This window comes from Canis lupus, chromosome 13, assembly GCF_011100685.1.
Source record: "Canis lupus familiaris isolate Mischka breed German Shepherd chromosome 13, alternate assembly UU_Cfam_GSD_1.0, whole genome shotgun sequence".
NCBI lineage: Eukaryota > Metazoa > Chordata > Mammalia > Carnivora > Canidae > Canis > Canis lupus.
The window spans coordinates 4,857,934-4,930,022 of record NC_049234.1 but is presented as its reverse complement, the minus strand read 5'-3'; the positions used below and the strand labels follow the sequence as shown (position 1 = coordinate 4,930,022).

At 40.3% G+C, this 72,089-nt stretch overlaps 1 protein-coding gene and 1 long non-coding RNA gene across 4 annotated transcripts; one reads left to right on the top strand and one right to left on the bottom strand.

Annotated features, from left to right (window-relative positions):
- Positions 1–23,517: 23,517 nt before the first annotated feature.
- Positions 23,518–61,884, bottom strand: FZD6 (frizzled class receptor 6). Its single transcript, NM_001003065.1, is given in 6 exon segments — positions 23,518–23,686; positions 25,144–25,572; positions 26,746–26,894; positions 28,204–29,221; positions 32,788–32,984; positions 61,708–61,884. Coding segments are annotated over 6 exon segments (2,139 nt in total).
- A 442-nt stretch (positions 61,885–62,326) lies between these two features.
- On the top strand, positions 62,327–68,778 carry LOC111098507. 3 transcript variants are annotated; one of them, XR_005368479.1, is made up of 2 exons: positions 62,327–62,364; positions 68,524–68,778. It is a non-coding gene; the product is annotated as an uncharacterized LOC111098507 (long non-coding RNA). The 3 variants fall into 3 exon arrangements; XR_005368480.1 differs by lacking the exon at positions 62,327–62,364 and adding an exon at positions 63,278–63,399; XR_005368478.1 differs by lacking the exon at positions 62,327–62,364 and adding an exon at positions 63,288–63,415.
- Positions 68,779–72,089: the final 3,311 nt, after the last annotated feature.

Genomic DNA, 72,089 nt, shown 5'->3' with positions numbered 1-72,089 from the left:
AGTGGACAGACCTAAGGTGAGCGGTCAAAGCTGGACTCAGGTTGGGTTTATCCATAGGAAGCTGGAAATCATGAAAGAGATGGAGCCACTGCCAGAGAAGGAAGATGAACAAAACTCTGCCATTACCTTCTTCCTCCTCTCCAATCTCTGATTGATTGAACCTGGCTGGAGGGCCCCAGAAACAGGAGCCTGCAGAGGCCAGCCTCCTGAGATACAGAGCTGAGCTGGGGAAGTTTGAAGAGTGATCTTAGGGCAAACAATGTGGACCGGTCCTGGAGGAGGTATTGAATTCCTCCCTCCACTGGTTCATGCTTACGTGTATACACAGAGGCAGCTCTAAAACCCAACACTGCGGGGTTTCATCTGCAATCCGAAATACCTAGATTACTAGACTGTTTGGATTGGTATTAAACCGTTAATCCATCCACATCTGGCACTAATAAACAGTAAGTACATAGCACTTTTACCAGCGCATGAGAGATTGGGATTTTTATAGTTGATGGAAAATTGAAGAACCTAAATTGTTCATGAAAGATAAGTGTAAGTCCCTTGCCTGTGATTATGGTAAGTACATTCCTCATGTATCCTTTTTCATTTGTGCACATTTATACAACTGGAAGCTGGCTTGCTTTGCAGTGCTTGAGGGCAAGCCCTGGTGGTCTGTGTGAAACCTGGAAGAGTTACATTTCATTTATTCTGAATCATCGCATGCGACATGCTTTCAACTTGGGTAGTCTTTCATTTCCTGTTGAATTTTCTTCCTTTTCTTAAGTTACCCGAAGCTGTTCACTTTCTGCCTCTCTTCATTATGCCCTGTGTACAGAGGTTTTGAAATCAGCATCCTCTGAACAGACTCTGCATTGTAAGAATTCCTTAGAAAATGGTTCACCATGGAGATCTGTGTTTGAGAATGGTCAAGATTAAAGACATCTCTGGGCAGTTCAGATGACTCTTTGCAGCCTGTGTGTCTCTTTCAAGGCACAAAGAGTCGCCTGTTTTATGATAAAAGAAAGCCAAAGTAAGCAGGATATTCGGAATTACATCTTAAAACATTTAGGTTTACAAAATGCATCCAGGTCTCCCATTTCGCTGCATGGATCTCCAACTCCATCAGCTAAACCACGGTTTCTGGTTATTGCTCTGTTGATATAAAATCAGACCTTTGGAATGGAAATGGAAACAAGCGCACAATATTTATCCTCTCCCTCACCTATCAGAGCTTTTAGCAAATGACAAACAAGCTGAATACAGTTTTACTTCTTCCCAAACTGTCCAATAGGGAGTGCTAAACAGTGACAACATGGGAATTGACCGGTGTCAGGAGGAGAAGATCAAGAGGTTTGGATATAAAACAAGAAATGGGTAACTGCCCAAAGAAAAAATAAGGGTGAATGGAATAATTCAGTATTTATTATGGCATGGAAGTTACCATTGTACCGTTTGCTAACCACCATATGTAGAAAATTAAAACTAATTTTAAGTTAAAATTGGTTTAGGCAAATTCCCATCTCATGTTCCTTACCATGATTTGAAAATAGCCCTTTAACAATATTATCAGATACTTTGGCATTGTTATCAGACTTATCAGTCTTACAAATTTATCAACATTAACAGAAATGTCCTGTCACCCCTTTTCCTTCTAACTCTGGCTAATTAAATGATTCCTATCTTTATGGACTGTTGACCTCCTCATTTATTTATGGATTCTGTAGAAAGTATGCTTTGCTATTTATAGATGACCCAAAGCTGAAAGAGATAGTCAAGCTTCTTGCACCAATGCCAGATGGGAAAGATCTGCTTGGCTTCAGTTTCTGAGGAAAAGATCAGGGTGGATAGGCCTCGGGGGTGGGGGGACAATAAGGAAAATTGCATTAGCCACTTGCTAAATGGAAACCAAAGAATTATTATACAGAAGAAAGTCACCTGAAATTGAATGAGTGACCATAAAAATTCTCCCTTATCCATTAGACAGATATAAACATCCACTGACCACCAACCATATGCAAATTTTCTTTCCGGATCTTAAATTCACCAGTTAAATGTGGCACAATGTAGTTGGATGCGACTCCCACACCAGGGGTGATAAGAGATAACCTAGAACTTGATTCCCTCATGGTTTTGTTGTGAAATCTCATCAGCTAACTGGAGTCCTTGCCATGGGCCCTCATTTTTTGTTACTGAGGTTATATTAACAAATAACATTAAATCAGTGTGAGATGTGCAACAAAATGATCCCATGCTTGTATATATTGCAAAATCATCACCACAATGAAGCTAGTTAGCATCCATCATCACACATAGTTACAAATTCTTCTCCTATAATCACAACTTTTTAGGTCTACTCTCTTAGAAGGTTTCGAATATGCAATACATTATTATTAACTATAGTCATCATGCTGTACATTACATCCCCAGTACTTACTAATTTTTAAGGTGCATGCCCAAAAGGCATGAGAGGAAATTTGCATTCATGCCCTTGGGCATGAGAGGAAATTTGCATTCATGCCCCCTTTTATTTAGGTAGAAATCTTCTAAAAGCCAGGCCACATCCTCAGCATCTGCTTACAATGCCCCCAGGACTTCTGCTTCTTGGTAACTCATAACTGTCTGATGACATGTCAAGGTACCATTGCAATAGTACATTCTGGAGCTATCTCTAGTCACACACCTTCCTGCCCATATTCATGCACGTGGACAAAGGCAAAGTCCTGCATTTCTTCTTTGACGATAATTATATTGCTTCGTATTTACCACGAAAAAAACCAAGATAATCTTAGTGATATCGTAGCCACGTTAAGAAATAAAAGCACTGACAGACATAAACTGTCCTGCAAGGTTTAAGAACCCTGCTGGAGTGTGGTGCTCTGTACCAGGCAGCATGTTTGTTTGTTTTAAACATTTATTCATTAGAGAGAGAGAGAGAAAGAGAACATACAGGATCCCTGGGTGGCGCAGCGATTTGGCGCCTGCCTTTGGCCCGGGGCGCGATCCTGGAGACCCGGGATCGAATCCCGCGTCAGGCTCCCGGTGCATGGAGCCTGCTTCTCCCTCTGCCTGTGTCTCTGCCTCTCTCTCTCTCTCTCTGTGTGTGTGTGTGTGACTATCATAAATAAATAAAAAAATTTTTAAAATTTAAAAAAAAAAGAAAGAAAGAGAACATACAGGTGATGGGGGGAGAGGCAGAGAGAGAGAGAGAGAATCTCAAGCAGACTCTCTGCTGAGCACAGAGCCTGACTCAGGGGCTCCATCTCAGGATCCTGAGATCGTGACCTGAGCCAAAATCAAGAGTCATATGCTTAAATGACTGAGCCACACAGGCCCCCAGGTTTTAAGAGAAATGTGGACAAATACAGCACAGGGATGTTTCCTGGCAGAGTGAGCCTGCTTGGGAGGGAGCTCAGAAGTCATCTCAGAGAAGGAACAGTTGGGAAGTTGGAGCAGGGTGGCGAGGAGGAAACAAGGGCTGTCACAAAGGGGAGAGAGGAGCCTTGGTCTACTGTGCTCCGGAGGACGATATAAACTTCTGGGAGGTTATCTGTGGCATCCCAGGAAGGGCAGGGTGGAGGCGATCACTGAGGAGAATGTTTGCTCTGTAATAACAGACCAGTCGCCCCAGCAGCAAGCGGGTAGGGGCAGGGGTGCTGCTGGAATGGGCGGTGGAACCTCCCCAAGCCTTCTACTTGAGGGGAGTTTGCACGGCCGTTGGCTGATTCTAGAAGACAATGATTACTACATCCAGAAATAGGATATGAATTGGCAATGTCTAACTCCCTGAGCTGATTTTAATAGGCAGTGTCTTGGTGACGGAAATTGGATACTTACTCCCCGTCTTGAGGCACAGCCAGTAAGAGTGACACTGCTGGAGGTGGGGGGGCGGGGGAGACAGACCCCAAGCTTTATAAAGCAAGGCTCAGGCACAGCATTTTCCTCTCAACTTTATCTCTGGACTTTTAATTTCAAAGAGAGTCCACCCAGACCCTGCCTTGCCCTGCAACTGTGGCAACTCCCTCCTTCACTTTGGGTCAACTCTGCTGCTTGAGTTAGCTCCATAATTCCTGGAAGTCATTCATTCACTTATGTAACATTTATGGAGCACCTACTATGAATTAGGATCCTGTGCTAGACACTGGGAATAAAAATAAGAAAAAAAGAGCTCTGAGTCTGATGAGAAAGACAGATTTCTAAAAACAGATTTCTAAACATACGAATGCAGAACAAGATGGTGAACACCATAGTAGGCCCGAGTACAGGTTGCTTGAGATAGAGCGAGGGAAGAGGAAAAGGCACTGCCATCTAAGGCTTCCTGGGGGAGGTGATTGATATCTGGCTATTTGAGAGTAAGGCATGGAGGGTAATGAAAGAAAGAGCTTTTGGTCAGGGTGGCAGGATGAGGACTGGCACAGAGGTAAGGAATAGCCCCCAATTCAGGAAACTACAGACTTGGGGTTGCCAGAGCTTATGGTTTAAGGCAGGGAATGTCCAGGGATGAGCCAGGGAGGCCAGCAGGGCTTAGAGCATGGTGAGCTCTGTAGTCCTTTGCAAAGGTGATTGGGCTTTGTTCTGTAGCTGGTAAGAAGCCTCAGATGGTTTGTAATCAGGACTGGCCTGGTCAGGTTGTTAGGCAGACTCTGGGCAGCATGTAGGGGCTGGACCTGAAGGAGCCGGGTGGTATCAGGAAGATCAGTCAGGCCAGTAGCTGTCACCTACGGTACTGTGTCCTGATCAAGCTGAGAACCAGCTCTGTGAGGGTCCATGAAATCATCCAGATCTGAAGCCCGTTTTGTCTATACTGCATGCCCATAGCCATAGGAGCATCCTGAGCAGATCCGCTGTGACTATGCATGAGTGTATTTTTCTCAGAAGAAAAAAGCTGATGCCCACTGGTGTAGGTGAGAGATAGCTGGGTTGGTGAGGAGGCGATAATGACAATGAGAGAAATCTAGAAGATGCAATCAGAGAATTTAGTGATTGATCAGTTCTGGGGAGTGGTTTGAGAGAGTGAGAAGACCACAGTGATCTCCTTCCTTGCCAGGATCTCTAGCTTGGGTGACAATTCACAGATTGGGATGCCGCCAAGTGCAATGTAAGTGCAGCCAAAGAAACCATTTTCAGGTCACTCAGAAGAAAGACCATGTGCACCCACAGAGAGAAGGCCATTTTCGAGCCAAGGAGAGAGAGCTCAGAAGAAACCAAACCTGCTGACACCTCCATCTCAGACTTTTATCCTTCAGGACTGTGAGAAAATAAATGTGTGTTGTTTAAGCCCCCCAGCCCGGATACCTTGTTATGGTAGCCCTCACAGACTAACACAGGTCCATAATCTAGAAGTGAAGCCACCACCTCTCAACCCTTGCATTCTGAAGGTTCAAGCACATGCTTCTACGAACTTAGGAGGGATGGTGGCGGGTAGATGTATTAGGGCAGTGGCTCTCAAGCTTCAGTGATCATGAACATCACCTAGAGCTTGTCAAACCCTAGTTGCTGAACCTACCTCCACACCTTCTGAGTCTGGGGAGGGGCCTGAGTATCTGAATTTCTAACAAGCTCAGCAGTGGCTGCTGGTCCAGGTGGCATGCATTAAAAATTGAAATGGAGGGGCACCTGAGTGGCTCAGTGGTTAAGAGTCTGCCTTTGGTTCAGGGCGTGATCCTGGGGTCCTGGGATCAAGTCTCATATCAAGCTCCCCACAAGGAGCCTGCTTCTCCCCCTGCCTATGTCTCTGCCTGTCTCTCTGTGTCTCTCATGAATAAATAAATAAATATTTAAAAAAATTGAAAGGGAAATCCAAAAAAATGTTTTTACAAATTCATTTTAAAAGAGCTATAATAAGCCTCCTTATATGTTAGAATAAATAACATTTTAATGAAAAATAGCTATATTTTCTGAAACAAAAAATTAACAAGGAGAAGGGCATTATTTTTCATTTTTTGTAAATCTTTTTTGCACCTAGATGCTCATATTTACTTCTGTATTCAATTTCTGGCCATATCACACATCACGTGGTCTTTGGAAAAATCCTCTGTGCCCACATGACAGACAGAATGAGAGTGAAAAATAACATCTTATTATTATGAAAATAGTTTCAATGTCACGTTTTCACTGAAAGTGTCTCAAGCACCCCCAAGAGTCCCAGGACCACACTTTGAGAACACATGATTTATGGGATGGGCAGAAGGAAAGAGCCCCAAAGAAGCAGCTAGAGAAATAGGAGGAAATCCAAGTGAGGCCCTGCAATGAGCAGAACCATGGTCTGTGCTATAATCAGAGTCCAGCCAGCTGGGTTGGATTCAATCCTCCTCTGACTACATGCACACGGATGAACGCACATGTGCCTGTGCAATGGGGAAATTAAAATCATGGCAGAGAGCAAACACCCTTAGTATAAGATTAGAAGTTTCATCCTGTTCGAGCATGCATTGGGCTTCCAGATTCTGGGCTGTGGGTTCTACTCTTCAGCCCAGGACTTTGGCACTATATCCTCTTATGACTCTTTGGGGGTCTCTTGGGCTTTGGAGTTTGTTAATTTTCTTGGAATCCTGGTACTGTTCTTCTCCTTTCTATCTCCTTGCCTTTAACCTTTGCCCATAGCAAGCGTTTCCTTCTCCCTGGCCTCTCCGTGAAGCTAGGCCGTCAGAACTGCTTAGCTGGAAAACTAGCCCTTAGTTCTTCTGGTTTGCTAATCCCCTTACATTTACACTCTATTTTTTAAATGCAGGACTTTATTGGAATATGCCTTTGAGGGACACCTGGATGGCTCAGTGGTTTAGCGCCACCTTCGGCCCAGGGCGTGATCCTGGAGACCAGGGATCAAGTCCCACATTGGGCTCCCTGCGTGGAGCCTGCTTCTCTCTCTGCCTGTGTCTCTGCCTCTCTGTCTGTGGGTCTCTCATGAATAAGTAAATAAAATATTTGGAAAAAAGAAAGAAAGGGATATACCTTTGAAACTTGCCTATCAACTTATTTTATTTATTTATTTATTTATTTATTTATTTATTTATTTATTGAGACTCACCTATAATTTTAAAGCCATCCCTTTCCTGTTCAAGTACAGGTAGACTTTGCATTTCAGGACACATGCTGGGCAATAAATAACCACTAAATGAATAAAAAGATAAGTATATATTAGCATTCTTCCAGAGGCAGAGACATGAAATGACCCTATGGTGTGTCCCTTTTCAAGAGTGAGAAAATTCTTTCCAGAGTCCTTCTGGCATGTTTCCCTCCTGCCTCATTGGCCAGGATTGTTGCAGATGCCTGTTGCCTAAAACAAATCACTTGGCAAGAGACATTTGCCTCACGAGGCTAGGACTAGGCTATGCCTTCCCTGAAAGACGTGGCTGCTTGGAGGACGGTGAACAACATTTGGGTTCTATTAGCAAAGAAGGGCGAGTGGCAGGCGTAGTGACTAACTCTTGGGTAGACAGCTGAGAGCATCTGCCAGAATAGTCTTCCTCATACTGATAATCTTACTAACATTTCCCCACCCTTGCCCCCCACAAGAAAGCCCTTAGTTTGTTTATGCACCCTACCGTCAGTTATTTCAGCTCTGGGTACTTTCTGGAAATGGAAATGGGAGACCTCCAGGAAACAGGCTTAGGACAAAGCACTGGGGAAAGTAAGCCTCTAAGTTCAAAGGACATGTCAAAAATTTCCATTTATAGATTTTAACCACTCTCTTATTGCACCAGTAGTTTTTCTAGTACACAAGGCTAATCAGAGAACCTGTGGGAAACAAAGGCAGAAGAGAAATTATTATATTCCCTTACTACCTACAGCCCATTGACAAGTCCTTGAAATAGTCAATGACATTCCTCTAGGGACTTAGCTGCCTCGATGTTAGTATTTTGCTAAGGGCAAAAGGCAACCTTAGTCCGACCCCCAGGAATCCTGGAAGTCTACTCTAACATATAAAAATTCCTTTAGAAATTTCCTTTATCTCTACCCGCCCCCCAAGATACATGTTGGCAATCATCCTTTGAGCACACATACGACCCACTGATACACCTCTAAAGAGTCTCAAGACTTTTTGTACTAAACAGTAAAAAATGACCTTTCCCCAACAATGGCTAGCCCCCTTAGGGTCCTGGAAACCTTGTTTCCAAAATACCTGAGAGGTTTAGGCTCTCCCTAACCCCTTCCCAACTTGAAAGTACATAATGGGCCACTCCTCATGCCCCCAGTGCTGCTTTTTCTGACCATGGGTCCTGTCCCCGTGTTTTAATAAACCTCCTTTTTGCACCAAAGACGTCTCAAGAATTCTTTCTTGGCCCTCAACTTTGAACCCTAATGTCTTTCCTACGTCAGAACCCAGCTCTATTTTTTAGGGAAGTAGCCCCATCACAGTGTGGTTACAGCAGAATGTCCCTGAGAGGATCCATTTTCATGAGTGTTTTATACAGACCAAGGAGTTTACACAGATTACTGGCTCACTCAGAGTCTTGCCTGTAATGTTTGCTTCCTACCTCCCCAGGCATCTAATCTCATGGAATGTGCCTTTTTTTTTTCCCCCTTCCTGGTGTGATCATCCATAGGGCCCCATTTACTGAGGAGCCTTGTGTAAGTCTGGGAGCTCTCAAGAAGCCAGGTTTTCTGGTCAGTCATTTTGCCATAGGCCTTGTGTTATCTCTTGATAATGTCTCATATGAAATGTAGGCTCTCTCATAATGCTTCTCTTCTTTCCTAGAGTCGTTAGAGTCTTCAGGTTCCTGAAGGATCGGTCCATTGGCAGAAACTGAATTATAAGGCATCTGTTCCCAACTTGCTATTAATGATTGCTCCCATATCTCTGTTATGATGATTGTTACTGCACTTCAGCACACTGATTGGTTGTTTCCACACCGGCTTTATTTCTACTGGTGTGGTCTTTATTTCCACGCTAAAGAAAAAAGTCAGAATGCTTGTGATAAATTTCTTCATTTGATTTATTTCACCAATTGATTTATTTAAAAGAAGTATAAGATGATTATTCCATTCCCTCTTCTATTCTGCCTGCTGTACTTTAGTGCGCCAGTAAAAGTAAAATATATATGGAGTTTATAAGCTTATGGATTAATGGTTCTCAGTAAAATACCTGCCCAATTGATTGCCACCTTTCATAAAATAACTTTTAAATACATGTATTTACAAAATTTGGATTTTAATTAGATAAAAGAGTTTCTCCAGAGGTATTTGGAGAGGAGACTACCCATTTAGCAATTCATTTGTTTTCATTGCCATATTTTTGGTTTCTCCAAAGAGTGCCAAGATGGCAGGGACTGTATTTGACATTTCTTTGTATCTTCCATAATACTTAAAACAATGTGTGGGCACATAACATAATGATGTTAAATAATGCACATTGCATTGAACTGAAATTCCAGGCTTGCCTTCCTATGAGCTTCAGAGAACAGATGGATAGAATCCGGTTGGGAAAGGTACCAATCTCTTTTAAATCTGCCACAAAAATGAAGTTAAAATTTGGCTCAACAATTAGAAAACAACTAGATTAAAAAATGGGCCAAAGGGACGCCTGGGTGGTTCAGTGGTTAAGTGTCTGCCTTCGGGTGAGGGCGTGATACTGGAGTCTGGGGATCGAGTCCCACATCAAGTTCCCTGCATGGAGCCTGCTTCTCCCTCTGCCTATGTCTCTGCCTCTCTCTGTGTCTCACGAATAAATAAATAAAATCTTTAAAAAAAAAAATAAGCCAAAGACCTGAAGATATACAGATAGCAAATAAGCATATGAAAAGGTGCTCCAGATCATATGTATTAGAGAATTACAAATTAAAACAACACTGAAATGCCACAGCACACTGATTAGAATGGCCAAAATCCAGAATACTGACACCACCAAATGCTGATGAGGATGTAGAGCAACAGGGACTCTCATTCATTGTTGGTGGGAGGGCCAATGGTACAGATACTTTGGAAGATAGTTGGCCATTTCTTAAAAAAACTAAACATACTTTTATCATATGATCCAGGTAGTATATACTCTTTGGTATTTACATGAGTTGAAAATTTATGTCCACAAAAAACCTGTTTATAGCATCTTTATTCAAAATTGACAAAACTTGGAAGTAACCAAGTAACACCCTTTAGTAGGTGGATGGATAGATAAGTTGTGGTTCGTCAAGATAATGGGATATTATTCAGTGTTAAAAAGAAATGAGCTCAAGCCATGGAAAGACACAGATGAAAATTAAAGGCATATTACTAAGTGAAAGAAGCCAATCATAAAGGCCACATATTATAGTATGATTCTAGCTATATGACATTCTGGAAAAGGCAAAACTATGGAGACAGTAAGAAGATCACTGGTTGCCACGGGCAGTGGATGGGGGGGGCGGTGAATGGGCAAAACACAGTTTTCAGGGCCGCAAAACTATTCTGTATGAAACTAATGGTGGATACATGTCATTATACATTTGTCAATCCATAGAATGTACAACACCAAGAATAAACCATAATATGAAATATAGACTTTGGGTGACAATGATATGTCAATGTAGTTCATCAACTGTAACACTTGTACCACTCTAGTGAGTGACAGCAATACTGGGAGGGGGCGCTGTGCATGTGTAGGATATGAGGTATATGGAAAAGCTCTGTACCTTCCATTCAGTTTTGCTATGAACTTAAAACTGCTCTAAAAATAAAGTCTTTAAAAAGATGAGTATGAAAAAAAAAAAAAAGATGAGTATGTTTGGGTGGAATAGTCCAGTGTTGATGAAGGTCCCCATAAAGTCATGGCTCTGTTTCATTGTTTGAACAAAGTCTCCCTAGAATTGCTATTATCCCCATTGTGAAAAGCATTTTGGCTGTGGCAATATGCACAGCAGATCTGCAGGTGACATTTCTCAAGTACAAAAGAGTACAGGAACTCAGGGCATAACTTTAAGCCTTTTGTTCTAGAGGCTCAGTATCTATTCCATTTGTCTTTATCAGACCTCAGGTTGGGAAAAGCTTTCAGCTTATCACTTATTACCCTGTGCTGCCATCATTCCCCTATATTTATAGCAGAATTTTCAAGGATTTTGTACTGAAGGTTGAAGTCCCTGTAGGCATAAATCACATTTTTCCAGCCAGATGGTTACTGCTGTATTCCCTGCTAACTCTTGACCAGTAGTGATTCCCAGATGTACTCTCTCCACATGCATCCTACAATGTTCTCTTACTTTGCTATTCATCTTGCAGTATAAAGAAGCCCAAATTTGGGGCACCTGAGTGGCTCAGCAGTTGAACATCTGTCTTTGGCTCAGGTCGTGATCCCCAGGTCCTCAGATCGAGTCTCTTATCGGGCTCCCTGAGAGGAGCCTGCTTCTTCCTCTGCCTGTGTCTCTGCCTCTCTCTGTGTGTCTCTCATGAATAAATAAATAAAAATCTTTAAAAAAAAAAAAGAAGCTCAAATTTAGGCTCGTTTGGATGGAATAATGCAACTCGAGGTCATTGAAGGGTCTGAGATACACATTTCAATATTATTTCAACAACCATTTACTGGGTGTCTTCTATGTGACACACACTCTGTACTGGTGGCTATGTATCACCCCCAAGGAGTTGACTATTGTACAGTTAAGATGCTTTCAGCAGCAAGTAACAGAAAATTCAACTCGGTGTGGTTTAAATAAGGAAATTTATTTTCTCATTTAACATGAAATCCAGAGGGAGGGCTGCTCCAGAGTTGGTGAATTCAGTGACTCAACCACATCATCAAGGATTCAGATGTCTTCAATGTTTATGTTCTGCTAGTCTTAGGATTTGGGCTTTATCCCTATGTAATCATCTCCCCTGGGGAGACAATTGGTCCAGGTGTCCCTTGCTGGTTGCAGCAATGTCTAGTAAAGAAGAGGACCAGCTCTTGTGATATCTCCTTGTTAAGAGGAAGAGAATCGTTCCCTGTAGCCCCCCTGCCCTCTCACATCCCAATAGTCAGAAGGGGGTCAGGTACCCAATCCTAAAATACTTCTTAATCAGGAGGAGAGAACCATAATAGCAAATTAAGAAGAAATTCCATGTAGGAGAGAATTGCTACTTGAGTAAATTGGGGTTCTGTAATGAAAAAGGATGGGGAAATGAATGTCAAGTTGGTCACCATCAGCTTCTGGTTGAGGACATAGAGATGTAGAACAGGATGGCTTTATTAAATGATTTTATTTATTTATTCATGAGAGAAAAACAGAGAGACAGAGACACAGGTAGAAGGAGAAGCAGAATCCCTGTGGGGAGCCTGATGCGGGACTCATTCCCAGGACCCAGGGATCACACCCTGAGCCAAAAGTAGAGGCTCAACCACTGAGCCACCCAGGTGCCCCTGTAGAACAGGATGTTAAAGATGGTTGGTTGGTTCTTTTTCCTTAGAGCTTTGGATGAAGTTGAGCAGCTGACAAACACCCACATCTTCTATGGAGAAATGCTAGACGTGTCTATACAGCCTTCTGACCCCTGAGTAAACCTAGCCTCATCACCCACTTCAAGACTATGCGCTCTTTAGGTACTTATTTGTGTCTGGCTTCCTTTGCTGAGCTTGCTTTTGGATCCATTAGTTATTACAAGTATCACTAGTTTGTTTCTTTTTATCACTGAACAAAATTTGTTTACCCATTTATCTGGGAAGATTATGCCCCATCAGCATTTACAGTTTAGAGTGAGCAAATAAATCAGCTCCTTTCTAGACAGCAGGGTTTGGCCGAGAGGGCCTGGCGCTCTGAGGTGTTCCCCCGCAGAGGGATGACCCCCAGGCCAGGAATGTGCTGAGCGAAGATGACAGTGTGCCAGTGAGCACTCCCTGCTGTTTCCACAGGTGGAGGGGACCCAAACTCCAGTGGGATTACCCTGAGATTCCTGGGGATTACCTCAGAAGGCAAGAAAGTGCAGATTCCCCTCCCCTTTTAACTTGTCACCAGACTCCTGTTTTTCTTGAACTTTGCATCAGAAGCAAGAATTCAAGTTATCCCATGGGCAACTACAAAGATATTTTTCCCCTCCCGCCTGACAGAGTCCTGGAAAACAGAAGGCAGAAGGAGAGGGAGGTCCCCCCCGCCCCCACCTCTCTAAGCCCAACAGGCATTATTAGCAAACTTTTGGCTTTGAAGTTAGGAGTCAAGTCCAGTATATCTAATTCAATTTCAATTTTCTGTTAGAGTTATGGTAATCCTAGACCTCAGCTCATCCAGAACTATGAGCTAAACATTTAATTTCTCAGTATATTTAACTCATGTGGTTATGAGTCATTGTTAATATGTTCTACAGATATGCTGGTTTCCAAGCTGCATATCCAAAGTAAGGGTTTTAATTGTTTTTCTTAGTGATTTGCTCATGTCTGCATACCAGCAGTCAGGCTTGGCTGACCAAAGCCATCTTGAAATATTTAACTTAGAAGTCAGTATGGGACTAAACGTGTTAAATATTTCCAAGATCTTATCCAGAGACACGTATCCTTCATCAAAGCTAAGGTCCAAAACAAGTTACACGGAGGAGGTAAAACCAACTATGTATTTTACGCATTAATATCACTTATGGAATGAATGAAATTTTACATGTCATGTAGATATTTTTATGCATGTAAGAACAAGCATATTATGTCTTTTACAGAATTGAGATAATAGGAAATATTTATCTGGTGAGCAATAATTTAGAAAATTCTAAGATAATATTGGTAATAACAAAATTCATAAAGCTGCTTATCTTCATATTGATGTACATCTTGAACTGCAATATGCCTTTATTTAGCTGAAGTATGATATAAATAATAGAAGTTTGCAAAACAGGTTGTTCTTTCTTACCACTTTGAGCATGCTCATGGCACCCAGTTTTGGAGGCAGGTGGTAGCATATGCTCATTTTGAAATCAAACAATATAGAAGTATATAAACCTGAAAGGTTTCCTTGCTATTAACCCTCACCATGATCTCACTCCTTTAAAAGAACTATTGTCCATAGCTTAGTGCATGTTTCTAGTCATTAAACATATACATGGGCAGCCCGGGTGGCTCAGCGGTTTAGCGCCGCCTTCAGCCCAGGGCATGATCCTGGGGTCCTGGGATCGAGTCCCACGTCGGGCTCCCCGCATGGAGCCTGCTTCTCCCTCTGCCTCTCTCTCTGTGTCTCTCATGAATAAATAAATAAAATCTTAAAAAAAAATAAACAGATACATAAGACAGTATTTGTTTATTTTTATTTTTTTCATAAGACAGTATTTGAATATAAGTTAAATAGGATTATTGCATACATATGTGGTATTATGACATAATAAGAAATATATATTTGGTCTTTGTCCCCATTTCTGGCACAGAGCTTCTAAAACCCTTGGAATTTCTGAAGTGATAAGAGTATTAAATATGTCTTGATATTCATAACAAACCCCTTTCAACCATACCCGAGTTTATGTTCATGAGATGATTTTTGGAAAATACCTAAGGATGGATACTGGTTGCTGGGGAACCAGCCATGTGATTAGAGGGCTGGCCTTTTCAGTTCTATGCTGTGACCTCCAAGGAGAGGAGAGAGGCTGGAGGTTGAATCTGTCACCAATGGCCAATGATTTAATCAATCATTGTAATGAAGCCTCCATAAAAACCCAAAAAAGATGGGATTTGGAGAGCTTCCAGGTTGGTGAACTGGTAGAGGTGCTGAGTGGTTGCTCAGAGACCATGGAAGCTTTATGCCTATTTCCCCAAACCTTGCCCTACGTACATTCTTCATCTGGCTGTTCACCTGTATCCCTTATACTATCCTTTATCATAAACTAGTATAAGGATGTGTTTCTCGGACTTCTGTGAGCACTCTAGCAAATGAATTGAATCCATAGAGATAGTTGTGAGAACCAGCAACTATAGTGATGGGTCAGAAACCCTGATGACAACCTGGACTTGCAATTGGCATCTGAAGTGGGGGACAATCTTCTAGGACTGAACCCCTACAGTGGGATCTCCAGGTAGATAGTGTCAGAATGGAGTCAACTGCTTGATGGCGTTGAAAAAAACATGCACATTGGAATACTTCTTATCATAACTTGCTTTTTTCACTAATGATGCTTCCTGGACATCTTTCACTATGAACATTTATAGTTCCTCCTCTTCCTTCATAACATTTTCACAGCATTTCTAATGAATGGAATGTTATATAACCAGTTGCATATTTATAGATAGAAGTTTCAGTTTTATTTTTTATTTTTTTAGGTTTCATTCATTTATTTGAGAGAGAGAGAGAGAGAGAGAGAGAGAAGGGGGAAGGGCACAGGGAGAGGAGAGCAAGAATCTCAAGCAGGCTTTCTGCTGAGTGCAAAGCTTTCCTCTTGGGGCTCGATCTCACCACCCTGAGACCATGACCTGAGCCGAAACCAAGAGCCAGATACTTAACCGATGGCGCCACCCAGGTGCCCACTGAAGTTTCAGTTTTAAATGATGCTTCAATTAATATCATTGAATAATATTCTGGTATAATGCTAATCCCTATCTGAATTTATCTTGTTTGTATATTTACTTACTTGCTCACTGTCTGACATCCCCTGGAATATAAACTCTGCGAATGCAGGGGGCTTGTCCCTTGTTCCCCACTTAGCAGCCGGGACAGAACCTGACAGATATCAGTTGTTGTTATTACTGGGAACACGTAGATATCTCTAGGTCTTTTCAACGATCCAAGGGCAACCAGGGGTGAGCTGGCTACTTCTGGCCCTTTCCCCACCTAGTCCCCCGGCTTAGCCAGTTACAACTCCTTTGTCCCTAAACAATGCCCTTGTGGAGATTCTGCTTCTCTAAAACCTTGAAATATTCACAGTTTAGATCTCAGGAATTCCAGCCCCCACTGTGGTTCCTTTCCTCTTGGGACTGCTCCGAGAGATGGGGTAGTCTCCCAGGACAAGGCTGGGCCTTATCTTGGGTTGATGTAGACAGTATTTTATCCTCTAGATTAAAGATCATGGATCTCTGGCTTAGGTATCAAGTGGGTAGGAACCTTATTTTTGCTCTGGCAAACACATTAAGAGGAAAAGTTGACTCACTTGCTCTGGAGGGAAAGGACTAGGGCATTTTCTAAAAGCAGGAGCTAATCTTTCAGGCAGCAGGCAGGTACAGACAAGACACTAATCCCCTCACAGTTCTGCCCGAGTCTGGACTACCAGCCAGTTGGGAGCTGCTGAGGGCCATGGTGGTCCCGCGGACACCTCGGCGCCTCACGGTGGCTATGGGCCAGCTGCATCGCCCCCAGGGACGTGTGTGAGTCGCCAGGGAAGGACAGGGGCCCGCCTTCTGCCCAAAGCCACCCACGCCGTAGCCTTCGATTCTCCGGAGCTTCAGACCTCAGAACTTGCATTTACTTTTGAGGTTGGTGAGTATGGAGACTGCAGTGCTGAGTCACCCCTGCTGGGGGCACTCGTGGCGGTGGTGGTCTGTGGGTGCTGGGGGAGCCGAGGGCTGGCGTGGCGGTGGGGGGGGTGGTGGAGAATTTGCCATCGTGGGTTTTCTGCTGTCTTCGGCCTTCCCTCGTGTCCCCCGCCCAGTATCACATCCTGGGGGGCTGGTCCTCCGGCCTCCTGTGTCTCCCAGGGCTGGGATCAAGCAAGCAGGTCTCAGCTTTATTTGTGGGGAGAGGAGTAGAGTCTGGGGAAGAGATGCAAGAGACAGAAGGAGGCACAGAGGTTCTCAAAACACTTGTGGGATTGCCAACCGAAGAAAAAGTGGTTTGGGGGACCGCGAGAAGCACAGCAGGGAGGAACCAGAGGAAGCTGGAACTAGAAGAACTGGTGGCCTTCCCCAGGGCTCAGTGGGGTAGGCGGCCCCTCCCAGCTCTGGGGGGCGGGCTCACAGCAGGGAGGGGGCCTCGACCACCTGCAGGCTCAGACCCCTGCAGGCAGATGGGCTGGACCCCCTGAGTCACCATTAGCTTGACTCGTGCTCAGTAAATTTTCTTAGAAAGACCAATTATATTTACACCACATATTAATAGGTTCTCTTTATAAAAATTTAAACACTACAGACCAGGTTCAAGTCTGCTTTGATTATTGTCTACAATGCTGATCCCTTCCCCAGACATCATGCATGTTACCACATTTTCTGGAGCCTTCTCATGCACTTACACATGCATATTTGTAATGTATATGGGGTATTCTGTGGTGAAAGATGACTTACATGCATGGTATCATTATGCATTGAGACACATCGATATGTAACGATAGAAAACATGGTGTGCTGTTCTACGGGGTGAGGTTTTTTTTATATACACAGTATTAGTAAGTATAGTTTTGCAATTCGCTTTTTGGTGCATAACAACACCTTGGAAGGCTTCCACATCCGCGCATTTGTTTATAAGATTTTATTTATTTATTCATAGAGACACACAGAGAGAGGCTGAGACACAGGCTGAGGGAGAAGCAGGCTCCACGCAGGGAGCCCAATGCAGAACTCGATCCCGGGTCCCCAGGGTCACGCCCTGGGCTGAAGGCCGGCGCTAAACCACTGAGCCACCCAGGTGCCCCATGTCCGTGCATTTAGAGTTCTTCCTCTTAACTGCTAATTCTTATGTGTTCTTGCCTCTTTCACACCTGGGTTCATTCTCCTCCTCATAGATTCATTCTCCCCCATTGCTCTGCACCCTTGGAGAGTGGAGAGAACAGGTGTTTATACTGTTCAGATCTCTTCAGGGTGTCCAGGGTAGCCAGACCGTGCCCTGCCTCTGAAGTCCTCGAGGCTCCCTCCCCCGATTTTGGACGTGTCGGACGCCCCTCTCTCCTGGTCTTTGCTTCATCAAGAAAGCAGTTGAAATTCTCAGTGTCTGCACAGCAGGCCTGGAAAGCCCTGCTCGGAGTCTGAGGACTGGTGACAAAGAGGCAGTGATGACTGTCAGTCGAGGAAACACAGTCCTCCTGTTGTTTGACTGTACTTATTTGCCCACAGCCTGCCAACAAGGTCAGCTCTCGAAACACAGCATGCCATTCTCCTTTGCTTAGAGCCTGCGCTGAGAGACGGCCTGGAGGAGCCAGCAAGGGTTTTGCCAGTGGTTAACTTTGTTTACCGGCTCTGAAGGTTTCTGTTTTATGAAAGTTTTCATGGGGGCTCCTGGACCCGCTGTCAGAAGGACAAAAACCACTAGGGGAGTTTATGACTTTTTACTGGTGAATTTTTCCAGATAAAGTCTAAAATCTATATATTCAGACTTAATACATTTTCTAATTAGATCCTGTAACAGGGCCCCAAGAAAATAAACCCACAAACTTGTCAGTTTTACTTTCATTGGCATCTTGGAAAGTGAGATGGAGAGAATACTAAGGTATTTTATTTTTGGGGGGTTTAGGAAAAACTTTTCTTAATCCTTGTTGATTTTGTGCCTCTTCTCTCACCATTTTCTAAATGTAATCATACATAGATTTATAAACCCAGGTACTAAATGTTGACTTTAACAGACTCTTTGCACTTCAGGATGTCAAAACCCAGTATATGTGAACCCAATAAGTAGGAAATATTTGTAACACTGTTAATAAAGATGAACTATGGCATGAGTTTGGAGAAAATGGTTTATTCAAAAAACTTTAAGGTGTTTCTGTGGAAACTTAAGTAGATTCTCCCTCTCTCTCTCTCTCTCTCTCTCTCTCACCCCACCTTTTGTGGTGGAAATCCTTCGAAGTTTCTTCTGGTTTTCTCATTTTCCTTCTAGGGATGGAAAATAAAAGCCTTGGATTTGGCTGGTAAAATCTATTCATTTTAGCATCCTTTTTTTTCATTTCTAACTAGTGTTTACCACTCCCAGCCTGTCCTTCTTGTCCTTTTCTCTATTTCTTTCCATATGGCTCCCTTTTGCTTTCCCTCCCGGAGCAGTGTCCACAGCAGACTTTCCTAGGTGACTTTCCCCCGCTGTCCAGCTCTGGGTGCCAATGTCTTTGGAGAAGTCTAAATTAGACTCTTAATCTTTCCTTGCTTGCTCTCTGTGTTGCTGCAAAGGAGTTAATGAAAGTTTGATTCTTCTGCACGTACAGATCACAATGGCCACTGTTAAAAAGCCTTCAGCATCTGGAAAGTCTTTGACTTGTGCTGGGGGCAGTGAGGTGATAAGTGTTATGCTTTCCCTGCAGAAGAGTTGTAGCAAGGCTTCTTCTAGTTATTCAAAATTATATCTTTCCTTTCTTGAGAGTACCAGTGCCTGCTTTGGCAATGCTAAAACTTTCCAGCAGTCGTAACAGGAAGAGCCCACCACTGGCATATTTCTAGGAAGCCAGAAAGCACTAAAGCTGTGATTGTGATGATGAGTGGCAATGACAAGCTGTTTTTGGTCTAGTTTTTTGAGGAAAGTCTAGGAAAGATTCTTTCACTGCTATAAATAGCCTAGCAGATGGATTCTAATGGATGTACTCTTTTTGAAAGACGATATTCCATAAAATTCTATTGAGGATTTGTGGGTGACTTACAAGATGAAATGCTGCTTTATTGAATCTTTTCTGCTTTGCATTTAGCTGCACTTTCCTCATGGCAATATTGTTACTGTACATGTAAATATGTAATTGAGGTCCACTTTCTTGGTCAAAAAATGCTATGTAATTCTTATAAAAATTAATGAAATGGTAGGCTCTTTTTGCATCACAGACTCTGGTCTCATGAAAAAGAGAAACTGCTATTTTCTTTTGAATTAGAGGATAGTTTTGAAGTTTGCTACTAGAAATAGAATATATAAAAAATTTAAGTTTACTGAATACAAATGCTCTGTTCCTGGTTGGCGAATCATTTAGAATACAGGTAGGTATAGATGTACATTTTTACCTTAAATAAATTGCTAACAAATCTAATCCAGCAATATATTAAATGAGACACATGATACATTAATTGTCAAGATAGGATTCGTTACTAACTCATTAAAAAAAGATCTATTTTCTATCAAATGCCAACCTTGTTCTTAATGATGAAATACCATAGAAATTCCCTTTAAACAAGACCAGGACATCTGTTGCTACTGCTCTTAACAATTAAAGGTTCTCAGGTCAAGCTAACAGATGAGAAATAAAATTACCATGATTTGAGACAAAAAGACCATCTACATTGAAAATCCAGGAAAAGTCAACTGTGAAATCATTAGAATGAATAGAAGACCTAAAATAAATATTAAAAATCCATGTTTTCTACATGATCTTTATTTTTTTATTTTTAAAGATTTTATTTATTTATTCATGAGAGACACAGAGAGGCAGGCAGAGACACAGGCAGAGGGAGAAGCAGGCTCCATGCAGGGAGCCTGATGTGGGACTCGATCCCAGGTCTCCAGGATCACACCCTGGGCTGAAGGCAGGCTCTAAACCACTGAGCCACCCAGGGATTCCTCTACATGATCTTTAAAAAGCAAGTTACGTGTCTGCAAATATACGTAAGAGAATCATAAGACAGGAAGATACTATTTAAAATAACAGTGAGAAAAACGCTCTGTGAAATTAAAAATATGACAGCCCAAATAAGGATTCAATAGAAATCTAGAAGATAAGCTTGAGAAATAGTCTTAGAGAACCAAAACTCAAAGAGATGAACCGAAACAGAGGAAAGATGAGAAAACTGGAGGATCTGCCTAGGATGTCCATGATCAGATTAAAAGGAATTCCCGTAAAAAAGAGCAAAGCAGAAGGGAGGAAATTATCACACATACACACCACACACAAAGACCATTTCACTGCATTGAATGTCTAAAGCTCGTACTTTTTTCAGATTCCCTTCATTTTTATCTAATGTACTCTTTCTTTTCTAGGATACTACAATACATTCACCACGGCTCCGTAGGCATCCCTTAGCTGTGACAGTTTCTGACTTTATTTTTGATGATCTTGAGAGCTTTGAGGACTGGTCAGGTATTTGTAAAACGTCCATCTGCTGAGATTTGTCTGCTTTTTTCACAACTAGACTGAGGTTATGGATTTGGGGGAGGAAGATCACAGAGGTCAGGTGCCACCTTCATCACATCATATGAAGGGCACCTACTCCCCACAAGTGCTCTACTGATGACCGATGTCACCTGACCTAGGTGGTGTTTTGTCAAGTTTCTCTACCGTGAAAGTTATTCTTCCCCAGCCCCGTTCCCTACTGTGTTCTTTGGAAGGAAGCCACTAACCATGTTGGAGTGAAGAGTTCCACTGCACCTCAAGGATGAAGTAGCTACATAAATCACTTCCAAGAAATACTTTAGGAGCGTGACTGTTGGATGGTGGTAAGACCAAGTTGGGCTGTGTTGAGAAACTGCCTGTTTTCCAAAGTGGCTGCAACATTTTGCATTCCCATTAGTAATGAACAAGAGTTCCTGTTGCTGCTCTGCATCCTTACCAGAAATTGATACTGTCAGTTATTTTTTAAATTGTAACCATTCTAATAGATGTAGTGGTGTCTCCTTGTTTGTCCTTGCTGATGTTTTTAAGTTACAGGAGTTTAACAAATCCATGCCTCATAATTCAGGAGTACCTCTGGATCTTTTCCTATTGGTCTGATGTGTGTGCCAATTCTTATTCATGTGTTGTTTTTGCGTGTCTGCCTACATTTGATTATATGATGAATATTGTATTTGAAAAAGTATTTGTAGAATACAGAGAATGACATTTTCTTCCTCTAGACAAGATTTCCATATGCTTCTGCCTACTACTAACCCAGAACTACCTTATTCTAATTCCAAAGTAAGAGATTTTTCTAGTCCACCCAGGTAACTTGAAGCAGGGCTGCTTTCCTTATACTTCACCCTTGCTCCTAGGATGCATCCCTTTGGAGGTCACAATTCTAAGTGCAGGGTGGTGTGTGGATACTCCTTCTCTTGAACCCCAGCCCTCTGAGGCTAATTCAACCTCTCAACCACTTTTTCCCAACCATTAAATGCTCCTTGAGCAAAAGAAGCTCCAATTGTTGGGCCTGGCAGAGTGAATTTCTTTCTTCTCCCAGATCTTACCCTGGCAATTCCTCACTATCTTATTTGTTTTTTAGAATGTTTTAATTTGATATCATTTTATTTCCCACTGCCAAGAGTGAAAGCAGCGTCCTGGGCTCCCTTTGCTTTACCCCATCCTTCAGGTCTCCCGCTGGCTTTAATAAGTATGGTAAATATGGCTGTATAAGATATATAGTCTGGGAAGAAATTGTAACAAATGAAAAATAAGAGTCTTGTCTTCTCCTTTTCCAGTTTAAAAAAGAAAAAAGCTTCTGACTTATTAGTCACGGAGCCACTGATCTGAAAAATCCTACCACCTCCTGGGTCAGGACCACTAAGCACAGAATTCTCCACAATCTCTTACACAGTGAGAATTTTATTACTGGAAAGCTCATACAATGTTTTTGTATACAAAGTTCAAAAATGCCGAAAACTTAGTATTTACATTTTCCATACAGTACATGATAATCTTCTTCTTATGCTAAATAGAGGAAAAAAACCCAAAGCATTAGAAACCATTCTTCAAGGTATAACACTTAATTGGAAATAAAATTAAGAAAATTCTTTAATATTTTAAAGTATGTTATATAAAATACATTTTGTTTATCAGGACTACATTTTTTCCCCATTTGGCTGGCACTAATATTGCTAACATATTTTTTAACACACTTTTAAATGTTCAGCAAACCCTATTTAAGTGCAGAAATGAATTCCACATAATGTCTGAGAAAGAGACTGTATAAATTTTAGTATTCTAAATGTTAAAAAAATAGTTAAAGGGATAGCAACTATAAATCTTACAAATACAATCTTGAGTGGTCATAAAACAAGTTTTTTTTTTTTAAGGAAATCAATTGCACTTGGCTTAAAAGAGTAACATTTCATCTAATCCTTCAGGACATATTATTTAAAAATGTAGAACGATCAATGAGCAGCATAATACAATCAACACTGGACATCAAGCACCTTATTTTAGTGGCATAACAGATGTATAAAATTCCTAAAACAAGACTTTACAAAATTCACACAAGGAAGATGATGAAGTGGAATAAATGGATTTTTAAAGTTGAATTTCTGTTATAACACTTTCCAGTGTGTCAGGTGCCAGTTATTTTTTATACTATAAAAGAATACTATTTTTCAATTTTCTTAGAAACTCAGTGTAAAAGCTACCAAAGTAGTGCTAAAATATCAGAATAACATAAAAATATTTGAATAGCTTTTCCAGGAATTCTAAAAAAAAAGTTCAAATACATATAAACTTATTTTCAAATATATAAAAAAGATACAAAGATAAGTTTTAAATACTTTAGCAAGGAAATATCTTGATTTTATGCCATAAAAGTGAAATAACATATAGTACATCTTAAAATACTTTTAACAAGAATAGAATCTTCATAAATAGAAAAGGAAGATTCCTCTAATCCCTTCTCCCACGCAACTTAAAAAAATATTAACCTGCATATTTCTGCTTTCTGGGTATACTGTCATCATTGACCTCTGAGTGAAATTAATTCTATTATTTTCGGAATCTATTGTGTCCAGCGTAACAGTAGGCAATGCAGCTGTCAGTGCAGAAGAATACAACAGTGACATGGACAAGACAGCGTACTGTCACCTCCAGTGTAACATGAACCCACTCCTCAGCATCGGGACAACCTGCTTCTCACGTATCAGAGTGACTTCCAGTGCCATGCTCTTTTCTACCTCCTGAAGCTGAGTGAACGAGCAGTGATGTGGAGCCTTTCAGGCTGCCGGGCTCTGAAGAGCCTGGGACCTGCAAGCTGCTGCTCTGCATTGGGCCGGTTTCAGTGACATCACTTTTTGGAGTTACCCTAGGTAAAAAGATGAAAGTCAACATACATACAGACCAAAGCACAAATGTGATGCCAAATGTCCTTACAAATGCTATCTACTTCTCATGAGTTTTACTCCCAACCAGTTTCCACTTTTATCAGAGCATGATTAACTAAAACTCCTTATGTGTACCCTAACACTTCAAAATGCAAATACTTATTTTAATTTTTAAAAGATTTTATTTATTTATTTGAGAGACAGAGACAAAGAGAGCACATGAGTGGGGGCAGAGGGAGAAACAAGCTCCCAGCTGAGCAGTGAGCCCAATGCAGGGCTCTATCTCAGGACCCCAGAGATCATGACCTGAGCTGAAGGCAGCCGCCTAACTGACTGAGCCACCCAAGTGCCCTCAAATACTTTATTTTCAAATACAATGCTAACTTCAGAAACTGCATTAAGCACCCTCCATGCATGGGCTGAACATGGTGTGGCATGGGGAAAACAATTAATAAGACAGGATTCCTGCCCTTGGTTTAGTAAATATTTTATTCATTTCCCACCAAGGATGCGATGTTGTGTAATTCCAACACAAAGATGGAAATACAAAGATGCATCAGACCACAGCTCTGCAAATTTAGTGGAGGTTTAAAGGCACGTGTCTAATTAGAATCTGGTCTGCAAAAACTGTTATGGGAACACAAAGAAGGAGCATTTGGTCTAGTTTGGGAGGACAGAGGTGAGACAACCTAGAGACCTAAAAGTACTTCACTATCAGCATTCTGGCTCATTCGATGTTTACCTGTGTTTGGATCACTTATGACCATTTGGAAAAATTTCATTAAAGATAATGTCAATATCCTTTCATGTTCAGAAAATAAGAAACAGGGATCCCTGGGTGGCGCAGCGGTTTGGCGCCTGCCTTTGGCCCAGGGCGCGATCCTGGAGACCCAGGATCGAATCCCATGTCAGGCTCCCGGTGCATGGAGCCTGCTTCTCCCTCTGCCTGTGTCTCTGCCTCTCTCTCTCTCTCTCTCTCTGTGACTATCCTAAATAAATAAATAAAATATTAAAAAAAAAAAAAAAAAAAAAAAAGAAAATAAGAAACATTTTATAATCATCTTCATATAAAATGACAAATGCCTTTTAGCACTACGACACAGTACTAAAACTTAATAGCCTGTATTTCAGAAGGATCTCAAATATTTACCCAAATATACATGCAACCTTGAACAATTACCATAGGAATGACTGTTACTTTCCTACTTGAACAACATTCATGAAGGCTCTTTTCAAAGCTAAGAATTAAACTACCAAATAGCACATTTATAGGCTGAAGCCAAACTTCCTAAACCCAAACTTCCTTGGACTAAGTGTATGGACATGTCATCTAGAACATTTTCTTTCCAGGTATGCTATGCTTTAATAATAATTAAAAAAAAGTATAATGCAGAATTCAAAGGAGTCCTGATTTAAGATAACAAAAATCAAAGCTCACCTTCCTTCACTCCGTGTACTTTCAGATATGCTGATCTTATCAGTCCCATTGCCTGCCCGGCCTTTCCTGTCAGCCTGTTCCTCACAGAGTCGGGAGCTGGATGCTGCTGGGGAGGCTGGCTCCCCACAGTCCTGTTCTCTTGATCTGGGGGTGCTCGCTCCATCTGCTCTCACCTCTCTCACTGATGTTTCAGGGGAGGTTTGTATTTCTGTCAAAGTTTCTTGTCCTAAGTAATCGTGGTTAGTGACTGCCACTGCAGAAGTGCCATGATTGGCTGTAGCACCTGTGCTGGTTCCCATGGATTTGGAAATGACCTTCAGCTTGTGCGAACTTGGTTTGTAGTGCTTCTTTTTGTGCTTAACTTTAGAATTGTGCTTTAAGAAGAACTCACATGACTCCTGTAGTACTCTTCTACTTTCACTGATTGGACTGTAAGAGAAACCAAAGAGAGGGTTTACTTGGCAAATGTTAAGTGTTATGAAGAAGCCAAAAAGCACATAATATATCTTATGCCAAAAATCCTTAGTCAATAAAGTTAAAAATTTGAAATGACTTATGGTTATGAAATCTGGGATTATAAATACTATGAGATATAAGTAGACTGTCATGAAGTGAAATCTTTTTTTGCAGACACCATTAGTTGCCTTTGTCAACATAAACAAGTTGGTGAGAAATTTAAGAAGTGAAACCAAAGGATGAGGAAACTCAAAGCGGCATAAAGTAGGGGACTATCTGCAAATTATATGTAAATACATCAAATATAAAAGTAAACCTGAAGAAAAAGGACAGAGAGTGGCTGGTTGTTAAATTTAATTATTTGCTAACATTAAAGTTAGCAAGTTATACTGAAGTGAATATATAAATATGGGATAGATATATAATAATAGTGCAAAAAAATCAAAGTCCAGTTAAATGCAATTCTTCAGACTTCAAAAACTTAGAAAAGATCTATACTTCTGAGATTTTTACCACAAAAGAGTTTATTAATCAAACTAATGGGGAATAGTTAAAACAACTATACTACACTGTTGACCGTATAGAGCATACAATGTATATAAATAACCAAAATGAACTATTTACTTGTAAATCTACTATATTGTTATAACATGCTATGTAAGTTTAAAATGTTACCATCTTAAGCAAGGCAAATAAGTGACATTTTAAGTCAGCACTATGTATAATAAAATTTCAAGGTATTAAACAATGATCATACAATATATTTGAATCCTACTTTATAGATTCCCTTACATATATTTGATCCCATTTATTCTCTTATCACTGATAAGAAAAATTTAAATTTAAAATGCTGCACCAAATAATGAATCCAGTGACAACAGTAATAATCTTGAATATAAGCTGTGGAAAGAAAATGCACACTTTACAAATCTTTCATTCATATTTCAATAGAATAGTGTAGGTCAAAGACTATTTTAATGAGTGCCAAACAAAATAAAGTATGTTTCTCCAGGCTCCAGGAAAAAGAATTCCAAATTTGACATAATAGCTGACATAATGAAACTCCACTGAGTGAGGACTTAAATAGTTCCTTGGTATTTGTTCTACTTAATTAAAACAACATCAGATAATTAAATAGATTCTTACTCTCTCTTACGATTTCGTTTAAAAAACCCAGCCCATTCTGTGCATGTCTTTTTGCTTCCAACCCAGAAGACAGCAGAGATGCCAACAATTAATGTCATCAGATATTTTATCATAAATAAAGCCAATTCTGGTCGAGTTTCTGTTTTAGCCTACAAAAAAAAAAAAAGTGAATAAAAATTTCAGTGGTGCATTTAAAGTGGAGAGAAATCTATATAGTCAATGTAAAACTCATACAAAAAGTATAAATCTCCAGTCTGTTTTATTATAAAATGTTTGACATAACGTAATATAATGAATGGTGCTGCTTTAAGTGCATTTTTTTTTTTTTTAATTTATGGTAGGCACACAGTGAGAGAGAGGCAGAGACATAGGCAGAGGGAGAAACAGGCTCCATGCACTGGGAGCCCGACGTGGGATTCGATCCCGGGTCTCCAGGATCGTGCCCTGTGCCAAAGGCAGGCGCTAAACCGCTGCGCCACCCAGGGATCCACCCCCCCTTTTTTTTTCTTTTCTTTTTTTTTTAAGTGCATTCTTTATTAAAGTTCTGAATGAAGAACTTTTATCTGTTTATCAAAATATATAATTAGAAAGGGGAAATATATTTAGGAAGAACATCCTAAATCTTGGCTTGATTTCCCAGCATTTTTTCCTGTAAGTATAGCAGCCTCTTATAATTGCCAAAATATTTGGTTCTAAGAATTCATCTACTTTCCCTCATTATAATCAACCAAAAAATCACACTTAAACTCATTGGAACAACATACTATTTTAGAGTCTTTACACATTGTTGTTTATGTTATAAAAAATTTGGTTGGTTAGGGTGAAATAAGTATCAATACAATACAGTAAAATAAGTTCTGCTTTTATAAGCATATACAAAACCAAAAATTATAAGATAATATGATCAAATTAAATATACCCAAATAAGGTCTCTTCCTACTACGGAAGAAGAATGAAAAACAACTCCCAATTCAGCAGAAGTTGACAGACCTGTTCTTCTGTTTCTGTTCCTCATTATTATCTGCCTTTGAAACTGAATTTAATTTTAAAAGAAGAGCTACAGGAGGCACTCCAACCTGTAACCAAAGCCAAAACTTGAGGACAGAGCAGCTCTGGAGGCATGGATCCCAGTTTCATCTAATGCATGAAGAATCATTTCCTCTATCTGCTGGACTTTCTTACAGGAGATCAAATGTTATGGTCATGACTAGTTCAAGTGTACTTCCAGGGAACATTCTCCAGATTAAAGCTAAATAGTGAACTAATACAGGGGTACCTGGGGGGCTCAGTTAACTATCTGCCTTTGGCTCAGGTCATGCCCTCAGGGTCCTGGGATCTAGTTCAGCGAGAAGCCTGCTTCTCCTTCTGCACTCCCCACCCCCCGCTTGTGAGCTCTCTCAAATAAATAAAATCTTTAAAAAAGAAATAGTGTAATGAACTAATACAAACGCTCTTTACCTGATAAGGACACGGGATATGGTACTGACGACAGTGGTCAGAGACCCAGGTTATCTCCCAGGTGATCCTATTCACCTGCTCATAGACGTAACATCCCAGAAGTGTCACCAGTGGCACAAGATACAGGCCACTAAAGACTCCAATTCGAATCATAAATTTCTTTAGTTTCTCTTGGTTCCGGCCATCATGTTGTATAACTTGTCGAACATGATTTAAGGAAATAATGCCAGCTAAAAGAAGAGACAGCCCGACAAACACACAAAGGCACAGTGGCAAGAGTACAAAGTAGCGAGAAGCATCCAGGTCATAAAGGCCAACAAAGCAAACGCCACTAATGTTGTCTCCTTCAACTTTGTTCATAGCAAGAAGCATAACAGTCAGAAAACCTGGTATTCCCCATGCAACAGCATGAAACCACACTGCTTTTTGTTCAATGGCTTCACAACTCCATTTTCTTCCTGCAGCTAAGAACCACGTAATGGTAAGAATCACCCACCACACGGTGCCAGCCATTGTGAAAAAATACAGAAACATAAACAGAACAGTGCAAGCCTTATTCTGAGAACCCAGAACTACTGTGTCACCTAGTTCTAGCTTCTCATCTGCCTTGTTGCAGGCTGTGCGATCGCCTAACAAGAATCCGATAAAGTACATCAGGGACACAATGCTGTAGCAGACGGAGTAATATATAATTGGTCTCTCTGGGTATCTGAATCTTTTAACATCAATTAAGAAAGTAAGGAATGTGAAAAGAGTTGCACAGAGACAAAATATTGAAACTATTCCAATAAAACTTTTTGCAAACTCTAGCTCATCGCTTTTAAAATACATGTTAGGGCATGGAGGCGCGCACTGGTCAATCCCCAGAAACTTATAGCCTTGTCCCCCAGAAGTCTTAAGATGCCTTGGACACCAAAATCCAATGTCTCTCTGGACTTGCTCTGTGTTCTTCTGAGGACCAAGAAACTGTGTGTGTGGATCAAAAGTTACAGGAACAGTCTCATCACAGTACTGCAATCTGTAAAAATGATAAAAACTGAAGTCAACATTTTTATTGATTCACTATTTTAATGTATGCTTTCCAGCTATAAAGTGCTACCTTATGCATTCATAATTGATGGGAGGACACACAACCTGATAGATTATAGGTTAGAGCTTTGAAGTTAACTAAAAACTTGTAGTTATTAGTGAGGCCCCAACACGCTAACATATGTTTAATACAAGGCAAGTGAATATGAAAATTTCCTTACTCAGAAAATTATCAATTTAATAATTTTTATTTTGTAAACTTTTTTTCAAGTAGGCTCTACACCCTAGGTGGGGCTTAAACTCACAACCTCGAGATCAAAGAGTTGCATGCTCCACTGACTGAGCCAGTCAAGTGCCCCAATTAATAACTTTTAAATAATTTCTGTTTCCAAGACTAAATATCTAAGAAAGAATTCATCCTAAAAAAAAAAGAAAGAAAGAAAAAATTTATCTTAATTAGTAGTCTCCAGACAAATAAGTGCTGGCTTGTCTGTTTACAGTATTAGAAATATAAGCCATGGGGAAATTCACTTGTTTTCTAATGCCCCCAAGTAAAGCGGCTCAATCATATGACTAAGGTGTTAACAGCTAAAATTGACTGAAATGAGACCCTTCCCTTTCCTGGATTGGGTTAGGTGATCTCTACAGAAGATCACCAAGAGGTAGACTCAGACCAGCTTAATTCACATCACTATTCTGTTTGTTTGGCTGTTTTTTTTAATTGAGATATAGTTGGCATACCGTATTATTTGAGTTTTAGGTAGGTGTACAACATAGTGATTTGACATTTATATACATTGAGAAATGGTCCCAGGTAAATCTAATCACCATCTGTCACAAAACTAATATAATGTTATTAACCATACACTATATCCTCATGACATAACTGGAAGTTTGTACTTCTTGCCTCCCTTGTTTACGGCATAGCAGAGTGAAGTATATTTCTATTTTGTGAAAAACTACTACTCAGTTAAATTTTTTTTTTTACAGTTTTAAACTTAAATTAAATTTGCCAACATATAGTATAACACCCAATGGTCACCCCATCAAGTGCCCTTCTCAGTGCCCGTCACCCAGTCACCCCATCCCCCCCTCACCACCTCTTCCACAACCCTTTATCTGTTTTCCAGAGTTAGGAGTCTCTCATGGTTTGTTTCCCTATCTAATTTTTCCAACTCAGTTCCCCTCCTTTCTCTTATAATCCCTTTCACTATTTCTTATATTTCCCTTATGAGTGAAACCATATGATGACTGTTCTTCTCTGATTGACTTATTTCACTCAGCGTAATACCATGTTGAAGTAAATGGTGGGTATTTGTCTTTTCTGATGGCTGAGTAATATCCCATTGTATATATAGACCACATCTTCTTCATCCATTCATCTGTCTACTCAGTTAAATTTCTACACACCAATATTAATTTGGAGGATCTGTATGGTTTAAAAATTAGTGGGAGCTTTAGGGCACCTGGGTGGCTCAGTCGGTTAAGTGTCTGACTTCAGCTCAGGTCATGATCTCGTTGTCCTGGGACTGCAACCTACACTGGGCTCCCTACTCACCAGGAAGTCTGCTTCTCTCTCTTCCTCTGTCCCTCCCCACACTGTGCTCTCTCGCTCTCTCTCTAAAATAAATAAAATCTTTAAAAAAATTTAAATAAATTAGTGGGAGTTTTTAACAAGAAAACATTTATTTTACTTAAATATTTATTTATTTAAATTTTTAAAAATTTATTTAATTTTTTAAAAGATTTTATTTTTAAGTAATCTGTACACCCAATGTGGGATTCAAACTCATAACCCCAGCATCAAGAGTCGCATGCTACACCAGCTGAGCCAGCCAGGTGCAGCAAAAAGAAAACGTTTAAAACATGCGAGGAAAAAAAAAATAAAAATAAAAAAAAAATAAAACATGCGAGGGATCCCTGGGTGGCGCAGCGGTTTGGCGCCTGCCTTTGGCCCAGGGCGCGATCCTGGAAACCCGGGATTGAATCCCACATCGGGCTTCCGGTGCATGGAGCCTGCTTCTCCCTCTGCCTATGTCTCTGCTTCTCTCTCTCTCTCTCTCTGTGACTATCATAAAAAATAAAATAAAATAAAATAAAAAAATAAAAAAAAAACATGCTTTAGATATAGATAAGAGTAGCAAATAATAAAATACATGCCCAGATAAAGAACATTATGTATCTACCAACATTTTAAAAACTTAATATTATGTCAGTTTTGCTTTATATCTTTTAAAATAAAACAATATAACATTAGATCTCAGGTGGGACCCCTTTCTGGTTTTACTCTCTTTTTCTCTCTCCCCAGAAATACTCATTACCATACGTTCAGTTTTTATTCTCCTTATGCATTTAAAAAAAATCTTTCTTATGTGATTTTCTAACCATAATATTATATAGTATTGTTTCACAGGTTTTGAATTTTATATAAATGACACCGTACTATATATATCATCCTATAGCATCCTATTTTTACTTAATTTTTAGATTTATCCATGCTTATAGATGTGGATCAACTACATTAATTTTATCAACTATATGGTAGTATTCTAGTGTATAAGTACATCACAATTTACTAGTCATTCTTCTACAATGGACTTTCAGTTTTTCCATTTTTAAAAAAAATTACGAATAATTAGCAATCAGTATTTTTTTTTTAATTTTTATTTATTTATGATAGTCACAGAGAGAGAGAGAGGCGCAGAGACACAGGCAGAGGGAGAAGCAGGCTCCATGCACCGGGAGCCCGATGTGGGATTCGATCCTGGGTCTCCAGGATCACGCCCTGGGCCAAAGGCAGGCGCCAAACCGCTGCGCCACCCAGGGATCCCAACAATCAGTATTCTTATGTATGATCCACTGTTTGTGTAAAAGTTTCTATAGAGGGGGATTGCCTAGAATGTAAGGTATGAGTATGCTCAACTTTACTATATATTACCAATTGTTCCTAAAAACAAGTATGTGTTCACCAGAAGTGTATGACTTCCACAAAGCATCTATATACTTCCTTTAGTCTATATATAAAGAAACAGAAAGGTAGACACAGCTTCTTTCCCAGGTTATCGTGTAAAGTCTCATTATATCAGCAGAATAACTCAAATTACAATCCCCTAATGTCTAGAGAATAGGAGACAAAAGTTATTAATCAAGGTCAATGTGCAAAAAGGTCAGTGAATTGATAAGTTCATTTCCCCCCAGTTTGGGTCAAAGGCACCATTACATGTTCTCAGAGAACTGTGTACTTCTCTTTTGTTGTATCTAGCATGGTTAAAATTTTACATTTATTATTATAATTATTTGATTACTATTTGTTCTTCCCCATATCACTGCAAAGTTCTCACTGCAAATCTGTTTTTGCTCACCATTATGTCCAAAAGCTTATCACCCCAGTGGCTGGCATATGTTAAGTGTACAATAAACATTTGTTGAATGAAATAATGAAACCCTGTCACAAATGTTCTGGAAAACTAACACCAGCATTAAAAGATTATTGGTAAAAAAAAATAAAAAAAAATAAAAGATTATTGGTAGCTTTTAGTTGAAAACATAATTTACCTGTCACATTCAAGTTCCTCAGGCCATCGCATACCAAAAGTGTCGATTAGTTTTTTGCAATCAGAATATACTTTCTCACAAAACTTACGACAAGGTGGAACCACATTAATTTGGTCTGTGCACGCTGGTACGAAAGCTTTGCAAAGGAAAGTTTCAATGTTTGGTGAACATTCCAAATTTGCAAGGGGAAGAAAGGGCTATTAAGAAAAACAGCAAGATAAGTAAGGTTAGAAAACATTTTAATAACAAATGAATGAAATTAATTTACTATTCATACGCCTTTTCACTTACACTCCAAAAGAATCTTTATCTCTCTCAATACAGTCAATTTTTTTCACTTTTATGTATTTCTAAACTGATCTCTCTTTTTTTAAATTTTTATTTATTTATGATAGTCACAGAGAGAGAGAGAGAGGCAGAGACACAGGCAGAGGGAGAAGCAGGCTCCATGCACCTGGAGCCCGATGTGGGATTCGATCCCGGGTCTCCAGGATCGCGCCCTGGGCCAAAGGCAGGCGCTAAACCGCTGCGCCACCCAGGGATCCCCTCTAAACTAATCTCTATGCCCAATGTGGAATTGAGTCATGTACTCTACTGACTGTGCCAGCCAGGTGCCCCTCAATATAGTCAAATTTTAAGGAGATAATTTCAGTTGGTCTGTTAGACTTATGAACACTTCATACGCAATGGAATATTATAGTTCTATTAAATTATACATTTTTTAAGAAGATGAGCTAAGTCAAATCAAAAGCAAAGCATGAATTGATTGCTAGGTAAAATAAATTATGCAAATATCCCATTTATAAGTATATACTGGAACACCCAAACACTGTACTAAGCATTCTAGAGAGTGAAGGAATGTTTGGGGCAGAGGAACAGCACAGAAAAGGCATGAGTATCACTAGAATGTGTATATGCAGGGCAAGCTCAGAGTGGCTAGAATATAAGGTCAAAGAGGTGGTGTTAGGGTCCAAGTAAGAGAGGTGAGATTGGAGGTATGCTGGGCCTGATCCTGGAGACCAGGAATGACAATGGTAAATTGCCTGGATTTTCAAATCAAGGAATGAAATACTATTGGAGAGTTTTAAGCAGGGAGTATCTCTAGAGTCTGACAGCTGAGCTGGTATGCTGGACCCCATTCATTGGCTTTGTGTGACTTTGTCAAATTAACTTTTCTGTGCATTAATTTTTTCATCTGTAACATGGCAATAATAGTAGTACCTGTTCCGTAAGACTGTCATGAGAATGGAATTAATAAGTGTAGTACACTTCAAATAGTGTTTGGCATTTAGTAAGCACTCAATAAACATCAGATTGTGATGATTACACTTTAGAGAATACAGATGACTTCTGGATAAACCTGGCACACTAATCACAGATGTTGACCCCCTTTCCCTCCTCATGCTTCCTCACTAAAATTATAATAAAGAGAAAAAAAAGGTACTAACCCATTGGTAAGTGAACAGAAGAGACCACATGAGCATATCTGACTTTTCTGGAGAACAAAAACAACAAGCCCCAACCTTTCCAAGACAGGAAACTATTAGAGGAATGGAAAGTGAGAGGCAGCCCGGGTGGCTCAGCGGTTTAGTGCCACCTTCAGTCCAAGGCATGATCCTGGAGACCCGGCATCGAGTCCCATGTCGGGCCTCCTGCATGGAGCCTGCTTCTCCCTCTGCCTGTGTCTCTGCCTCTCTCTCTCTCTCTCTCTGTGTGTCTCTCATTAATAAATAAATAAAATCTTTAAAAAAAAAAAAGGAATGGAAAGTGACATAATGGAACACAGGACAGACTAAGAACTAGGAGTGGAGGGATTCAGGTGACAAGGAGCTGACGTGCCCTAAATACTCTGAAAATCTAAGTTCTTTGAGATACCAAGTAACACAAGAGGCTACCCTCACACTTACCCCAGTAGCCAGAGGACTACTGCATTCTACCGGGGTTGTTTCCAGGAAAAAGGCAGCTAGTGATGGTGTGCACTTGGGGCATCAGGCACAGGGCAAGAATACAGCACAAAGTGAAAAGAGGGTGACTGAATAACAGTCTACCTACAGAAACGTGAAGCCCTTATCTTCCTGTTCCTGTTCTGCTCAGGCATATACCCACCATCCTCATTCTATGAAAAAATTCAACAGTCTTGAAGAGCTCTACATTCTGACAATGAAAAAGACAGTTGACCTTGAATTCACCCTACTATGAAGTCCATTACTAACAACCCCCATTCTTGCAAATGGAGCTTTTTAGTGCCCCACACAAATATAAATGGGCAGCCAAGGATCATCAGGCATTTGAACAAAGCCTCCCACATCAAATAGAGACCAAAACAAACAAGTAGATAATTGAATATTTGGAGGAAACAGAGATATAGGGAACAGAAGAAAACAAATCACAGAATAAACAAAAACCTTAATATCTTAAATGAGAAGTTACTGCAGTCATTTAAAATGGATGGAGTGCTAGAGAAAATTAAAATAAGATAGCACGAATAAAAAATAAAACAAACTACAGAAGGATAGAAGATAAAACTGAGGGAAGAGATGGACAATCAGAGAGAAAATCCTCCCAATCAGAGGATCAGTCCAAGTGTCCAACACATGACTAAAGGAGTTTCAGAAAGAACAGGGAAAATGGGGGTGTATGGATGGATGATAATCAAAGAACATAAGAACATTTTTCACAACAGAAGGGTACTAGTTTACCAAATGAAAAAGCTGGCATCACACTGCAACCTTACTAGTAAAACATTTCTGGGCTTTAACTACAATTTATTTTTAAGATTTATATATTTATTTGAGAGAGAGCATGAGCAGGGGGAAGGGCAAAGGGATAGGGAGAGAGAGAGACTCTTAGGCAGATTCCTTGCTTCTGAATATCTAATATCAGATACTAGGAGACAGTGCAAAAATAACTCTAATATTCTCAAAGAATATTACTTTTAACCTGGAATTCTATACCCAACCAAACATTTAGGTAACAGTAAAATAATGACCTTTTTGGCTCTGTAAGGAATAAAAAATGTTAACTTTGAAGCAACTAGAAGACACAGGATTCCTAAAACCAACTGAAGGAATATGAATAAACCATGAAGAAAAATGACATAGGACTCAGGAATTAGTTGATCCAAAACTGGAGAATGGCAAGAGGAAGCCTTAGCATGGCAGCTATGTATCTATTGCAGAAAGCAATCAGGGCAAGGAGGAATGTCTTAGGGAATGGGAATGGGGGACTGGAATTGACAGGTTATATGATATTTTGAGCATCTGGAAAAACTGCTGTTACATGTCTAAAAATCTGCTGGGACATCAGAAAAAAAAATTAGCTGTAGGTACATAAAAACAAAGTAAATGGGGAAAAAAATGCAGTTACTACATTAAAAAAGAGGAAGGGTACTAAAGAAATAAAGGGGCAGCCCGAGTGGCTCAGCGGTTTAGTGCCGCCTTTGGCCCAGGGTGTGATTCTGGAGACCCAGTATGGAGTCCGACGTTGGCTCCCTGCATGGAGCCTGCTTCTCCCTCTGCCTCTCTCTCTCTCTCTCTCTCTCTCTGTTGTCTCTCATGAATAAATTTTTAAAAATCTTAAAAAAAAAAGAAATACAAGCAATCAAAGCATAGTACTTGACTCAGTAATGTACAATATTTAATGTTCCTAGTAATGCTAGCACTCACGATTGATTTAATCAAGAGCTGTGTTAGAAGGTTGGGCGGATAAGTAAAAAAGGTAGAGTAAGACAAATTATCAACTGCCATAATAAGAGAATAAATAGAGACTGCCTGAAGTTCTAAATGAAAGAATCACTAAGTAACAGAGTAAGCATATTAGAACATGGCCCAAGTATCAGAAGATCCCTGAAAAAGTTCAAAGTCGCTGCCTTTGGGGAAGAGGACTGGGATGGGGAAAAAGAAGAGTGGGCAGGAACTGCTGTTTTTCTATTAAAAGCCTTTAATATTGAGAATTTTCTTCCAGCTTTATTTGGGTATAACTGGCATACAATAAAGTGAACATGTATAAAGTGTAAACTTTTCTGGGTGTTTTTTTTTTTTTTTTTCTGGGTTTTGAAACCATTATCACGGTCAAAGAAATAAATGTATCTATCACACAATGAAATCCTTCCAATCCCTCCTTCCTATCTCCCCTCTTACCCTATCCCCCTACCCCAAGACAGTAACCTCCCCTGGTTAATCACTGATATGCTATCATTATAGAGTGATATTTCCTAGAGTTTTAGATAAATGGAATAATACAATATATATTCTTTTTTGTCTGGCTTCTTTCACTTGGCATCATTTTAAGATTCAATCATGTTGTTCTGTGTATCAACAGTTCATTCTTTTTAATTGCTAAGTAGTACTGCATTGTGTGTTTACACCATAATTTGTTTATCCATTCACCTGTTGATGGGACAGTTTGAAGTGCCATGGGACATGAGGGTGGATATCCACTAGCTGACAATTAAATAGAGCTCTGTAGGTAAGAGACTTTAGGTAGGACATAGATTTGGAACCCATCATTATAAAAATGGTAAATGAAATATGTGAATGATATTACCTAGAGAACATGTAGAGTAAGAGAAGATGAATATTCAGATTCAAGAAGAATGGGCTGAACTTACATATTAATATTCTCTTCTCCAAATGCCACTGAAATGGGAAAAGGCTTAAGGATAAAAAAAAGAAAATCTATAGCTCTACAAAAAAAAAAAAACAGGAAAAGTTCTTATCAATGAACTATAAACACTGAGACATTTCTGAAAGATAAAAGGGAATGGAGGTGTAGCATCTGGTAAGACGGTGGAATGGGAGGACCCTAAGCTCACCTCAGCCCACAGATACAATTAGGTTAACGCTCATATCAGTGTAAATAACACATCTTGTCCCAGAAAAGAGGGACACCTGAGTGGCAGTGGCTGAGCATCTGCCTTTAGCTCAAGTTGTGATCCGGGGGGTCCTGGGATCAAGTCCTGAATCAGGCTCCCCACAGGGAGCTTGCTTCTCCATCTGCCTTTCCCTTTGTGTCTCTTATGAATAAATAAATAAAATCTTTAAAAAAAAAAACCGCGCGCACACACACACACACACACCCAGAAAAGAACTAAAAGACTGGCAGAACAAACTCCACACTAAAGGTGGAAAAGAGGCCACAGTGAAGAGGGTAGGAAGGGTGGATATGTGTTCAGAGCTAAACAAACCCTGGAGTCCTTAGAAAGGAGGGAGCCATGGACAGAGAGAGGGGAGAGAAAGACTGTCATATAGGAGAGTCTGCATGGGAAAGATGATAATTTAATAATTAGAGGGGCTTTGATAATTAGAGGGTCTGAATTTTTTGAGTTCTCACAATCAGTGGGACTTAAAGCCTGGGATTTAAAAAAATCAGCACGCTGCTTTCTGGGAGAGCCAACTGAGTCCCCACTCTTAAAGAGGCAGCACTACAAACAATCCGTAGAGATACAGTATATACGCAGCAGCCTGGGGCATCGGGGAGGGTTATTTGCTAATTTCAATGTGTGTCTCCAAGCGATAGAGATCCCTGGGTGACTCCCTCAGGAACAAAGGAGCTAGGTGGAACCACTTCCCTTCCCCACCTCCCAGAATGAACACATGGCTACTTCTGGGAACTAGCCCAGAGCCAACACTCATTACCTACCTTGCTTGTACCACCATCTGCCCACTTAGGGGATCTGCCCCCTCTCGCCAAGAATGCCTCAGTCCCAGCACTGAGGGTCCCCTCCCCAGAATACTGATATACCTTGCCAACACCTTGTCTCCCAATCTCTGTGCTTTGAGAAGCCTCAATCCTCCAGTGGCAGTGAGTCCAACTGAAGAGCAGCATGCCTCCTTAAAACTGCAGGCCCCTTGCCTTTGGCCCAGGGCACGATCCTGGGGTCCCGGGATCAAGTCCCGCATCCGGCTCCCTGATGCTCCCTGCGTGGAGCCTGCTCCTCCCTCTGCCTGTGTCTCTGCCTCTCTCTCTCTCTCTCTCTCTCTCTCTCTCTGTGTCTATCATGAATAAATAAATAAATCTTTAAAAAAAACCAAACAAACAAAACTGCAGGCCCCATACCAGCAGCCACATCAGCCACACACCGCATTAGCAGCAATTCCCCTCTGCTAGCACAAACCAGGCAGTGTGCAAGCAACCATGACAGGGGCCAACACCACTCCAAAGTGATTCCTGCCCTTGGGTGAAGGGAAGATAACCACACACACCAGTCAAGTGGTACCAACAGTGGGCTGGAGGCAGACAGTTGGTCTGACTACAGGTCCTGCCAACTAATAAAAGCTTCTCAGGGGAAAACACCCTTTAGTTTGGTGCTACATCATCTCAGGCAAATGCCTGGTCTGACTAAACTCAACCCCAAGGTGATCCTACACTGGCCCACTAACAACACAGGCCACAACACTGCCCACAACAGGCAAAGAGAGCCACTGCAGAAGACTGGACTAAAGGCAAACATGGCCAACACATAGCAGTAGGGCGCATGCAACACCCACAGGAGGCACCTTGAGGGACCAGATTCTGGTGAACAGGGAACACTGTACTGCAGGGCACTACAGGACATCTTCTTCATAAGGCCATTACTTTCAAGATGTAGCTGACTTTCCTAACACAGAGAAACAGACACAGAGAGTTAGATCAAATGAGGAGACAGAGGGATATGTACCAAATAAAAGAACAAGACAAAACCATAGCAAGACACCTAAGTAAAACAAATATAAGTAATAATGTCTGATAGAGAATTTAAAGTAATGATCATAAAGACAGTCACTGGCCTTGAGTAAAGAGTGGAGGACATCAGTGAGACCTAAAAAAGAGATTAAGAGAACCAATCGGGCAGCCCCGGTGGCTCAGCGGTTTAGTGCCGCCTTCAGTCCAGGGCATGATCCTGGAGACTCGGGATCAAGTCCCACATCGGGCTCCCTGCATGGAGCCTGCTCCTCCCTCTGCCTGTGTCTCTGCCTCTCTCTCCCTCTCTCTGTGTGTCTCTCATGAATGAATGAATTAAATCTTAAAAAAAAAAAAAAGAACCAATCAAAGATGAAGAACACAATATATGAAATTAAAAATACACTAGAGGTAGGGGCACCTGAGTGGCTCAGTCGGTTTACTGTCCAACTCTTGATTTCAGCTCAGGTCTCCATCTTAGGATCATGAGTTCAAGCCACACATTGGGCTTTTGGCTGGGTATGGAACCTACTTAAAAATATATATACTAGATGGGATACAAAGTAAGCTAGAGGAAGCAAAATATGAATTAACTACGTGGAGGGCAGACTAATTTAAAGTAATCAAGCTGGGCAGGTGAGAGGAAAAAATACACAAAATGAGAAGAGACTTATGGGAACTCAGCAACTTCATCAAGCACAACATTCTCATTACAGGAATCCCAGAAGAAGAGAGGGAAGACAGGGAAGAAAACTTATGTGAATAAATAACAGCTGAAAATTTCCTTAATCTGTGGAAGGAATTAGGTAACCAGAGCCCCCAACAAGAACAACCCTAGGAGGTCCAAACCAAGACACACAGTAATTAAAATTGCAAAAAAGTAGTGATAAAAATTTTAAAAGCATCAAAGGAAAAGACGAAAGTTACATACAAGCAGAAACCCCATACGTCTATTGGTAGACTTTTCAGCAGAAACTCTGCAGTCAAAAGAAAGTGGCATAATATATTCAAAGTGCGGAAAGGAAAAAAAGTTTGCAGCCAAGAATAATCTATCCAGCAAGGCTATCATTCAGAATAGAAGGAGAGAGAAAAAGTTTTCCAGACAACAAAAGTTAAAGTAATTCATGACCACTACGCCAGTTCAACAAGAAATGGTAAAGGGGACTCTGAGTAGAAAGAAAAGACCATAAGTTATGAGTAAGAAAAGTACGAAGCACAAAAGCAGTAAAATTAAGTATACCTGTAAAAATCAGTAAAGAGACTCACGAATTAAAAGAATATAAAGTGTGACTCCATTTACCTAAATGCAGCAGGGGAGAGAGTAAGTAACAGGTTCAAATTTAAGTTATCACCTTAATATAGACTGATATATATATATCCAAGTATTTCACTAAATAAAGCCAGAAAACCATGAGAGAAGAGAGCGAGAGAAGAAAGGACACAGGAAAACTACAAAAATAACTACAAAACAAGTTACAAAATAGCAATAAATACATGTCTATCAAGAATTACTTTGAATGTAAATGGATTAAATACTCCAATCACAAGACATAGGGTGATGGAATGGATTAAAAGACTAGACCCATCTATACACTGCTTATAAGAGACTCATTTCTGACCTAGGCAGATTGAAAGTGAAGGGATGGAAAAGCATTTATCTTGCAATATATGTGAAAATAAAATTGTGGTACAACATACTTACATTGGATAAAACAGATTTTATTTTATTTTATTTTTTAATATTTTTATTTATTTATTCATGAGAGACACAAAGAGAGAGAGAGAGAGAGGGGCAGAGACACGGGCAGAGGGAGAAGCAGGCTCCATGCAAGGCAGCCCGATGTGGAACTCGATCCCAAGACTCCAGGATCACGCCCTGAGCTGAAGGCAGGCGCTTAACCGCTGAGCCACCCAGGCATCCCATAAAACAGATTTTAAAATAAAGACTATAACAAGAGACAAAGAAAGACACTATGTTATCATAAAGGGGACATTCCAACAAGAAGATGTAACAATTGTAAATATTTATGCACCCAACATCAGAGCATTCAAATACATAAAACAATTTGTAACAAACATAATGGAACTAACTGATAGTAATACAATAACAGGATTACTTTAACACTCCACATACATCAACGGATGGATCATGCAAACAGAAAATCAACAAGGAAACAGTGACTTTGAATAACAGATATATTCAGATCATTCCGTCCTGAAACAGAAGACTATATATTCTTTTCAAGTGCACATGGAACATTCTCCAGAACAGATGACATATCAGGTCACAAAACAAGTCTCAACCAATTCAAAAAGATCAAAGTCATACAATGCATCTTTTCTGACCACAATGCTATGAAACTAGAAATCAACCACAAGAAAAAATATGGGAAGAACACATTGAGGTTAAATAACATGCTACTAAGCAATAAACAGATCAATCAAGAAATCAAAGAAGAAATAAAAAATTACATGGACAGAAATGGAAATATAAATACAATGGTCCAAAATCTTTGAGATGCAGCAAAAGTGGTTCTAAGAGGGAAGTTTATAGCAATACAGGTCTACCTCAAGAAGCAAGAAAAATCTCAAACAACCTAACCTTACATCCAAAGGAACTAGAAGAAGAACAACAAACAAAACCCAAAACCAACAGAAGAAAATAATAAAGAGCAGGGCAGAAATATATGATATAGAAACAAGAAAACCCAATAGAACAGATCAATGAAACCAGAAGCTGGTTCTTTGAAAAGATCAACAGAGATAAGAATTAGAGACCACGGAGAGGTAGAGGGCAAAAGGCAAGGAGCCTGCTTCCTGAATCGGCCTGCAGAAATCTTCCTGCTGAATGCTCACAGCTGACTGTGTGGACACAAAGTATTTTGTGGAGTCTTTGAGGGTTCAGGGGTTCAGGATTTATCTCTTACAGTAATTAATGCTTTTAATCTATTGGAGTGAACAGATGAAAATTAAATGACTCCACAAATTATTCAGGTAGAATTAAAATGCCCTGCTCAGTCAGAGAATACTAGGGCAAACCTAAATAAATTAGAGTCACTTCTGAATAGCTGAAATTTGAGAACTGTGATCTGATATGACTTTATTATGGAAGGAGGCTGTATAATAATGGGGATAATATTTGGTCCTGTATCATAGGGTTATTCTGAGGACTGAATATTGTATTGTAAATAAGCTAATAATTACACACATAAATTAATAAAACATAATTAAACATTGCCTAAATCATAGTGAACAAACAGGATTCATAAAGAGAAAGAAAAGACTCAAATAACCAAATCAGAAACGAAAGAAAAGAAGTAACAACCAACACCATAGAAATACAAAGGATTGTAAGAGAATGCAAAAAATTATATGCCAACAAATTGGACAACCTAGAAGAAATGGATAACCTCCCAAAATTGAATCAGGAAGGAATATAGAAAATTTGAACAGACCAATTACTAGCAATGCAATTGAACAGATCATCAAAAAAACTCCCAACAAACAAAAATTCAGAGCCAGACAGCTTCACAGGTGAATTCTAACCACATTTAAAGAAGAGTTAAAACCTACTCTTCTCAAATTTTTCTAAAAAATAAAGGAGGAAGGAAAACTTCCAAGTTTGTTCTATAAGGCCAGCATTACTCTGGTACCAAAACCAGATAAAGGCACCACAAAAAAGGGAAAACTACAGGTCAATATTTTTGATGAACATAGACACAAAAATCCTCAATAAAATATTAGCAAATCGAACCCAACAATACTTTAAAAAGATCATTCACCATGAGCAAGTGGAATTTATTCCTAGATGCAAGGGTGGTTCAATATTCACAAATCAATCAACATAATGCATTATATCAATAAGAGAATTGATAAAAACTGTGTGATCATTTCAAAAGATGCAGAAAAAGCATCTGACAAAGTACAAAATCCATTTGTGATAAAAAACCTTCAAAAAAATAGGTTTAGGGGGAATATACATCAACATAATAAATGTCTCATATCAAAAACTCACAGCTAACATCATACTCAATGGGGAAAAACTGAGAACTTTTCTCCTAACGTCAGGAACAAGACAAGGATGTCCACTCCTAGCACCTGATTATTCAACATAGTACTGGAAGTCCTAGCCATAGTAATCAGACAACAAAAAGAAATGGAAGGCATTCAAACTGGTAAGAAGATGTAAAACTTTCACTATTTGCAGATGACATAGTATTATATATAGGAAACCCTAAAGACTCCACCAAAAAACTACTGGAACTGATAAATGAATTCAGCAAGGTCGCAGGATACAAAATCAATGTACAGAAATCCACTGCATTTCTATACACTAATAATAAAGCAGTAGAAATAGAAATTAAGAAAACAATCCCATTTAAAATTTCATGAAAAAGGGCAGCCCGGGTGGCTCAGGGGTTTAACGCTGCCTTCAGCCCAGGGCGTGATCCTGGAGTCCTGAGGATAGAGTCCCACATCGGGCTCCCTGCGTGGAGCCTGCTTCTCCCTCTGCCTGTGTCTCTGCCTCTCTCTCTCTCTCTGTGTCTCTCATGAATAAATAAATAAAATCTAAAAAAAAAAAAAAAAAGTTCATGAAAAATAAGAAAATACCTAGGAATAAACTTAACCAAAGAAATGAAAGACCTGTACTTTGAAAACTGTAACACTGATGAAAGAAACTGAAGAGATATTCAAACAAATGGAAAGATATTCCCTTGTTCATGGATCGGAAAAACAAATATTGTTAAAATGTTTATATTACCCAAAGCAATCTACATATTTAATGCAATTCCTATCAAAATACCAAGAGCATTTTTCACAGAACTAAACAATTCTAAAATTTGTATGGAATCACAGAAGACCCTGAATAGCTAAAGCAATCTTGAAAAAAAAAAACAAAACTGGAGGTATCATAATTCCAGACTTTAAGCTATATTACAAAGCTGTAGTAATCAAAACAGTATGGTACTGGTACAATAGAGGACACCTAGATCAAGAACAGAAAAGAAAGCCCAGAAATAAAACTGTAATTATATGGTCTGTTAATCTTTAACAAAGGAGGCAAGAATACACAATAGGGAAAAGACGGTCTCTTCGACAAATGGTGTTAGCAAAACTGGACAGCTACATGCAAAAGAATGAAACTGAACCACTTTCTTATATCAAACACAAAAATAAAGTCAAAATTGATTAAAGGCCTAAATGTGGGGGCAGCCTGGATGGCTCAGCGGTTTAGCGCCGCCTTCATTCAGCCCAGGGCCTGATCCTGGAGACCCAGGATCGAGTCATGTTGGGCTCCCTGCATGGAGCCTGCTTCTCCCTCTGCCTGTGTCTCTGCGCCTCTCTGTCTCTCATAAATAAATAAAACCTTTAAAAAAAATAAAGACCTAAATGTGAGACCTGAAATCATAAAAATCCTAGAAGAGAGTACGGACAGTAATTTCTCTGATATCAGCATAAAAACATCTTTCTAGATAGGTCTCCTGAGGCAAAAGAAATAAAAGCAAAGATATACTATTGGGAGTATATCAAAATAAAAAGCTTCTGGGGCGCCTGGGTGGCTCAGTCATTAAGTGTCTGCCTTCAGCTCAGGTCATGATCTCAGGGTCCTGGGATCAAGCCCCACGTAAGCCTCCCTGCTCAGCAGAAAGCCTGCTTCTCTCTTTGTCAGCTGCTCCCCCTGCTCATGCTTTCTCTCTCTGTGTCAAATAAATAAATAAAAAGCTTAAAAAAAAAAAAAAAGCTTCTACACAGCAAAGGAAATAATCAACAAAACTAAAAGATAACCTACTGAGTGGGAGAACATGTTTGCAAGTGATATATCCAATAAGGATTAGTATCCAAATATACAAAAGAACTGATACAATTGAACACAAGAGAACAATCCAAGTAAGAAATGGGAAGAGGACGTGAACAGACATTTCTCCAAAGAAGACATCCAGATGGCCAACAGACACATGAAAAGATGCTCAACATCATTCATCATTAGGGAAATGCAAATCAAAACCATAATGAGACATCAACTCGTATTTGTCAGAATGACTAAAATAAAAAAACTCAAGAAAGAACAAGTGAAGAAAACAGAATCCTTTTGCACTGTTGGTGGGAATGCAAACTGGTCCAGTGACAGTGGAAGACAGTATAGAGGTTCCTCAAAAAATAAAAAACAGAACCACCCTATGATCCAGTAATTGTACTACTGGGTATTTACTCAAAGAATACAAAAACACTAATTTGAATACACACTGCTTTGTTTACTGCAGCATTATTTACGATAGCCAAATTATGGAAGCAGCCAAAGTCTCCACTGATTGATGAATGGATAAAGAAGATGTGGTATACGTGTGTATACATATGCACACACACATATATATTTACATATATAATGGATAGTATTTAGCCATAAAAAATAAATGAAATCTTGCCATTTGTAACAACATGGATGGATCTAGAGAGCATAATGCTAAATGAAATAAGAGAGTCAGTGAAAGACAAATACTATATGATTTTCCTCATATGTGGAATTTAAAAGACAAGACAAAGGGTAGCTCTTTTTGAGGAACCTCCACACTGTTTTCCAGAGTGGCTGCACCAGCTTGTATTCCCACCAACAATGTAGGAGGGTTCCTCTTTCTCCATATCCTCACAAACATCCCTATAACCCAGCAATTGGACTACTAGGGATTTACCCTAAGGATTCAAATGTAGTGATCTGGGGGGCACCTACACCCCAATGTTTATAGTAGCAAAGTCCACAACAGCCACTATGGAAAGAGCCAGATGTCCATTGACAGATGAATAGATAAAAATGTGGTACATATATACAATGGAATGTTACTCAGCCATCAAAAAAAAAAAAAAATGAAATCTTGCTATTTGTAATGACATGGATGAAACTAGAGGATATTATGCTAAGTGAAATAAGTCAATCAGAGACAGACAATTATTACATGATCTCACTCATAGGTAGAACTTAAGAAACAAAACAGGATCATGGGGAAGAGAAGAAAAAATAAAACAAGAAATTAGAGATGGAGACAAACCATAAGAGACCCTTAATCATTTGAAACAAACTGAGAATCGATGGAGGGGAGGTGGGTAGAGGGATGGGGTAACTTGGTGATGGGAATTAAGAAGGACATGTGATGTAATGACCACTGGGTATTATATAAGACTGATGAATCACTGACCTCTACTTCTGAAACCAATAATTCATTACATGTTAATTGAATTTTAAGAAAGAAACAAAGAACAAAGAAAAAAAGACAATCCTCCCCCCAAAAACACAGACTCTTAACTATAGAGAACAAAGAGATAGTTATTAGAAGGGAGGTGGGTTGGGGATAGGTAAAATAGGTGATGGGGATTAAAAAGTGCACTTAGCTTGATGAGCACTGAGTGGCATATGGAATTGCTGAATCAGTGTATTGTATACCTGAAGCCAATATATAACACTATAGGATAACTACACTGGAATTAAAATTTTAAAATAGAATAAAAATGTGACATGATACTGAGCAACTAAGGGAATGTAAGAAATTAAAAAAAATAACAAAAGAATGAGGACTTCTACTTTCCAGCAGTGTGACCTACTAAGTATCTCCTACCAAAAACCATTCAGATATCTGGATAAATTACCAACAGATAGACTTTAAAATGCATTGCTGAACATTGTATACACTTAATAAAATAGCATAAAATATATAAAGTAAAAAGCAACTAAACTACAAAGAAAATGGAAAATTCCATGATCTTAATGAGATATGTCAATGCATTATTTCCTCTTAAATGAAAGGACAAACAGAAAAAATTAATAAGTAAATATGAGATGTGATTACAACACTACAATTAACAAGTCTGATTGAAAGGGCACATACAGAACCCACACCCAGCAATTAAAGAACAAGAGCTTTAGAGAATGTTGGATCAGGGGAGTGTTCACCCTGTCCTGACGGGGCCAAGTGACTGAGCAAAGACGGCCTCCACAGGTGGTGTACCATATCTCCCTTATACGAATGATGTTGAGACTAATCCTTTGCTGCCTAACAGGGCTTGTTAGAGAACAAACAGAATGCTTTTTTCAACTTTCTCTATCCCAAGGGGGAGAATGTCTAGACTATGAGTATCCATTCTGGAGCTAAGGTGGAAGAAGGAGAAGCATGGGCAACTAGCAGCATTTACTTCCCTATATACTGCCCCACATAAGCCTATTCCTAAAATTTTTGAGTACCTATTAATTAGATCCTAGAGTAGAAAGAATTAAAATACATTGTGTTAAATTCTAACTCAGGAGTCATTCTCTATTAGCTAGGATAAATTGATGGTCAGCATTTAGGAACTATTCACTGTCCAGTTTAAGGGCAGGCAGAATGAAAGTGACACATGTACTTCTGCTACATTAAAGTAAATTCCTTACTGGGCAAATATGGCAAGTCCCATCCTTTGTTTAATTATTCTAGAATGCCAACGCTGGTTAATCCAATAATGGTGTTCATGCCATGAGCAGACAAGAAGTCAGATGTTGAACACTCAAATACCTTCAGAGACTACGCAGGTAAATTCAGAGAGCAAAAGACAGTAGGAGCAACTGGGAGCAGCTGCCATTCGACTCTGGCAGACTGCTATTTGAAAATGGGGGCACACACTTGTCAGAACAATTTTTCACAAGAAAACAGGATCTAGATTTTTATGTAAAATCTCCAAATTTTAAATTTTGGCACTTTAATAAATGAACATTTAAAACACCATACAGGACAAATAAAACATCTTCAGGGCAGATCCAGTGTGGACCACTTTCAAGTTCTGTTGCAAACTAACAGACATAAAGAATTTTAGATTTGGGGGATACCTGGGTGGCTCAGTTGGTTAAACATCTGCCTTCAGCTCAGGTCATGATCCCAGGGTCCTGGGATCAATCCCCTCCCCATATCGGGTTCCCTGCCCAGTGGGGAATCTGCTTCTCCCTCTCCCTCTGCCCCTCCTCCTGCTTGTGTGATCGCTCTGTCAAATAAATACACTCTTTTTTTTAAAAAATCAATTTTAGATTTGGAAGGGACTTTTGAGTGGACTTTCAAGTCTATTATTTTCAAAATGTGTGTGTGTATGTGTGTATTTTACCAAGGAAGATTTTCTTTAAAAAAGAGATTACAAAGAAGCCCAATATATTAAATAAATAAAAGCACAGCTGCTCCAGCTGAAAAGGAAGCCCTCCCTCTGAGATACCTCTCACTCCTCCCCTTCCCTGCCATTGACCTCAAAGCACTTCCAGAGATCAGAGTTTGAAAACCACTGACCTAATCAAGACGTTCAGGTTAAAAGTGAGGAAACAGAATCCAACTGCTTACTGAAGTTATTACTGAAATCCCCAAATCTAACCTGAATTAGAACTTAAGTGTCTTGTCTAATGCTATCTAATGTTACTTTTACCAATACTATAGGTACTGATAATAAATCAGAGTTGCACTTGACACAAACTAGACATCGTGGTTTTTCATATGCCAATTCTTTTACAACAATCCTGTGTGAGATGTTCTTACCTCCACTCTGCTGATAAGGAAACCAAGGCTCTAAGAGCAGCTTTCATCGAGTGCCCTAAGCAGCAACTGACAACCAGGATGTGAACCTAGGTCCATACGACTCCAGAGTATGTCCTCTTTAACCCTGATACTATACTTTCATCCAACTACCTTCCCCAAACTACAAGAAGGTTGGCAAGAAGGCTAATAAAGGGGGAATCCCAGGGTGGCTCAGCGGTTTAGCTGCCATTGGCTCAGGGCATGATCCTGGGGTTCTGGGATCGAGTCCCGCATCGGGCTCCCTGCATGGAGCCTGCTTCTCCCTCTGCCTGTCTCTGTCTCTCTCTCTGTGTCTCTCATGAATAAATAAATAAATAAAATCTTAAAAAAAAGAAGGCTAATAAGGATGAAGGGGAAAACATATCAAAAGAGGGCTGGTAATCTACATGAAACAAAAGTCTTCAGTTTGAAAAATAAATGTTCACAGGACATATAATCAAAGCATATAAAACCTCAAATTATGTTTATCACATATCAGATGGTGCATGTACCTCCTGAGGCAGGTAGTTTTTTTTAAACAAATAAGAACACTTTATTTTTTTTTAACTTTTATTTATTTATGATAGTCACAGAGAGAGAGAGAGAGAGAGAGAGAGAGGCAGAGAGAGAAGCAGGCTCCATGCACGAGAGCTCGACGTGGGATTCGATCCCGGGTCTCCAGGATCGCGCCCTGGGCCAAAGGCAGGCACCAAACCGCTGCGCCATCCAGGGATCCCCAAATAAGAACACTTTAAATAATGGGTAGTTAGCCTGTTACTGAACTCATCCCAACTGGGTGAAAACAGACAAATAGAATGAGCAGATTTCCCCAAATCATTTGAACTCAAAAACTTGAATCATTTATGGTTTTCCATAAAATGTCCTGGGTTTCTCAGAAACCAAACCCCAAGATGGAAAAATTACTAACTTGGCTCACTGTGACATTTCTTATGCCTATCATCTTACACTCTGAATTCCATCATATTATTAAACTAGTATTTATATTTAGCAGGACAAGTGCTATGTAAATAGGTGAATTGAGCACCAATTCAAACTTCTAGTCTGATCAGTCCCCTCCCTTTCTCCCCCCTTAGTGACAGAGCTCTTTCAAGTGTGTCAGTAAGTAAACCAGAGCCCTCATGGTCTCACTCATGAATTTCTTCTTTTCAAATTTCATTCTCAAAGAAGACTCAGAAATTCATCCAGTAACTAACCACAACATAAAATATCAATGCTTTTGAGATTCTACTATTCAATAGTAACTAAACAGTCCAGTTGATTATAGTCTTAACATTCAGAAAAATAAAAGGTAGCCTCCTTAAAGGAAATGGTTAGCCCTTCATAGAAATCCTGTGGTAGCTACTATCAGTACCAGCAGAGATGAGGAAGAAGAGGGTAATTAAGAAGGCAATCGATGCCTCTGTTCTAAAATACAACCAAAGTCAAATTATGATAAAAAAAGATAAGAACCAAAATATGCAAAGTATTTTATATAATCCTTTGTTGGAAAAAAAAATGTCAGCATTCTAATTCTAGTTCTAGCTCTGCCATTAACTACTAGTGCTACCTTAGCAGAGCATTTTCTGTGTTGGAGGCTTAAGCCATTTGACAGTACAATGAGAGTGATGAACCAGTGGATAATCTCTAAGGACATTTTTATGACTCAAAAAGTTTATGAAGAAGATAACAAAGACTTCAGTAACAGAGTTGGACATAAATTTCAAAACAACTGTAGGTACAATGAAATTTTCTCGTTGATAGATAATCCTGTCTCACACTGAGCTCTGGAGTGAATGCTTATCATTTCCATCTGCTCAGCAGCCCTATGTGGGGAATCCTAAAGTAGGTGAGATGCTACAGAAGCTTAAGAAGAGATGCAGGGATGCAACCTGGCATGTAATCTAAGAGTGGCCATTTGGATGCTCCAAGTGTTGTGATTCTTGGGGATAGGGCTATGCAAAAGAACAGATAAAGTCATATTATTTCATCAATAATGCCCAGAGTGTCAAAATAAGTATCCAGAGACAATGATCTAGAAGCATCCAATGGCGCTGGCACTGGTGACAGACTGATCCTATGGCATGATCTTAGCTGTGTCCCGGTTCCCTTTGCTCCCCTCTCTATTCTGAATCTGGTTCTCTGGTCTCCCCAGTGACTCAAGAAGCTATCCAATATCCGTCCATTTTCTGTTTAAGTTAGTACAGGTTGGTTTCTACTGGTTGCAACCAAGAAGACTGACTGGTATGGCAATTATATAAAAAATGGGTTGTAAGTGACCTCAGTGAAACAGGAGGAATCCCAGAACTGGTTTTCTGGCCTAAGTGAGGCAAAAGCAGTGAACAATCTGCCAGCATTTGGAGATAGAAATCTGGCAACCCATGGTATACCAGTTAATTGCATTATCCTTGAAATCACTTAGATTCCCAGAACGCCTTAGAATTATGTGCCCAGTAAAGGTAAACTGAGTGGCTACTGCCAGAGAAGCCAAAAGTACGGAAAGTGTGGAAAATGTGAGGAATTCATGGACTGTGGGCTGAGGTGAGTGCTCCTAGGGGTACTGTTTACCTTAGGAAAAGAGTGAAAACTGGCATCCATCAATTCTTGGTTAGAAGAGTGGAATGAAATACAAGGATTAAAAGGATTTAAAGTTTAAGAAGTTGAAAGCCAAATGCACAGTTTTATCTTGCAGGTTGCCAAATTATATCAGTTAAATTTCCTTCCCTTTTACATATGAGATGGAGAAATATTGTGATCTGGAAGCAGTGGAACCCCCAGATCTGAAGCGAGGATACAAGACAAGGTTCAGAGTACTCACACAGGCTCTCTGAACCTGAAGACCTCAGCACACCCCCATCCCTTGTCTGTTGGGACAGATGCTCCTCATCTGAAAGATTTACATTGTAAGAGAAAATAAATGGCTTCATACCACATGCCAATCACCCTTCAATGTCTCAACCTATAAGTAGAGTTCTACCCTAGCAAGCCCTGGGAAGGTCAAGTCAAAATCAAATCTGGAAAAGAGGAGTATACATTATTTGTAAGACACTGTTCACTTAAATTTGGGTTTCTGAGTATGTTGGATTGAGGAGGAAAGAACAGAATATTAGACAGGGCTAAGATACGCTGATACTGGTGTATTCATTCTAGATTCAATGTGCTAGTTTCAGAAATTGGGCTTCTGGAGGTCAGCTGATAAATGGACTTATGACAGGGGCTTTGTTGGACCCCAAACCCAATCCATTGTAATTTCCCAAGTCCATGCATGCATGCTTCAAAGAGCCGTATTTAGCAACAGCATGATCATCATACTGGATTCGTGGATAAACAATATCATGGTAGAAGGGGCCAAATAAAAACCACTAGAAGTCTCCCTCTACCATGAAAGAAAATCAAAAGTAAAACTATAAAGGGGGTGGGGGGCAGGGGAAGGCACTTTCAGAGACTAGCAACAGCACTGAAAACATATTTAGGGGTGTACTTCTTAGCACCTGTCCATTTTGACTCTCCAGCACAACTGAATGTGTTATTAACAGATTGTCTTAAGCAACCTTAAACAGATGGCTAAGAAGCTTTTTCCAGATATGATCTCTATTGTAGCAAATTAGTACAGCCTAGGCACCTCATATGCAGGCCAATGCTAATCTGGTCAATACTTTTTGCCTCCAAAGCCATTTACTTTCATCTAGGAAGAACAGCAACACATCTTTACCAACTTGCCTTAGAACAGTAGTTCTCAAAGAATGTTCCCTGAATAAGCAGCAGCAGCCAGGGGACCTCTTAGAAATTCAAATTCTCCATCCCAGACCTACAGATTCAAGGATTCTGGGGGTGGAAGCAGTGATCTGTATTTTCACAAACTCTTCAAATGGTTCTCATGCACATTTCAAAGTTTGAGCAGCACCACCTCAGAGTAACATTAGCTCTGGGCCTTAAGTTCATCATCAGAGACTCTGACCATATCCCTGCTTCATAGGACATCACGTTGGCCCACCATATTTAAGACATAAAGCTGCTAAGGCCATAGATATATTCCAATGAGGAGATTAACCCTAAATAAATAAAAGGTGCTTCCATTTTGGTTTTGCTAATAGTTTCTGGTAAGGACTAGACACAACTATGGGACATCTAGAGATAACCACAGAAGCTACCTCTCACAAGCTGGGTATTCTCTAATTCACCCACTCATGATACCAGGTATACCCAATAGCATTCCATCTTTAAGTGGCCTGAGCAGCTATTAAAGACATGGGAAAGTAGCATGAGTAAATGCTTATACTCTCAGAACACCTGCTTCTTCCATATTACTGTCTTTTTCCTTAAAACATACCAGCTAAAAAAAAAAAAAAATACCAGCTAGCTTCCCATGCTATGACATACCAGCTATGACATGACGATGGAAGGAACCATAATATAAGCCTGGAATTGGTGGCACTGTAAAGATCCTGAAGAGAAAGTTAGGTTTAGAATTTTACTAGAGAACAATCAAAAGAAGAAAGATATTGTGATTTTTTAAAAAACACATAAAGCTACCACCCCTAAGCAGAGTGGACCTGTGCCAGTATCTTAGCTATACTTTGACTCCTGTACTACTAAGCTAAAAGTAAGTGGATACATATAAGCAATTGTCACTTTGCTGAAACATGAATCCCCCATGGAAGCAAGGAAGCCAGCTACTTTATTACTGAACAAGACCAAGTGCCATAAAATACCTGATTCTCAGCTCAGGATCTGTGCTTTCTACTCATGATAAAATACACAGTAATTCTCAAGAAGTGATAAAAGCTTTACTCCTTATTTTAAAATAGCACCAAACCAAAGCTAACTTCTAGTGATGGTAATGAGAATTGGAGGAAAGTGAAGTGTAAAAAATGATTAAAAAAAAAAAAAAGTGATAGGCCTTACCTAGACAACAGAGTCACTAAAGATCTAAAGAGATCTTTCAATATTTACACCTCAGAGAGTAAATACTGATAAAGTAGCTACAGAGATCTCAAGTAAATTCTATGAGAATGTTAATGGACTACAATAAAATAAAGTGATGCGGGATCCCTGGGTGGCGCAGCGGTTTGGCGCCTGCCTTTGGCCCAGGGCGCGATCCTGGAGACCCAGGATCGAGTCCCACATCGGGCTCCCGGTGCATGGAGCCTGCTTCTCCCTCTGCCTGTGTCTCTGCCTCTCTCTCTCTCTCTGTGTGTGTGACTATCATAAATAAATTTTAAAAAAAAATTTAAAAAAAAATTAAAATAAAGTGATGCAAACTTCGTCACTTATTTTCATGAATGTGACCAGTATTAGGCAAGTGAGCTTCTTTAAATAATACAAAGTAGAGCCTGGAACATAAGAGAATAAAAAGCGGGAATTTACATTATTTCCACAATGGAATGCTTGTTATTATTTTTTTTTTTTGCTTGTTATTTTTAAAGTAGTTCTTAGCATTATAACTTTTTAATTATTTCTCCAAAAGAGTGTTTATTTTGGAAATTAGACAATAACTGGTTGACACTACAAAAGAATCTGTCCAGTAAAGAGTCCATTTTTTTTAAAGATTTATTTATTTGACAAAGAGAGAGGATGAACACATAAGCAGAGGGAGCAGCAGAGGGAGAGGGAGAAGCAGACTCCCTCCCCACTGAGCAGGGAGACAGACAAGGGGCTCCATCAAGGGCCTGAGCCAAAGGCAGATGCTTAACTGACTGAGCCATCCAGGCACCCCAAGAGTCAATTTTTTAATTTAAAACTTGTAGCTTAGAAAAACTCTAACTCCAGGGAAACTACACATTCAGGTACACATTCAACAAATATTAATGACAAATATACAAACCAGAGTACTAAGGCTTCATCATCTATATGTCACATTAAGGTTTCACTACGTCACATTCTCAAGGAAAGGAAATAACCACAACGCTACAGTCTTCTCATGTCTCCTTGTGGACAGGCTCTCCTGCAGGCAGAACTAGTAATATCCTAGACCGTGGAATATCAAGGAATAGCCTGCAGGAACCTTGTGCCTCCCAGCAGCGCCTCCCAGGAGAAGTACTGTTCTCTCTTCACATACCGGCCTAGCCCTGAATCTGCAGATGCAGAAACACTCAGTACTTTCCTACTACTGAGTGGGAAACAAAGGCAGAAGAGAAATTATTAAATTCCCTTACTACCTATAGCTCACTGATAAGTCCTTAAAATAGTCAATGACATTCCTCTAGGGACTTAGCTGCCTCAATGTTAATATTTTGCTAAGGGCAAAAGGCAACCTTAGTCCGACCCCCAGGAATCCTGTAAGTCTACTCTAACATATAAAAATTCCTTTAGAAATTTCCTTTATCTCTACCCGCCCCCCAAGATACATGTTGGCAATCATCCTTTGAGCACACATAGGACCCACTGATACACCTCTAAAGAGTCTCATGACTGAGTTTGTATTAAACAGTAAAAAATGACCTTTCCCCAACAATAGCTAGCCCCCTTAGGGTCCTGGAAACCTTGTTTCCAAAATACCTGGGAGGCTTAGGCTCTCCCTAACCCATTCCCAACTTGAAAGTACATAATGGGCCACTCCTCAAGCCCCCTCCCATCCCCCCGCCCCCCCCCCCCCCCCAGCTCTTTCTGACCACAGCTCCTGTCCCCATATTTTAATAAAACCACCTTTTTGCACCAAAGTTGTCTCAGGAATTCTTTCTTGGCTTTTCAGCTTTGAACCCTAACATCTTTCCTACATTATTACTGCAACACTACATCACAAAGGAAGGTAAGTTTGTGAGTTCTACATTTACACAACAAACAAAACACAACAGCAGCCTCCATACACACACTGACTTGGAACACTTTTGAATATGTCTCGTTTTTAATAACTCGACTTATTTTCAGAATAGTTACAGCTATTTTGAGAAAGTCTTTCCTGAAAAACAAAAGTTAGTCAACTAAACATTTTCTTCCCTTGCATATGGGGATATAAGAGGAGAGAATAAAGAGGAAATGAAAGGGTTGCTGGACTCTTCTACAAGCAGGAAAGTGAAAATGTTTAAAAACCACTGCCCAGCAGAAATAGTCTTTTTTTTTTCCTTAGAAGTTTGTTTATATAGTTTTTCTCCATCCCTTTATTTTTAATTGGATAGAGAGACATTTTAGTGCTCCATATTAACAGGTGGAAAGGAAAGCATTTTTTGTTTTTTTTTTTGTTGTTGTTTTTTTGGCTTACTTCCCTTTAGACGGTTCAAAAGTAGAATGAGACCACATGCTGTTCCAAACACAATACATAACTTTGCTTTTGCGTAGACCTCAATGAAGGCAATTCAAAAAGAAAAATACAATATTCCTGTTTCCATTTTCCCTAGATCAGTCTCAGCTCTTTCTGGATGAAATCACTCTCTCATGGGACATCAACCTCACAATTTGGGAAACAATGGTCTAGATATGAAACAAAAAGGAGCACAATGGAAAACCAGCAGCCATTTGTTTTTCTACTTGGGAGAGTTAGGCTGTACAACATCCTTTTCATTACCGAGCCAAGTTACTATTCAGAATTATAAATTAACTCTTTGAAATACAAGTGACTTCAGCTTCAGATAATAAAAGAAAAATCTGAAGTCCCTCATTTCAAGCAACCTCTGAAACAAAACCAAAGAACCAGAATATCACAGTCAGTGCTCTGTGATAAATCTGGCCTAAGAAAAATTTATGTGGGAAGTAAATAACATATAGCTCAGGTAATATATTAACAAGAATGCCCAATAATGTTTACTTATTACAATACTCTGTGTGTACAATCCTTAAGAACACTTTCAAATACTTTAAACCATACTTTGTCCAAACCTGGGGAAAAATGGCCCATTGCCTGTTTTTGTGAATAAAATTTTACTGAAAACACATCCACCTTCACTTGTTTACATACTGTTCATGGCTGCTTTTTTGCTACAATTGCAGAGTTGAATAGCTGTGACAGCCTGTATGGTCTGCAAAGCTAAAACTATTCATTATTTGGTCCTTTACAGAAAGTTTACATTCCTTGCTCTAAACCAATGGGTCTCAAACTTTAATGTTCATAAGAAATACTTAGCTTGTTAAAACAGCTACCTAGGCTCTAACTTCCCAGATCATGATTCATTAGGTTGGGATGGGGTCCATAAACTTGCATTTCTAACAAGCTCAGAGGTGCTGGTCTATGAACTGAACTTTGAGAATCACTACTCTAAACCATCTCATATAATCACAGATGAGCAATGACAACAGATGCTATGAACTCTAGTAGTATAAGACAGGATAGCCACAAAATAAAAACTAAGGTGTAAAAGAGGAGGGAGATCTGTTGATGTATGGAATTCTTGGCAGCTAAGAAAGCACAATTGGTTGCCATGATCAGCTGATAATTCTTCAATCCCTCTTCCTAACATTAATTCATAGTGAACACTGGAAACGCAACATGGACCAGCAGGAACTGAAAGCAATGGGGTTGGAGGTGTAAAACCCAGTCTGTAGTTTAGAGAAGTTATAAAATGCTTTTTTGTTTTTAAGAAAAAGCCAGGCTATATGCAGGTATGATTTAGTATTTGACTATAGTACAACGTTTGAAAAAAAAAAATCTGAGACATATGGTTTATAATACAATGTGCCAATCAAAAGATGAATTCTTTCATTCCATATAAACATAAATGGTTGGGTGCCTGAGTGGCTCAATCGGTTAAGCATCTGCCTTCAGAGCTCAGGTCGTGAACCTGAGGTCCTGGGATCAGGCCCCCCACCATTGGGCTCCCTGCTCATCTGGGAGCCTGCTTCTCCCTATTCCTCTACCTGCCACTCCCTCTGCTTGTATGCTCTCTTACTCTCTCTGTCAAATAAATAAAATCTTTAAAAATAAATAAATAAATAAATAAATAAATAAATAAATAAATAAGGTTAAAGAGAAAAATCTTTTTTTTTAAAAGATTTATTTATTTATTTTAGAGGGAGAGAGAGATTGTGTGAGCAGGAGAAGGAGCAGAAAGAGAGACAAGGAGACTCCCCGATGAGCTATGTGGGGCTCGATCCCCTGGTCCTGAGATCAGGACCTGAGCCAAAACCAAGTCGGATACTCAACTGACTGAGTCACCCAGGTGCCCCAAAAATAAAGTTTAAGTTAATTCTAAGAAACATGCGTCATGCCAATATCAGAAAGAACACAGAGGATGTCAACTAACACACTTTATTAGAACTAGGCTCAGGTAGAACAAGAGTGGGTGATACGTAAACCACCTAAAACTATCAGTTTCCTTCTCTTGGATACTGCAGATGATAGAGGTAGAAGATAAAGATTTGGAGGTAAAATTCTCTTTGCTGATTTATTAGAACAGGAAACACCACCTTTTTTCTTTATTCAGTTTTTACTGTGCATCTACCACGCTCTGAGGCACTATACTAGGAATTAGGGGGAAAAAAATGAATAGGGGCACCTGGGTGGCTCAGTGGTTGAGCATCTGCCTTCGGTTCAGGGCATGATCCTACAGGGAGCCTGCTTCTCCCTCTGCCTGTGACTTTGCCTCTCTGTCTCTCTCATGAATAATTTTTTTAAAATTGAAAAAAAAAATAAACACCATCCTTCCTCTCAACATACTTGCAATCTAGTGAGAGCCACATAACTAACTGCAATACTGACTAATATGTATAAGGACCATTGTATATTTTAAGTACCATCAAAGTGTAGGAAGTGAGATTACCTATGTTTCGGAGGAAGGTGAAAAAAGGCTTCACTGGGCACTGCTGCAGAAACTGAGCAGGTGAAGGAGAGGTAGAGAGCCGAGGAAGCAGTGGATACTATGTGTACAAAGGTACAGAAGTGAGAGAGTACTATTGATGTGACTTCTACAAACAGGTCAGTTTGGCTGAAGCAGAGAGTAACAGCTGAAGGGACAAGATGGGAAGCTGGACAGGAAGGCAGGGTTGCATATGAAGAGCCTTGAGTGCCACACTAAAGTTAGGTTTATTCTTCTAGCTCTAGGGAAATGGTCAAGAATGCCACCCCCAACATGGACCATGTGGATTTGCATTTTAATAAAATCACCAGAGAAGAGCAATTGGTGAAAACTGTGAGGAGACTCTGCATTCATGGCACAGATGAGAAGAAGAAAGAGAAGTAGGTCTGAATAGAGGTTAAAAAAAAAAAAATTCCCAGCTTAATTTTTGTAGAAACGAAATTTGCAAAGAAGCAGCAAAGACCGAAATTAACACATCACATTCTGAATTTAGGAAATATTTTCTTTTTTTATCCAATAAGGCCAAAGGCTAAAAAACACTTAAAGAAGACATCTGGTCTATGTTGACAGAGAAGACTTTGTCAGATTCTAGTCTCAGACCTTGAACAAATTATAACTTCTCTGAGCTTCAGTTCCTTTACCTATATGATGAAGGGTTCAGGGTTCTTGATCTGGGCTATAAACAGAAGTATATCTCGATATAATTGGTTTCCTTTGTAATGCTACTCATCTAAATTAAATTTTAAATCATTCTCTTATTCTGAGAAGAGGTCAATGGTACAAAAAAAGATTAAGCAGCTCTGCATGATATTTAATGTCACAACTCTCAAATTATAGGATTTTGGACATTCATTATAGGAACTAAAAGAGAATGTCTCTGGCTAAGGACAAATATGGATGGGGCACTAGCAAAAGCACAACACCATGGACAAAAAATAAAATAAAAGAATACACAGGGATTTACAGTCTGACAAAGGTTTATATTCTTTGCTTTTCCGTGTCCTTTTCCTGTTTTGTAGTTTAATGCTGTATTAAACAACTGCTTGATGGCTTCCTTCTCTTATGTCCTTAAACTTACTGAAGCATGATTTTATAGAATAAAACTTAACAGTAAAGTCTATGAAAACGCTTAGCATATGGGGAAGATTATATAATGAGGTTGCTAATGTTAGCAATCAAATAAAGGTGGTAAGAACAAAAATGCCTTCATAATGTTCAGACACAAAACTACCTGGGGGAAAAAAAGAAGCTAGGTAAATAAAAAACAACTTTTTCTTTTTCTTTTCTTTTTTCTAAGATTTTATTTATTCATGAGAGACATGGAGAGAGAGAGAGAGAGAGCGAGAGAAAGAGGCAGAGACACAGGCAGAGGGAGAAGCAGGCCCCATGCAGGGAGCCTGACGTGGGACTCGATCCTGGTCTCCAGGATCACATCTTGGGCTGAAGGTGGCACTAAACCACTGAGCCACCCAGGCTGCCCAACAACTTTTTCTTTTAATCAGAAACAATTGTTTTTTAAAAGACATGTGGGACAACATGTAGTTCTTCTCATCCTGAAATTACAGGATTTAATAGCAAGGATGCATCTCTCCCCTCTCTCTACAATGGTACTGATAATGAACTCCAAATGACGTAAATTTATAAGGCCACTGTTATAATTTAAACACTGTAGCTACTATACAGAAAGGAAATCAGATTTAAAAACAAAAATATTTTAAAGAACTCTATAAGACATGAATTATAAAACATATTATCAGAGAAAAGATGAATGATATAATTATTCTTTGAAGGTACTCCTATTCCTTGAAGGTACTCATTACATACTTTATTTTGCTCAGATTAAACTATCAAAATGGTTCTGATTAATCAATGAAAGTATCGCTGCATTATTTGCTCAGTGCTCAAATGATTTCTTGCATTGGTTTGAAAAACCACTGGAAGATTACCATAATGTAATTCATAGTATCCTTTTAAAGTACATGTACTTAGTATTTAAATGCTCAGCTCTTTTTGACCTGAATCCAATGGGGTAGTTGAAAAACTATTCAACTAAACAACAGTAGAAGACTTTTGAATGCACAAAGTTAAATCTACTCACCTTTTAAATTATTATCTATATTAAAATTGTAGGAGTTTCATCTCTTAGCAACATTCTGAGGGAAAATGAGGGAAAAAAGCCTTTACCACCGCTGGACCCTGCTTCTGAAGAAAAACTACAATATTTGTATTCTTTCCTTCATGACACTTATCAACCTAACAGATCTGTGCAGTAGGGCAGGTTCCTGTCTCTACAGGTAACTTTCTTCCCACACATCCCTGGCAATCTGCATATCTCTAAACCAGAGGCAGGTAACAGAAATACCTAAGGCAGTCTTTAGTGTCACTCTGCTCCTCCCCAGATGTGGTTTCTTTTAATTGAATGCAAATCAAACACTTTAATTAAGCTACAGGTATCCTAAAAAGAGTACTTAAGTGCTATGCTTTTACAAAAGTCACTTTTTAGCAAAAAAAACACTATAGCTCCCGAGTCTTCCGGTAATTGATTTGTTTCAGAAAAACTGTGCCAGGTAAACATTATAACTACTTATGAAAATATACGTATGTAGTTCAAGCACTTTTAATCCAGGCAATACAGAACATACGTTCAATGAATTAGGAAAAATTCAGAATTCACATTTCCAGAGGAACCACCACAGTTGATTCAGCAAGGCAAAATATTTGCCAGGAGCAAGATATTGCAAAATCATCGCTACACCTCATGTAAAATAAACCGTATCTTAAGCAAATCCACTAACAAGGGCCACAAATCTACACAAAACATAAGTTAGTAGGGGAAACTAATTAAAGGATGTATTCAAAATATGACTTGTGCACAACCAAAGAAATCCCTTACTGCGTTTAAAAAAAAAAAAAAGTCACATTTATAGTTTATTCCAGGGCATAACATAAACTATTTCTCTACAAATGTACGAAGAAATACTCACCTCCATTTTCACAGCAGCTGTACTCTGGTCATAATGTCTCATCAAATTAGGGAAAAACGTCATGTTGTAGGCCATTTTCATACATCGGGGCACAGTGATTGGTTCACAAGTGAAAAGACTGTGCCCTCTTACGAAGGGTAGAAAAACACACGTCCACAAGAATGTAAACATTTCCATTTTCTTCAACTTCCTGGTTTTAGCACATGGCTTGGATTAATCGCTCGATCTCTTCATTCTCAGATTTCCATCCGAAAATAAAATGTTCAGATTCCTCTTTCATCATTTGGCCATTTTGAAGGAGAAGCTCTTTTCCTGAAATGAGTTCTGGGTCAATCGCTGTAAGAAACAACCAAGAGAAGTGATTCTGCAACCCCGGTCATCAGCTCCCACGTGGACATCGAAGTGCAGAGTTAAGATTTTCACCGTCGGTAACTAACCCTGGAGAAACGACGGAAAAGTCCGTCCCCTCCTGACAGTCTCCCACCTGCTTTCGCGCAGAATGTTTAATTGGTCGAGGAAGCCCCGTCTCTAGGGAACCGGCGGTAGAACGCGGGGCCCGCCCGGAGCGCGCGGAGACCGCGGGGGCGGGGGCGGGGGCGGGCGGCGGCGGCGAGCAGAAGGGGGGAGAAGCGCGCGGGGCTCGGGAGTAAGCGGCGGGTACGAGAGGCATCTACCGTGGTCGACTCCGAGGGGCCCTGTCGGGTATCTTCTCGCGCACTAGAAAGCCGAGTCCCCGGGAAATTCCTGAGGACCTAGCGAGTCCCTAAACTCTTCAGGGGCTCCAAGGGGCCCGGCTTCGCGGCGGCCTCGGGCAGTAACGCTGGCGGCTCCACGCGCCCGGCTAGAGCGAGCCGTCTAGGACTCCTCCCGGAGGGACGAAGGTCGCGTTCCCGGGCTGGGGCGAGCAGCGACCCCGCCCAAGGGAAGAGGAACAAAGGGGGGCCGAGAGGGCGACGGGTGCCTGGGGGAGGAAGGGCTGCGGGCCCCCGAGGCCGACCAGCCGCACCCCAACACCCCCCCCCCGGGGCCAAGCTCCGGGCGCGGGAACCCGCCCCACCCCCGCACCTGCCCCGCGTCCCCACGAGCCGCTCCCCGACTTCTGCGCACACTCGGGCCTGCCCCCCGCCCCCGCGCCCGCCCCCGCCGCCCCCGCACCTGCGCCCCGAGGCCCGCCGCGCCCCCGGGGCACCTGCCCCCAGCCCGCGGCCGAGGAGCCTCACCTCCCGCCGTCCGCCACGCGCGCCCACCGCGCCCACCGCGCCCACCGCGCCCGGAGAGCGCTCCGGGAGGCGTCGCGACTCCGGCTGCCTCGGAGCGGCCCGCGGAGCGAGGGCTGAGCGATCCCGCGAGACTGCGCCGCCAGGTCGGGCGGGCAGGTCTGGGCTCGCGGCGGCGGCGGCGGCGGCGGCCCCGGCCCTCCCCCGGCCCTCCCCCGGCCCCGCCTGCGCTGCGGCCGGGCGGCGCCCCATGAGGGACCGTGTGCGGCCGCGGGCCCCGCTGTGCGCCCCGCGCGGCCGCCCCCGCACGGCTGTGCCCCGCGTGTCGCTGTCCCGGGCCAGAGGGCTTCGGCCTCCAAGGGCCTTTGAGAGATCCCTGAAGAGAACCCACTCCCTTTCGGATTTCAGGACACAAAAGAATTCTCGAAGGGGGCAGATTTGCTCCGTGAAGTCAGTTGTCCAAGTTGGTTGGAAAGTGGGTGACTTCCTGGGTAACTGTCCCCCCCCCCAAAAAAAAATCCCTTTTGTTAATTCTGGGCGTCCAGCCACCCACCTGAGGCACAGGTGCACTTCTAGCTCTGGCAGGTCCCACAAGAACCCTAATAGTTGAACTACTTTAGAAGTCAGTCTAGTGTTTAGTACTAGCTATGCCTCACATCATCTCACCTATTATTAATCCCTCCTTTCTTCCTAAGTAAGACATAAGGAACATAAGGATTTTTTTAGTCTCTATTGTTTTGTCTTTTCTAGAATGTCATATGGTTGGAATTGTAAAATATGTAGTTTTTTCAGATTGGGCCTCTTTCACTTAGTAATATTCTTCAGTGTCTTTTCGTGGCTTCATAGCTCATTTCTCATTAGTGCTGGATAAAATTCCATTGTCTGGATGTACCACCGTTTATTTATCCATTCACCTGCTGAAAGAGGCCTTGGTTGGTTTCAAGTTTTGGTGATTGTGACTAAAACTCCTGTAAACACCTGTGAGTAAGTTATCGTGTTGATGTTAAGTTTTCAACTCTTTTGGGCAAATACCAAGTCAGTTTTATAAGAAACTGTCAAAATGTCTTCCAAAGGGTCCTACCATTTTTCATTCCCAATGGCAAAGTTCGAGAGTTCCTGCTGCTCCACATCCTCAACACCATTTGGTGATGTCAATGTTCTATATTTCAGCCATTCTAATAGGAGCACAGTGGAATCGCATTGCTGTTTTAATTTCCACTTCTCTGATGACATACGATGTGAACATCTTTTCACACACTATTTGTGATCTGTGTATCTCCTTTGATGAGGTTTCTGTTAAGGTCTTTGGCCAGTTTTTAAAGTGGGCTGTTTGTTTTCTTATGGTTGGAATTTAAGAGTCCTTTGTATATTTTGGAAAACAATCCTTTATCGGATATATCTTTTGCAAATATTTTCTCCCAGTCTGTGGCTTATCTTCAAAATCTCTTCACACTGTCTTTCGTAGAGCAGAAGTTTTAAATTTTAATGAAGTCCAGTCCATCAATTATTTCTTTCATGGATCATGCCTGTGGTGTTGTATAGAAAAAGTCATCATCAAACCCAAGGACTTCTATATTTTCTCCTATGTTATCTTCTAGGAGTTTTATAATTGTTGAGTTTTTTTTTTTAAGATTTTATTTATTTGACAGAGAGAGAGAGTGCACAAGTAGGGGGAGCAGCAGGCAGAGGGAGAGAGAGAAGCAGACTCTCCACCTAGCACAGAGCCCAATGAGAGCCACCTAGGCACCTGCAGTTTTATAGTTTTGTTTTTCACATTTTGGTCTATAATCTCTTCTGAGTTAATTTTTTTGTGAAGATTTTGTGTAAGATTTGTGACCAGATTTATTGTTTGACATGTGAATGTCCAGTTGTTCCAGGACTATTTGTTGAAAAGATGATCTTTGCTCCATGTATTGTCTTTTCTCCTTTGTCAAAGATGAGTTGCTATATTTATATGGATATATTTCTGGACTCTCTATTCTGTTCATAGTGAACAAAGCAGGACAAGGACGGTGACAGAATGTCTGGGCGAGGGAGACTGTGGGCCCCGGATCAAAAGTAACTGCACCCTCCAACATACACACCTTGTACAGGCTTCCAGCCCTGGACTTGCCCCATACCCCAGCACCTGTCTCTGTTTTGAGCACGTCTGTTGGTACTATTTTTCCAAAAGCATTTGCTCACTTCATGTCTCTGTGCCATATTTTGGTAATTCTCCATTTATTTCAAGCTTTTTCATTATTATTATATTTGTTGTGGTGATCTATGATCCATGATTATGACTCACTGAAAGCTCAGACCAGGTTAGCATTTTTTAGCAGTAGAGTATTTTTTAATTAAGGTATGTACATTGTTTCTTGAGACATAATGCTATTGCGCATTTACTGGACTACAGCATAGTGTAAACATAACTTTTATATGCACCAGGAAACCAAAACATTCATTTGACTTGCTTTATTGCAGTGGTCTGGAACCCAACCCACAGTGTCTCTGAGGTGTGCCTGTATCTGCTTACATTACCCATCTGTTTTTACATGCTATTTTTTCCCTTAGAGCCCTTTGCATATTAATAGTAGTTATTTTAGATTTCTGGTCTGATAATTCCAACATTTCTGTATATCTGAGTCTGGTTCTGAGGCTTGCTCTGGTTCTTCAGATTGAGTCTTCCTGCATTGTACTACCCCCTGTAACTTTTTGTTGAAAGCCAGACACAATGTACCAGGAAAAAGAATAGTGGTAAATGAGGCTTCAGTGATGTGGTGTTGGGCGGGAGTGGAGTAGGGAAACATTCCATAGATCTATGATTAGGTCTCAGTCTTTTAGGGAGCCTGTGAATTTTACAAGAGCTCATCAGTTTATATTCCTCTCAGGTGGGACAATATCCCCGGAGTGGGCTGAGAGGGGTCAGGTATTTTTCTTCTCTCAGGTCAGTTAAGCTCTGATAGAAAGAATCCCAATAGGTTAAGCTTTGGCAAGATAATTTCTCAAGTCTTATTAAGAAGAACAGAATGCTCAGGCATATTTCAATACGATATTTTTCCTCCTTCCCCTGGTAGGAATGTGAGGGGATTTTTCTCCACCAGTTATTGTCAGAACCTGGTAGACCTTCAGGAAGTAAAGCTCAAGGTGTGGGAGTTCCCTGAAGACTGGGTCCCCGTGCGGTTTTTCACTCTTAGACGTGTCCATAACGAGTCTCCAGAAATTCTGCAATTAAGAGTTCAGGCTTTCCCATCCCCAGACCAGAAACTCTATTTCTTCATTTTCTAAAATAAGTATTGCTTTAAGACTTTGATGAATATTTCAGTTGCTACTGCCTTAGCAGGACAAAGTTTCTCTGAATTAAGTTCAAAAGTTCCAAGGGCTATAACAACTCAGAAAAGTTATATAATTTAGCATTGTTGTTAATAGAACACTGATTATATGAAAACCATGATTCTAATAACAAAATTAGGTGATGTTACTAAAATGAAGAGAAGAATATAAATTTTATAGAGTAAATATACCATTGGTAAATTGCATTAAGTTTTTATTTTATTACTTATCCAAACATCTCTGGCCCATCACCAGGCTAAGCAGATGCACATAATAATAATTACATTTCTTGAACTTGGTAATTTGCCTACTCATTAAAATATAGCTTTATACATTAAAATTGTTTTAATTTTGTGATAAAGGTAGGGAGGCAGAACATATTTTATTTAACACTTTGTTAGCTTTCTTTAGGGCTTTTTGGTATGTAGACATGGATTACGGTGTCCTTTGTACTCTTGCCTGGAGTCTGCCCACATCATGTAGGTAGACCTACTTGTAATCCTTGACCTGATGCCTAGGCATTAGGAGTGGAGAGAGCAAACAGCAGTAGGGGGACCCCAGCAGGAGGAGGCTGGGTGAGCTCGAGCAAAGAAAGCAACAGAAGGAGAAAGGAACTTAGGTTCTCAGGGTTCCTTCCCTCCTGAAATTCCCTCCCAAACTCTTGTTTGCCTAACCCTTGAACGCTCTGCTCTGCCTGTGGCTGCAGTCCCTCCAAGTAACACGTGTGAATTCGATGGCTTACTGACTTAATTTGGAGGAGTCTATGAACACAAAGTAGAGGATAGCCTTTATTTAAAAACTTTCACTTGAAGTGCATGGCCTGTCACTCCCTGCTCTAAAAGCTAATTGCTGCAGCATCTGTAGGCAGAGCCATTAACCTTTTGCTGTGATTGAATCCATTATGGTTGGCTAGAAATAATGCACCTTCTAATGACTACCTTCGATATTACTGGGAAATAAAAATTTCAGTAGTAACATGACACTGCAGGAAAGAGCTACATATTTTTAATAACAGTTTGATGTGTAAAATTGTGTCTTTGGAGCTCTGGTATTGTCATTTGCAAATAAAAAGATTCATAATGCCAAAGAAAAACAGCTTCAGCTCTACTAACACTTTGAATTATATTTTGTACCTATGAGTTTACTGTGATTGATTTTACTTTTAGAGACTTCAATACCTACCATCTGGTCACCTTTAATATTGAATATCTTATCCTTTTTTTCTAGCAAAGCAGTTGTATTAAGTCCAATATTAGAAATGATTATTTTCCTCTAAAGCTTGTAGCATCTAGGAGAAAGGACTTCCGTCTCAAATTTAGTAATATAAATAATAGCTAAATTCATTTCCTTTGATATGCAAAACTAACTTTACCCCTAATTGTGCATTATCTGCTGTTAATGACTTAATATATCTTTTTAATTGTCTTAAAAACAAATGGGATAAGTATGTGTTACTGGGAGACAAAGGAAAATATAAATTAAATTTTACAGAAAGTGGAATTAAAGAAACATTATTTTTGCAGCTCAATAGAAAAATGTTATATAAGAGGTGGACTTTGAGGAGCAACATGAATATAACATTATAAAGAGATTTGACGTACCAAATATGGCATGTGAATGTTTAGAGGGAGCTACGGGATAATTTAATACAATAGATCTTGTGTATTTTTGCTTGAAGGCAGAGGCAGAGATTTGCCCTGAAGCTAATGAAGCTTAAACTTGAGGGACCTTTCTACAGCTTTAATTCTATATTTTAAATCTTATGTTTTTTTTTAAAGAACCTCTAAAATTGTACTTTTCCTGAAAGGAGGAAAATAGTATAGTGGAGACCAGGGAAATGGAATAACTCAGAATTTGAGGCAGTTAATAACAACCGCAAGAGCTGATTTCAACTAAGAAAGGGGGAACAGTGGAAGGGGAGGCTGCCGACTTGTGTTCTTATTAATAATACACTTTGTAGAACTAGTTAACTTTTGTTTGTATAACTTTAACAAAACTCAAGACATTTATGTGTGTAGGTGTAGATGTATGTAGGTGTGTATTTGAGGGGCAATAGAGCTGGGCAGTATGGATACGCAAGTTCCTTACTGCACACATCTTCAAGCCAGTATAAGCTCTCCCCATCTCTGTCCCTTGCTTTTCTCCAACCTGGAGGCTCCTTCTGCCTCCTTCTGGAGGCAGAAGGGGGGAGGTGGGAAGTGGGGAGTCCCCGGGAAGAAGAAATGCTTCTCCCATAGTACTTGGCCTGCCCCTTCTCCATTTATGATGAGGAATTTCTTTCCATCAGGAAGTCTTCTTCATTATCTTCTCCCATGGGCTGGATTTTTTCTCTCACTGCTATATCCAAAAGTGAAAATCCACACTCAAGGTGAATTCAGCCTCCAAATGAAGCTGCTAATGGACAACTAAAGCCACGATTACAATATTGTATACCTGAAACTCATGTTGTATACCAATTTTGCCTCAAAACAAACAACAAATGTGGGTCAATTTTGGTCTCTTTGTAAATAAGATTCTGGATGGTCACTCATTTTAATGCTAAGACATGCCTTTTGCTTAAATGACTCTACTTTTGCTCAAATTGAATGGATTATAACCTTAAGGATGGTATTTTATTAAAAAGAGAGAAAGATGATTTAAACAGGAACTTCATGAGTAGAATATTTTCATTTCAGTAAAAACCTTGGATAAAAGAAACTTGCATTTTAATTTGATTAACAAATCTATTTTAGCAAAAATGACACTAAGAATTATGTGGACAGTTGAACAACCATAGACACTTGAGATTATAAAAGCAGTTCTCAGAGCTTATTATAGTTACAAGACAAATATGAAAGTTATAGAATGTTTTCCTAAATAAATTTCAATTGGTTTTAACCAAAGACACAATTGGCAGGTCTATATTTAAGTTGGGTGAGATCAGCATGGGGTGGTGGGGAGGAATGTCAGAGATGGAGCAGAGAGATAACAAGATATATTTCCAAGGAGCTATAAGAAACTATTGACATTGGGTCCCTTGTGACTGATCGGAATAAATAGAGTCTAAGGCAGAGGCTGATGTGCAAAGGCTACTCTTACTGAATATATATTACTTTTATAAAAATATTCTGAAGAAAAATTTCACAATGTAGTATATATAAAACAGCAAAGGACAAAAATGAAATAAAAATGGTAAAAGCAACAATTTACCACCATACACCTATTAGGAAGGCCAACATCCACAACATCCACTTGTTACCAAAGTTGGACATGGATAGACATAGGGCTGGACCCAAATATCAAAGGCACAGGCAAGGCTTTATTAGGGCTACAGCTCAAGATGAAGGGAGACAGCACTAATAAAACTAGTCAAGCTGGCTTCCACCAATTGAGGGGGGTCCTGTCTATACAGAGAAAGCTGCAGCGCAGGTTCTCACCATCTGATATTACTAACAAGAGGAAGGGGAAGAGCACCTGGGTGGCTGGGTGGTTCAGCAGCTGCCTTCTTCTGCTCAGGTCCTGATCCCAGGGTCCTGGGATGGAGTCTGGCATCGAGCTCCCTGCAGGGAGCCTGCTTCTCCCTCTGCTTGTCTCTGCCTCTCTGTGTGTGTCTTCCATGAATAAACAAATAAATAATCTTTAAAAAGGGGGGGGGGGGTGCCTCATTCTGATTGGCTGGAAGGGCCTCCTCCTAATTGGTCAAAATTGGCAGGCAGCTCAGGCAGCTTACTGGTGGGTTTTGGATCATGATCTGTATTAAGTCTTGCTGGTAAGTAGGGCCACATCCTGCTTCTGCTCTGTAAGAAAAGTGGTTTAAGAGGAACAGCCAGCAGGGCAGCCCCAGTGGTGCAGTGGTTTAGCGCCACCTGAAGCCCAGGGTGTGATCCTGGAGACGGGGGATTGCGTCCCACGTCGGGCTCCCTGCATGGAGCCTGCTTCTCCCTCTGCCTCTCTCTCTGTGTATCTCTATGAATAAATAAATAAAATCTTTAAAAAAAAAAAGGGGGGAGGAACAGCCAACAGAAAGTGCCCCAGGTACACAATGTTTTTCACTTGAGTCTTGTTCCCATGGTCCCTGTCTCACACTGACAACATCAGATTCTAGCAAGGACATGGAATAACTGCACCACTCATTCATTGCTGGTGATACCCTGTTGTGGAAAGCAAAGTGACAATTTCTTACAAAACTAAACATACTCTTACCATACTACCATATAATCCAGCAATCATATTCTTTGGTATTTACCCAAAAAGAATTGAAAACCTACGTTCATGAAGAAACTTGCACACTGATGTTTATGGTAACTTTATTCATAATTGTCAAAATCTGGAAGCAGCCAAGATCTCTCTCAGTAGGTGTTATGGACTGAATGTTTATACTCCCAAATTAGTATATTGAAGCCCTAACCACCAATATGATGTATTAGGAGGTGGGGGTCTTTTAGGGGGAATTAGGTTTTTGTTTTTGTTTTTTTAAGATTTTATTTATTCATGAGGGCACACACACACACACACACACACACAAAGAGGCAGAGACACAGGCAGAGGAGGAGCAGGCTCCATGCAGGGATCCTGATGTGGGACTCGATCCCAGGACTCCAGGATCACGCCCTGGGCTGAAGGCAGGCACCAAACCGCTGAGCCACCCAGGGATCCCAGGTAATAAGGTTTTGATGAGGTCATGAGAGTAGAGTCCCCATACTGGGATTAGTATCCTTCTAAGAGGAAGAGACACCAGAGCTTCCTTTTTCCATCATGTGCAGATACAGCCAGAAGGTGAGCATCTGCAAGCCAAGAAGGAGGCCCTCACAAAGTACAAAGAACCAGATATGCTGAGACCTTGATTTTAGACTTCTCAGCCTCCAGAGCTGTTTTTTTGCTTAAGCCACTCAATCTATGGTGTTTTGTTGCAGCACCATAAGCTGACTAAGACAGTAGGTGATGGAATAAATAAAGCATGGTACATCCAGACAATGGAATGATAATTATTTAGCACTAAAAAGAAATGAGCTATCAAGCCATGAAAAGACATGAAGAAACCTTAAAAGCATATTACTAACTAAAGGAGCCAATGTGGAAAAGCTAAGTATTATAGTATGGTCCAACCATATCATACTTAGGAAAAGGCAAAACCATGAAAACAGTAAAAAAGATCAGTGGTCACCAGGGATGGAAGGGAGAGGGGGATGAATAGGTGGAGCATAGAGGACTTTCAGAACAATGAAACTATTCAGTATGATACTTTAACTGTGGACACATGCCGTTTTACAGCTGTCAAAACCCATAGAATATACAGCACAAGAGTGAACCTTAACTTAAAGTATGGATTCTGAATGGTGCACCTGGGTGGCTCAGTTGGTTAAGTGTCTGCCTTCGGCTCAGGTCATGATCCCAGAGTCCTGGGATCAAGCCCTGTATTGCTTCCTGCTCTGCGGGGAGTCTGCTTCTCCCTCTCCCTCTGCCTCCTACCCCCAGTTCTGGTGCACACTCTATCAAATAAATGAATATAATCTTTTTTTTTAAAAAAAAAGTGGGATGCCTGGGTGGCTCAGCGGTTGAGTGTCTGCCTTTGGCTCAGGGCATGATCCTGGCTGAAGTCCCAGGATCGAGTCCCACATCGGGCTTCCTGCATGGAGCCTGCTTCTCCCTCTACCTGTGTCTGCCTCTGTGTGTGTGTGTGTGTCTCTCATGAATGAATGAATGAATGAATGAATAAATAAATAAATAAATCTTTTTTAAAAAGTATGTATTCTGGGTGATAATGACATCTCAATGTAGATTCATCAGTTGCAATAAATGTACCACTCTAGTATGGGATGTCATTAGTGAGGGAAGCTGCATGTGATGGCTGGTAGTATCTGGGAGCTCTCTGTA